The sequence below is a fragment of the Melopsittacus undulatus genome, chromosome 2, assembly GCF_012275295.1.
Source record: "Melopsittacus undulatus isolate bMelUnd1 chromosome 2, bMelUnd1.mat.Z, whole genome shotgun sequence".
Lineage (NCBI taxonomy): Eukaryota > Metazoa > Chordata > Aves > Psittaciformes > Psittaculidae > Melopsittacus > Melopsittacus undulatus.
The window spans coordinates 66,067,401-66,139,489 of NC_047528.1; the positions used below are offsets into that span (position 1 = coordinate 66,067,401).

General features: G+C 38.7%; 1 protein-coding gene across 5 annotated transcripts; it reads right to left on the reverse strand.

Moving 5' to 3' along the window:
- Positions 1-3,053: 3,053 nt before the first annotated feature.
- On the reverse strand, positions 3,054-56,964 carry UBE3A (ubiquitin protein ligase E3A). 5 transcript variants are annotated; one of them, XM_031050962.2, is made up of 15 exons: positions 56,673-56,964; positions 52,854-52,948; positions 47,238-47,305; positions 39,831-39,976; positions 39,109-39,225; positions 35,773-35,817; positions 25,128-25,438; positions 20,042-21,297; positions 12,107-12,251; positions 8,225-8,430; positions 6,331-6,495; positions 5,806-5,961; positions 5,640-5,713; positions 4,620-4,763; positions 3,054-4,391 (listed from the first exon to the last, which is right to left on the reverse strand). In XM_031050962.2, exons 5-15 carry the CDS (start codon positions 39,126-39,128, stop codon positions 4,271-4,273), a joined length of 2,643 nt encoding a protein of 880 aa, XP_030906822.2. In that variant the 5' UTR covers positions 39,129-39,225; positions 39,831-39,976; positions 47,238-47,305; positions 52,854-52,948; positions 56,673-56,964; the 3' UTR covers positions 3,054-4,270. The 5 variants fall into 5 exon arrangements, with proteins under 5 accessions (XP_030906822.2, XP_005151447.2, XP_030906823.2 ...); XM_005151390.3 differs by lacking the exon at positions 52,854-52,948; XM_031050963.2 differs by lacking the exon at positions 39,831-39,976.
- Between the last annotated feature and the right edge of the window lie 15,125 nt (positions 56,965-72,089).

Consider the following 72,089-nt stretch of genomic DNA (forward strand, 5'->3'; position numbering starts at 1 on the left):
CAAAATGTCATCTGCTTTATGTTAGGTGACTTGCTACAAAGTGCAAGGATTCTTCATGTGCAGATGACCATTAAAAACTTAATAAAATCAGTGTACACAGCACAAGGGATGGTATTCTTCTGAAAATATCTATGGAACATTCTAGTGTGGAGCTTCTCATTTTTATTAAAATCAATTATATTAGGAAATAATGAAACCCTCTTAATTGCATCATATGAGCTCACCTGACCTTTACACCTTGCTGCTCAAACACTGAGTGCTCGCAAAAGGAAATAACTAAATCAAGCCTGGCAGCACATAAGGTATGAAATCTCAAAACATAGAACAGAAATGTTCAACTTGTTGCCACTGATACTCATGAGCACTGCTGCTCACACTGTGGTACTACACAGGTCTGGAAGCAAAAGGATGCAGTGGGAAAAGAGATTTAAGGGATTTTCTCTGTAGGTGACCCCCCTGGCACAGCAGAAATGCACACCAGAGCTTTCACTGACATTAAGCAGAAAGGCCTCACGTCAGCTCTGCACATGACAACAGTTCAGGCACAAATCAAGCTTCTGGGTTTTATCTTCACCTGACATTGCTCAGTTCTAGCTGTCAGCCAAGCCTGTACGAGCCATAGCATCCCTGCACAAGTAGTTGTTTGTAGTTCAGCTGTGCTACGTGTCCTCCCAAAGGCAGGAGCCAGCTCCAGTGATCACTGTCTTTCAGTCAGCTCTGCTTTTTTAAGCCTCAAAACTATGCACAAACCTACCCAGGAAGGTAACATAGCAGTTCCTAAGGCTATTTTATTATCCTAAAATAGGGTAACTATTTCTGCCCTCTACCTGTATCTCCAGTGTCCTTGTCTCTTAAGAAATTTCCACACACAAAACCCCTGAAGCAGGATATATATTGAGCAGAGACATCCACAATCACAGGCATAGCAGGCTGACTTCAGTTACTTGTCAGGACCACTGGCTGAATCCTACAAATACTGCAGAACAGAACAAACCCATTCTGGTGTACCTCAGCATGGCACCCTCTGCAATTAAAACCACCTTCCCACATCCCTTGTCTTCCCCAAGATCCTTTACAAGACTCTTTTCAGTTAAGGAAATAAAACCAAGCACATCTCTGCTTCCACCATCTTCCCAAGCCATTGTCAATCAGGATCTTTTCCAACTGCTCCTCTTCCCACCGGGTTACCTTTTCTGCTGACCCATCCCCCCCTCTCCCATCTCATCCTCCCACTTGCTCCCCCACCAGCCAACACAAGTGACTCCACCAGCCAAGTGGAGTCCCAATGGACTCCCACCCCATACACCAGTCACTGCAAAAGAGGGACCGATGTTTCCTGCAGTACAGCTCAGAGAAACAGGAACTTGCATCCAAGTGAAATACATTTTTATGAGAAAAATAAAATGAAAAAATGGATTGTGTCATATGAGACAATGCCAAGATGCCCAAAACATTTTCTTGTTAACAAATTAAGGACACCCTGAAAAGAGAGCATCAGAACACTGGCATCACAGTGTTACCTTGGATGAGGAGCCCTATATCTCACCTGCAAGAGGTATTTCAGTGACACAGAAGTACACCTACATTTCCAAGGTCAGTTTTGTAGACCCAAAGTTTGCTAAACGCTGCTGAAAGATTACAAGAGACTACAAGAGAGTTAAAGACATTCCAGGTGTACCTGGAGAAAAAAAGAACTTAAAATGGCATTTTCCCCAGTATGACAAACATTCCAAGCAGCAGATGACTGACTGGAACTTCTATAGGGCAGGAGAGCAGCCTGCAGCTACAAGACTTCAAGATTTATTTACTTTAAACCTTACCAGCTGCTGCAGCTGGACAAGCACATCTGTAACACCACTAAGGACATAAGGTTTTGATACAGTGGCATTTTGGGGGAGGCAGTATGTATTTAAACAGGAAATCTGTCGATAAGAAGCACTTATATCTTACCTGAAAATGACTCCTTGAAAAACAGCTTATACTTTTAAAGGCCAATAGACTTATGTATTATTTTAATCTTAATGCTAAAGGAAGATAGGAAAAGCATATTCACAATGTCAACACTTCAGCTGGAAAACTCTGTATTGCAATCCAATGATGCTGTCTGCCCTAGTTTTGAGTCTGTTTAAAAAAAAACAACATGAATTTTATCCACTTGTTAGCTGGGTATAACCACCATCCATAGCTATATCAGAATAAGACAAGTTACAGGGACACAGCTCAACAGCATTAGATTATTGACGTAGTACATGCCACACAGCAGTATCATGATGGGGTTCATACTTGTCACAAAACACCTTAAGGCACTTGGCAAATCTTGTCCTTGTCACTTACAGTAAAAGATGCCCCAAACCTGAAGGAATCTGCAGACACTGTTGCCAGCTTCCCTACCCAGAGGTTGGTGTATCTAGTTTTCCTCTCAGAGAACATGAAATAAGGTGAACATCCAGGACAGCATGCCCTACCTGCCACCTCCAGCTCAAACACCAGAAGACAGCCAGCACCACTCCGTCTCCAGCGAGGTTCAGTCCCTGTGTCCAGGTCGTCTTGGATTTGAGAGGGGAAAATCACTGGACCCCACATCACTACAGTTCACCTCTGGAGAGATTTCCATACCTGTAACCCTCAACTTATGCTGTACTACAACATTTTCTAATCAAATAATGTAATATCCGATTCATCAAAGTAAGCAAGTCAACTTGTTTTCTTTTTCACTGAACCGTGGTGAAAAAAGGTCACTGTTTTATTCAGCATCAGTCACATAACAGTTGTCTGTTTCTATTACTAGAAAGAATTTATTAAAATAGTCCTGAAAGACAGAATTTCTTTCTCCAATAATTTCAAAACTATGCCTTTTAATGCCAATTCCACACAGTCATGGATTGATCGGTAGTAGTCAGTTATAAGCAATCGTCAAGGCACAAGCTCAGCTCTGCACATCCGCTGCAACTTGTTATTGGAAAAAAAGAGATATGCCAGTTACATCCTCACTTAAAAACGCACAATCCCTTTGTCATACACTGCAACAGGAGAAATTAACATTAAACACAGACTACGAAAGGTAAAGGATTTATTTCTGATATGATTTGTAGAGTTAAATTAAAAACCTACTGAATACGTAGTAGATGAACATAACCTTAGTACTTACTTTCTAACAGTTTATTTAATGGTTGGAAGTGTACAACATGAAGTAGGCCTTACGTTTAATATTGTTCAATTTTGCTTATTGTTAGATGAGATTAAAATACAGTAGCCATCCCTTTAGATTATGTTGCAACACTGATCATGTGCCTTGATAAATAGGAACAATAAGTCATTAAATAAACGGTGATGACATAACATGTAGGGAAGACTTTGGATTGTCTATTTAAAATGTCAACGTAATAGGCAATTAAGAATAAAACTTCATTTTAAGTGCACTTCCACATGCTTTGTTTATAATAAAGCAAAAACTTCCTATTTTTTTTTCCAAACACTTCACTCCCTACTCTAAAGCTGTTCAGTTGAAAATGCACTTTCCCCAGTAAACGTCTTTTTTAAAAAAGTAACTAAAATTTCTACCCTTTCTTATGCTAAGAAATGTTTCCTAATTAAAAACACAGTTTATTACAAGACATGTGTAGGCAACATAGAGTGAAATGAGATTTAATTGTTGTGCTGTGACTAAAGTAAAGTTCTCAAGGCTGCAATTTAACATTCCAAGTTCTCCCTTCCGTCTTTATTGATTCTTAAGATTTTGCACAGAAACTCTTTGGGGGCTAGAACAGCAGTAATTGCATCACACTTGTTTTCCAAGACTTCAAGTTTCAAAAGCAAACTCTTCAAAAAGTACAGTTCTTGATTTGATTAGATACAGGGACAAAAATATAGCACATACTTGAAGGTTACATGGTCTACAAATGATGGCAATATTTTCCTTGGGAGAGTACAGTTTGTTTTCTTGTAAATACTCAAAAAGGCTCAACTTCAAGCAGTAATAAACACAAGCAAAAGTGATTTAACCCTTAAAATAAATATTCAGGAAAACCTCTCTGTACATACAAGTGAAAGAATATGTAACACTTTCACGCTAAAAGAAAAAATAAAGATTTTGTTCATATAAGCAGCTGAAATCTGCTGTTCCAGCCCAATGTCCCCAGTAAAGAAGGGAGGCACAAACACAGGTGACTACTGTAGCTCACTATCTTATGGCCTTTTTAGACAGGGACATCATCACCATCATTTTTTAATCCCTTTTTTTAATATATTTTTTTCTATTCTGTTATATTCATTACAGCATGCCAAATCCTTTGGCATATGTGATGGCCTTCAATAATCTCTCCTTAAGCTTTTCTTTGCTCGAGTACTCCGGAAGCAAAAGTACATTAAAGCATGTGTGAGATGTAGGTAACCTGTGGGAAAAACAAAGGGAAAAGAAAAACAAGAATTCAGATCTGGGAACATGCAGTACCTGCAAAGAAATACATCGCTCTTTCACAGATCAAAAATAACGAATTTAAAGAGAATCCACTTTGCTTAAAGATTCAACTGTCTGGATTTAACCAAGTTAACTTAAAAACAAAGAATTTGCTTCCATTTATAAACAAACAAGAAAAATGTAGATTTTTTTTTTCTTTTACCTCTCTGTATCTGGGCCATTTTTGGCTATGATCATCTTTAACTTTCCAAGTCCTCCCACAGGGGCTCTGTCTGTGCCTGTTGTAAACTGTAAGAATAGCCTTTTCTGTTCGTCTGTAAATGAATGGACAATTTCCCAGAATTCCCTATGAAGGAAGAAATCAAGAAGTGAACTGAAATCTGGTATAAATGAGACTCTTGGAAGTAACTGAACTTTGAATGTTTAGTAATCCTTATCAACCCTAACAGCAAGTTTACAAGTTGCATTCAAACCAAACCAGTAACTTCTTTACCAATCAAATGAAATTAAAAAGTAGAAATGAGAATTATTACCAAAGCACTGCAGTTTAGCTGTTTTTAAATGTTATTTTGGCTGATAAATGAAGAATATTTGCAGAACACTTAATTTAGGATTCCCATTTCCTAGGGGATTATACTGGTTCCACTACAATGTCCATTTCTACCACCATCTTAAACACTACAGTACACAAACACAGCTGCTGTCAAGGTTTTCTACCCTCACAGGAAATAGTTAAGTAGTTGGCAAAGTCTATAGAACACTCAAGATACACACTTCCCTAAACCTTGTCTTCAGATTTCTCTAGTAAAAAGGGGACAAGAAGGTAGAAACATCAAAACAACTGAATTTACTTGATTTCTTATTAGAGCAGAATGGTCTACACCTCCAAATAGCTCAGTGTGATTTCATTTTTTTTTAAAACAGCACCAAAGTAATGGTTATTTATTGAAACAGCCTTGGTTATACTGGGGATTATTTAACTGTATGGTATGAGACAAAAAACCCAGGGAAAAATCCCTCTTAATCTTCACCAAAGTTCACTGGAAGCTAAAGACAGTACTTACAACTATGCTCTTTCCTAATGACAGTACTTGAGTAAAGCAGAATTATACATAAGACACTCGAATCTCCAGCACTACAAAAATACTACATCTTACAGTACTATGAAGAAACAGCCGTGTCAAGTGCTTTTCATCTTTCAGAAATCAGAAAAATAATTTACCTAATAATAAGAGAGTCTCTGGTATAGCCACCATCATATTCTGTAGTTTCTTCTAGTGCTTGAAAATCTAAATTCTGTAAGAAGATGACATTTTTTAAAATGACCAGTAGTTAGGTACTTAGGATCAAAAAAGCTCCACTTTCTGGTGTACATTCAGGATTCTTACCCTACTTCCACATATAAGTAATTCAATTTCCTCTGGTCTAAATAAATATTTCAAAGGAGATTCATTGGTCACCATGTGGAATCCTCTCCGAAAGGCCTTGAACTGCTTTTCTACTGATTTATTGAGTATATAGTCAGCATACAGATTGACAAATTCCTGTAAGGAAACAATCCCCAAAAAAACCTTAGTACTTTGACACATGCCACTCGAAGTATCTCCCAAAAATATAAGACCCCGAAATACATGTAATTCTATGTAGATTACCTGGGTTCAGCTTCTACTCAGCAATAATCAAGAACAAGTCTCACATATTTCTCAGACAGGTCAAACACCACATTCAGAAGCATGTATCGATGCTTCCTTTAAAAGATATGCCTGTCCTGCTTACAACTATATTGTGCTATAGCAATTAAAAAAGGCCTTTAAGCTTAAGTCAGGAGTGAGACCAAAGCTTTACAGTGCTACACAATTCTGCATACAGTATCTAAAAATTACAGATTACATTAAAAAATCATCCAAGTGTACCTTTCTATTTTCATTCGTAATAGGAATTTTATCACCGTTTTCCTTTAAATCATGCATCATTGGATTGCCAAAGAGATCCGTATGAGATATTTGAAAAGTTATCATCATATCATCTTCCACACTTCCTTCATACTCTAGCAAGTCTCTCAAACTCTGGTAAAGAACCTAGAGAAAAAAGACAACACATATTTGTCATAAACAAATTTCAGGATTTCACTGAGTAATACCAGAAGGCATAAAATCACCTGCTCAAAAAGGGTTGTTGCATTCTATGACACAAGGCCCCTAAGATCTCCCACGACAGTCCAAACAAAGGTACATTAACCTCAGTGTTTGAAAGAACCAATAGCTGATATTAAAGGAAGATAAGAAAGAAACATGGCAAGGAATGGTAAATCCCATAGAAGATCCTACCAGTACAAAGGAATATTCCTAAATGCAATGGTCAAACCTGTAGCTTAAGAGCTACTGATTACTTCTTTACTGTTCAACTCTCTTGAAACTGTATTTATTTTTGGCATCCAGAACACATTACATTAGTAGGTTGAACATACACTTATTAAAATCAAAGAAAATGCTGTATTTCATATCAACTAAACTCCAAGCAGTAAGCTTCTGTCTTCTACATCTTGATTTAAACCCCAAACCAACTAGAAAGCAATCTTGAAGCTACACAGATGGGCAGTCATTAAGGTAAGCAAACATTTATGCACAAAAAATAAATAAACAAAATCACAAATTAAGTCAGAATTTGATAGGTGGAATCTGAAATTAACTGCAAGAGCTTGCTCTATTCAAAGGACCAACCAGCCTTCCTCCATGATATGCCTCAAGAAAAGCTCAAGACTCCTTTGGAAACCAAAGGCTATGCACAAAAGGAACAATTATTTGGCTGAGGCAGAGGCATAGGACTCAATAATGCAACTGTATTTTTTGTAGTGAAGTAGAAGTAATAAATTTCTCCTCAATGTTTCAATTATTAAGAGTTTATATCTAAGCCTCATCCTTTCACTAAATGTATCCTTTTGATTCTTCCACAGCACCTTTAAAATACCTTGCATTGACAGCAACTGGACTTGGAACTGCTGGTGTGAGGGCTGGTGAACACCATATCCTCCATGCTCTAGCAGCTGGACTCAATATTAAAGGTCTTTTCAAACAGTTGATTTTATGATTCTACTAATCTTTTTCTGAGTAGCCGAAGACTTGCATAAGCACTTATGAAAAGGGAAATGAAACGAAGCATTTCAACTCATATTAGCTAGCATGTGAGAAAGCTACTGGTGATTTTTAATTGCAGATGAAGCAGGGAAAGTCACTGCACAGCTGCTTCTGTTCTCTAAAACACACGCATGGCTTACTGCTTTTGTATAGCCACTGGCTGGGGAGAGATAGGGAAGATGGATACTGACCATTGCTCCCAAACTGTACAGATATTCAGACTGCCTCATCTGTCTTTTGCTTTAAGACAAAAAAAACAAAAGTAAACCTCAAGTGCACCATACCTTTTTGCGTAGCTACTGTTACTTTCATATTTGTTGTAGAAATCTACTTTTACAAATAGATACAGTCTCTTTGGGGAGATACTACGAATAACAGATAATGCTTAGTAGTGCTTATTGATATTAAACAATTTAGGCAGTATATAAAAAAAATATAACAAAGCTTTACTGATACTCAGCCCTATTTGTTGACTTGACAATTCTTCTTCCTCCAAGGAAGATGTAGTAAGAGATTTTATTGCTTATGAATTTATTTAACAAATACAGAGTCTTTAGAAGTCCCTGGTTATTTCACTCACACTTCTGACTGTGATCTTGTATTTGCATTAAACCCGGATTAAGTTGTTGCCTGACAAATGCATCAATGAACTCAAAGAACATAATGAACTTACAGGATGAGAGTCTGCCAGATCACGGAAAGTTCCTTTTTTGCCCATTAGCTTCCTGTAGACAACCATGGGAAAATGTACATCCAGTATACAGTTATTGTAAATAGCCAGCCCCAGTACTATGCCAATCAGTGTAAACTGACCCTCAGTTTCAAAAGAGGACGGATTAAACCAAAACAGTTTTGTAGATTCATCATATGTGAACATCCCTGTAAGAAAAATGAAGTTGAACAATCATGGTTACATTTCAATAAAAATGACATGTAAAACATACCATTATAAACACATTTGCATTAGAATGCCTCTAAAACATGCTTAGCTTAACATTATAGTGAATTTAATGCAAAGAGAACCTACTTACCTTAGGGTAATTTGAGCTGCTCAAAATACTGTTACTAACATTACCACTAGAAGTATGCAGGAGATCTGTGATACAACCTCCTGCAATGCCCACTAAACCTGTACATACACAGCCTTTCATCACCTTCCATTACTGAGTAACCAGGAGCACATTGTCAACATACACTGTAACTTCGATTAATACAACATGGCAAGAAAATAACAGTCAAAACCCATGTGGATGAAATAATCCTGAAGAACTCCAATTACTACAAAGTGATAGCCTTTCCTTAAAGGCTTTTCTAGGTCAGTTCCAGCAAAGGAACAGGACTAGATGCAGCCCTATTACTGAACTGGAAGCTATGAGATTAACCATCACATATAATCTTAAAGAGTTAGATCCCCAACACATTTGGGTTTGGTTTGTTTGTTTAAAGGTACCTGGCAAGGCCCACTGTTGCTGCAGCTATCGCATACATCTGAACTTGAGGAGAAAATGTAACATGAGACTGTGTTTCACAGGAGGGGATAAATCTTTTAACACCTTATCACTGTTGAAAGCAAAGAGGTTTTGCTTTGTTCCCCTATCTCCCTTCATCTGATTTTCTGCAAAGTCCACAAACTGAGTACCTTTACAGAAGTCTTCAACAACCAGCTGAACTGGAACATGCCAGGAGCTACAGGGAGTGGATATGACTGCACAGACAAGAGGATAAAGCCTTACCCTTTTGGCTATAGATTAGCTCTTATGAAACCCAAGTTTGTGCACAGGCTATACACTATTTAAATGAACCCTATAGTAAAATCCATTACCTTACTAGATACTAAAGCGAGATAAATTTAAACCCCACAGACTTAAGGGGAGAGAGAGACTAGTATAGTCACAGTAACCTGTTACTTTTACAGCTCAGTCTCATGATTTCCAGGCAGAGCCTAAGGAAAAGTGCCAAGGCTCCTTCCTCTGAACACAACAGAGTTTAGATGCACATGGACAACAATATGAACTACATTTGCTACAAGGATTTATCTTGTCAGCTCTTAAAAGATATGCTTATTTACAGCCTATTGAGATGGTACAAACTGATTACAAAGCCACAAACAGAGCCACAGAATTAGTCCCAAGACTAAAAACGTCACCTTCAGCCAAGAGATAAAGCCCAAATTCTCATTCGGTGTAAGGAAATGAACTGCAAACTCAATCAGAGACTGGCTATTCCCCAGACCTGAAGATTATTTATCACCGTAAGATAGGACAGGGCCAGCTATTAGGGGAAGCTATTAGGGGAAGCACTTAAATAACAAGACTAACATCAGGTAAGGGGACCAAAAATCAGAAATGGATAAGCAACGCAAACATATATAGGAGAAACATTAAAGAGAACCCTGCATTCCATTTTCTGAATTGACTGAAGTAACTTCTGGATCACTGGCAAAATAAAAACAATTACTTGTACTTTCTGGAAGATGATGGAAGAGTTAATAAAAATAAACAACTCCAACAAATGTCTAATAATTAAGGACTAACACTTTACCCAGACCAACATCTGGAAACAATTTTAATGTGAAATACAACATTTTATTCATTGACCAAAACTAAGACTATAGTACATTAAAATAAAAATAAAACACCAATATAAAATGGAAGCTGTAGTAAGACAAAACCAGTTGTATAGTGTTGGTTGGAATACTGTATGAAGTTATTCCTTCTTCCCTTTTACCATGGTGACTGTTGCTCAAGTTATTACCTCCTTTGAGTAAAACTTGACAGTAGTTTAATATCAAAATACTTGAAATACAATGGCAACAAAGCTTACAGGTATAAGCATGACTACACACATACCTATCAGATGACATTTTAAATTCCATTTAAAGGATTTCCTTCATTTTCTCTGGTAAATAAAGTGTTTATGAATCAACAAAAACCCCCTTGGCATATATGGTGTATAAACTCTTAAACTGCAGGGCATATTAGTAGGTGCAAAAGAAGAGTATGAATGCAAGCTACATTTTCTGGTTTTGCACATTTATGTTAAAAGCCAATAAATACCCTCCCTCCCCCCATCAAATTGATATGAATACAAAAGTGTACCTTACTTTTTACTTTTTTGTTTTTTGAATACAGAAGTGAAATATAAATCACGCATGCACATCTAATCTATTACCCATCTTTATACACAGGGAGCATATATACACTGGCTAGATCTTAGCTGAATCAGACTTGAGTTACTAAATGGGATTATTTCAATATAGGCATCCCATGCAACTTCTGCTTAGCTAAACTCAGGTAAAAAGAAAAAAGAATAAATGTATTTCGCATTGAAAATACACCTTTGTCAAAGTAGTGAGACTTCCTCATTTTGCTATACTCCAATTTATTCCAAGTAACCTTGCCAATTCAGATTCCAAATCCCTCCAAGTTAATGACAGTTTTCAGAATAAGACTTGTCTATGGATCTGTATTGCTTGTTAAAAGAACTGGCTTGTGTACAGTTAATGGTAAGTGCCAAGGTTCAGATCCTATTACTGATTCTGGGGACTTCCTCTTCAACCAGAACAAACTGAACTTTTATGTTTATATTCATCAATTTTCTAAGCTACAAAACCAGCAGCTTTATTTTTTAGAACAGCTCAATGAACCCAAATTAACTAATGGCTACATGCTGTTGTGCTTCTCTAATGGAAGCCTAAACAGGAACTGCAATGTGTCATCATCGTTCAGAAACTGTGAAATTAGTATAAAAACCTGGTAGGTCTCATTTCTATTCTAACACAAAGTATTAGTAACATTTTAAGACATTTTAATCTTCTCATAGCAGCAGACCAGCTGCATATTAAAAGCAGTACGTCCCTGCAAGCATGAAGCAGAAGCATTAGACACTGGTGCAGGGAGCAAGCAGGGGAAAACAGAAAAAAAAGGCAAGATGGAAATGTGACTGTTAAAACACAAATATAAAACGTTGGCTCTGATATATCAAAATCTCTTAGTTCTACGTAAATACAATGAAATTTGACATTACTGCTACACTTTGGATTTGTACCCCTTTTAGATGAAATCATTAGAGGAACTGAGACTATCAGATGTTTTAAGCTGGAGGAAGGGGAGGAAATAAAAACTCACCATAAGTCCTACTCTGGTATTACTGCAGAAGCTCTTCCTCTTTGGTTTGATTACTAATTCTAGAAGCTAATCACAAAGCAGAGCGAGGAGAAAGGTGAGAGAACAAACACAGGAACCCTGCAAAGAAACCCTATACTACCGATTTATATCCAAACAGGCAGTGGTAGCTTTCACTAGCTATACACAGAGCTTTTCATCATTCCTCCTTAGGAGGATGACTGATGATAAAGACATAGTGAGCCTCAAGTGGTCAAATACTCGCATGATCACCAAGAAATCTGGAGAGCTTCAGAAGGAAGCAGCAGCAGATACAGAAAGGCACTGCATAAACATAGAACAGCCCAGGTTGGAAGGGACCTTGAAAGATCATCTGCTCCAACCTTTTATGTGAAAAATGGGATAAATCAGTAAATTCTTGTAGCACATACCAATATCTGGATTGAAGATTTCTTCCACAACCAGTTGAAAAAATTCTTTGGAAACACCTCCTTCATCTACCCCTTGCTCTCCTTCAAATTCAACATACAATTGCTTCTTCAAGTCTGCAGGATTTTCCATGGCGATCATCTCTAGCTATTGAGTGAACAGAAGTATTTCATTAGTAAATCTGTTTATCAGAAGAGTCTATTGAATATCAAATAATGAAATCAAAACTACCCTCTGAACCCAAGAAAACAAGTATAAATCTCAACAGTAAAATAACAGAAACCAATAGTAACACTAAATCACTCTAAGCCTGTATCAAAATCTGGGGATTAACACAGCAAGAAACTTACCACAGATCTGATCTGTTAGCCAATTAAGACTGTTAGCCTTCTCCATTTCTATTCTTTTAAGCACTTATTTAAAATAAGTTATAGCATTGTGTTGCACAAAATTAACAGAAAACAGTATGAGAACAAGATTACTGGGATAATTAAATTCATCTGACAATGAGAAGAGACTGCAATCTGATCCACATGTTTGACAACAAATGGTTTTGTGAAGGGATTACACAGATATGTTTTCAGAGTGAAAGACAGAAGACAAGCCTTTGACTGGTAATTGCATCTCACAAAGAAAGAGCTGGAGAAAAAAAAACAACACAACACCCCAGAAATTAGAAGAATACTCATATTACAGTCAAATTGGTCTCCTATCCTCTTGACTCTAATGAAGAAGTCTCAGAAATCTCTTGTTCTTATTTCTTCAGTGCCTTTAAACAGATCTACTGCACTGCTTCCATGAAAGTGAATATTCAGTTAAGGTAAAATACCAGTTATAACATCTCACAGGAAAGGCCTTCATGTCTACATAAAGGCCATTACATGTCTTTCGCTTTCTTACAACAAAAATGTATCCTTTCGGTTAATCAAAAGTTCTGCAAGAATATCTTGCAGCCGATAATATGCAGCTTAAAAGGATAAATATATTGGTTAAATTCGTGCAACATGATTATATTAAACATGTCTTTGTGGCAAAGAAGAAAACGCAACAGCAGTAAAGCACAAATGAACCTGTGCATTCCTCTACCAAGACTGTATTAATGGTGAGATTTGCCTCTAATCCAGACTACCGCAACCTGTACTTACCACCAGGTGTCCTTAACACGCTGAATCACTTCTATTCCACTGCCCTACTTTATCCACACACACATGCCAACACATTCTTTACATCCCAGAGTTTTACTACACAATTGTAAAGGCGAACAGGAACAGAACAGAGAAGATAAAGGCAGCAATAATCACACCATCAACTCAAATGACATCACCAGTAAGACACATTTTCTCCTGGTAACTGCCAAATCAACCAGCCCATGTTTCAAGCAGCACAGCAGGGGCAGATGTGAGACAGTGCTAAAGGCAGTTAGCATTAACAGGTCTGGAGACTCTGAAGCTCCTCGTGCAAAAAGAGCATGTGGAGAAAACTGCACTACTGGGAATTGAAAACTAGTGTCAGAAGGAAACAGAGTGTAACTTCAGATCATATAAAGCTCAGGTAAAAAAAAAAACAACAAACCCAAACCAAAACAACAGGCAAATCATGAATACCCCAATAAAGATGGCAAGTCAGATCAGCTGACTGGGACCAATACTGTCACAAGATCATCTGGAAAACATAGTTATGTACTACACAACCCATTTGTTATTCTATTGCACACTAGTTGCAGTGAAATGGTTTTGCCTTTAAGGAGACCAAATAATATTTATTTCTTGAAATTCACTGTACTTTTTATCAACAACACTTCTGCAGCAAAACTATGTCGTGGTGTGCATCCCCTGCCTTGCTATTCTCATCACATACTTCCCCTAAAATGTAATCTTTTATCTTGTAAAATCGTTAAAACCTTAAAATTATACATCTTACAGACATGTAAAATCTTTTCTTCCTGAAGAGGACAACAATGGAGCTTAAGCCATGTTTCAAATACAACTGAGATTTTCAAAACAGAGAAGTCGCATTTATTTCAAGATCTTCAATACTTGTTATACATTCAAGCGGGACAGACAGTTCTCCTAGGTAAGTCTCTTCCACTTACAACTGGCAGTAATAATGGCTCATTTTTATTCTCCCCAGTTATGGCTGTTGCAGTATATAGCATCAGCAGTTTTCTATTTTGCAATTTTCATTAATTTTGAGGTGTTCTGAAAAAGCAAGTATTGCCTTTGCATGTCTTTTGGGACATGCAACCCTTTGTTGTAGTGTAAAGGCTCTTTTGAGTCATAGAAATACACTTCTAGTAAGGAGAGTTCTCATATTTATAAATATTAAGAAATTAAAAATATTTCAAAAATTACTTTTTTGGCTGAGAACTATACTGCAATGAATGATGTAAAAGAAACACAGTGTTTAAAAAAAGGGGAAGGAAGCACTTGTAGTTGAGCAACACTGGCTGGACATACTGGAACAGTGCACTGGATGCCTAGGAGGGAGTCAGAGAAAGGATTACCAGAAAGCCAGTATTTTGAGTCAAAGCCTAATGTTCGTTGAAGTAGATTCTATAACCAGGACAATGTTGCTAAGCTGCTCAGCTGAAGGTTGTGGGTTTAGCTCCCTTTGAACATCCTGTCTCAACACTGACATTCCACAAGGAAATTGGAACTGAGTGGAAAACACAGCATTAGTCATGATAGTAGAGAGGCACTAATTTTAGCAGAACTGCAGCAGTGTTTCTATAGCAAGGACATACGAACTTCAGAAATACATAACACCAATATGACAACATTAAAAAGCTTGATGTAACACCAGAGTTTGGCTACCACCTTAAAACTGATGGTAGCTGAACTAATTTCTATTCAGTTGAAAACAGTCAAAACCCCCTTCAATTTCTAGTAATGTAACATAAGAGTTCTCTTTCAGGCAACGGCAGGAATACTTTTCTCACTAGAAGGCAGAAATTACATGAACACAACCAATTCAATCTGAAAGCACCAGTAACATGTCATGACAAGTCCATCACTACATTTTTCTGAAAACCAGCATGTGAAGTAAGGCTTCAAATGACTAAGCAGCATCCTTGCCAGCAGTACTTTATGGTTCATGTATACGCCTGAGTGGTGCTTGCATGTGTCAACACAGTCACTCACATTCTGCATGCAACCAAGGTATACTGGTGCTGAGATTTAACAGGACACACAAACATCAACTTAGTCCTAAAAAGGACCAAAAAGGTCCTTAAGTACTTTGTTGCTAATACACTGTGAGAGAATCTGCCTACTGGCTTCAGCACATAACAGCTCGTGCTCATCAATATATTCAGCAGCCATTTACAAGCAAAAGGCCTGCTGCCTGACAGCTATCTACGTTCCATGTGAAATTTGTCAAACTGAGTTTCTAATTTGTGAGCAAGTAACAGCCAGACTCTGATGAAGGAATCCACATTTTCACTTGCACAACTTGTGTATTGTAGCTCACACCTATTAAATTACTGCTACCTGAGAATAAATCCACATACAAATAGCTGTTGAGTATAAAAAGGGGATGATGAAGAGGGGATTTAAGGATAAACTTCCTTTCAATACTACCACATCCAGATAACATAATGGAACAGAAGTACAGCTGTCCTCTTGAACCTGTTAGATGCAATAAGGCATATTAACTGTTTCCAAAAACAGCAAACTGAGTTAGCAGCTCCCAGATGTAAGGGCTCCTTAACAAAAGTGGGGACTAGAGCTTTACGAATTTCAACATTCCTCACCCCAATGACTTTTCAGATTAGCATACATACAACTATACAATACGTAACGTAAAGAAAGCATGTTTCATTAAGTCTATTTCAATGAAAAAGTTTCTGATGCAAGTTTCATACATGCAAAGAAACTGAAAAATGAATATGCAAATACAGTTTTTTGCTAGATGTACATGTTTCAGAGTGAACTGTGATTCTCTTAATAAGCAACACTTAACAAGTTACTGCGTTTAAAATGTATTGCTTCAAATTCTCAAGAAAAAATCCTGCAGTAGTAATAATAACAAAAATCACTTACCAGTGCTCATGTTTGTTTTAATGAAGTCCAAACAGTGAGATGTACATACTGAATTCTAGAGAAATCCAGCTTGATAATCACTCAATTAACTTGATCAATTAGTAGAGAAAGACTGGTATAGTCCATTTGCAAGAAGAAATTATAAAGGCTGATATATTTGCTTGAAAAATGCCCAGCATCAATAAGGGAAATATGAGTAAGAATCTCAGCCTCATTTTAATAAATACTTATGAAAATGCTTTTATCAGGAAGTTCTCAGAGTTATTCTATATACAGTTAAAACAGTCTGCACTGACTGTTCTGTAAAGACACAAGTCTAGTGACCCAAGTATGTAATTACTTTGAAGTCTTTAAATATTCAAACTCCAGAAATAAAAAATGCAATTCAAGGGTAAAAATATTTGTAATCATGATTACTTATCTGTAATTTAAGCACCTTTGGAAATGTTTTGCCACTAGACAGATCTAAGAATATGCTTTTACTAAAGAATATTATCTTGGCAATATCTTTCTGATAGTTATCAGTGAGACCCTTCTGAAGTTCAGTAGTGCACCCAAACCCACAACCATTACTGATACAAACTCATACAGTGTAGCTTTCACTTAGGTTTTATGCTGTCAGTGCATGGTATCCATCTTTGACTAGAATCACAGATAGAACAAGCAACTTTAAGGATTAGTACTCAAGACTGAAGACTTATTTCAGACCAGTTAGGAAGTGGAAGTGTAAAAATTACTAAAATCACTTCTCAATCTGCTACAAGAAGTACCTGTAACAACAGCATGAAATTCTTAGATCAGGAACTCACAGAAGAAGCTGAGAGACAACAGCATGGAACAGCACTTCCCTTACAACACTTTTCCAGCAGATTTGCACCTTAGAGACTGAGGTTTGTGCGTTGGTCACAGCAAAATACCTGTAACACCCATTACCTTTAGATGGATCTTTCTTTCATAAAAAGCTACAAGTTTTGGGCAAAGATATCCACAATTTTAAGGTAGTCAGGTAAAGCTGCTTGTGTTAAGCCTGCTTCCTGATAATATGAGCAGGTGCTATGAGTTAAGAAAACCAGTATTCCTCATTAAATTTCTTCATGCCATCCTTTTATGTACTCTGTCATCTTTTTTACCACTAAGAGGACTTGCAGTCTCTCTGAAGAGACTCTAGACTCCCCTAATGCATTTCTATTGCATTGGTTTTGATATTAAAATGGGAAAAACAAGAGACAAAGACAATGTTTACTACATGTTCCATTTGGTCCTTTCTTAACTCCTAATACTTCTTCAGGAATATCCAAAATCTCTGAGCACTGACACTTCGTATCATCAGTTAAAATGTATCAATAGCTAAAAGGTGACTCTGTAGACCCTTTACATATATTAATCAACACAGCTTTTTCTTAAGACCACACCATCTTACAACAGTTACCTTGCTGCACCTGTTTGAAATGGCATATACTCTCTGGCAAGAATGGCAAGCCTTCACTCATCTCCATTTTAGTGAACATAATCTATTTACTTCAAGAAATTCCTGGGCTGCACAGTGTAGCTCAGACTACTTGAATTTAGAACAATTTTATCTTTTTCCTTTATTTTCTATTCCAGAATAAACAGTTTTAAAATCTTACTCTTCTTGAGGCTTTGACAGAGTCACATCACCATAATTAAGCATGTTCTGACAGCTTAAATTAACAGCCATAAGAGGATCCATGGCAACTGCCCAGGCATGTATTCTCAGACTGCTAGGCTGCGCAAGGGCTGCTGCAAGGACACCACAAATTAGTATGTTTGAGCTTAATCTGATTTAAATTACCTAAATTTCCAACAGACCAAGAGCGTGTGCAGCAGTAACTGCTGTGACCCCACTGTGATACAGCAGCTGCACTAACTTGATGTTGCCCATGTGCCTTCTGAACAACAGTAAGCATATTTTTACTGTCCTCAAAGATTTCAGCTTCCTTCCACAACAAGCAATATGTGACCTTTTCTCATATTTACAGATTTTCCTTTCCATCATGAGCATGAGGAGGAAGGTCTGCTTCCTCTCTGCTAGAACAGACATCAAAACAAACATCTCCCCAAAACTAGCTCTTATCCTTTTTTAGCCCATTGCCTCCTAAAGGGATAGCACTGTCCCTCCCTTTTTCCCAGTATTTATGTATTAGAAAGCTGAGCAAAGAAGTAAGCTCCATTACTTTAATGTGCCAGAACATAACACGATACAAGTGTACCATGGGCCTGATGGGATGCACCCACAAGTACTGAGAGAGCTGGTAGATGTTATTGCTATGCCACTTCCCATCATCTTTGAAGCAGCATGGAGAACAGGAGAGGTGTCCAAGAACTGGGGAGAAGATAACATCCCTGTCTTCAAAAAATGCAAGTAGTAGAACCCAGGAACCAACTGGCCAATGAGCCTCACCTCCATCTCTGGAAAGGTGATGGAATAGCTCATCCTGGATGTCATCTCCAAGCATGTGGAAAACAGTAAGGTTTATTAGGAGTAGTCTATGTGGGTTCACCAAGAGGAAAGCAGTGGATGTTGTCTACCTTGACTAGGATTTTGACACTATCTCCTGTAACATCCTCATAGGTAAACTCAGGAGGTGTGTGTCAGATGACTGGACAGTGAGGTGGACTGAGAATGGGCTGAATGGCAGCGCTCAAAGGGTTATCAGTGGTGGAGTCTAGTCAGAGGACTGTAGCTTGTGGTGATCCCCATGGGTCAGTACTGGGCCTAGTCTTGTTCAACTTACTCATCCTTGGATGAAGGGACAGTATACCCTCAGCAAGTCTGCTGATAATACAAAACTGGGAGGGGTGGCAATTCCCAGGAAATAGCTAGCTCATCTGGAAATTCAGAGGTACACAGAAAAATCGAGGTGGGAGCTCATTTAGGGCTCTCACAATTGATCTTCAGCAGCAGTTAAAATCATCAAATTTAACTAAAAGTAACAGCTGAGCTGAGAGGTAAAACCAGGTACTTCTTCCAGGTACTAGTCTCTAAATACCTGTCTGGCTCTTCAGCAAGCTTTAAAGCTATGTTTGAATTTACAGTTCTGCAAACAGTGTTGTGCTTTAATAACACTACAGAAAAATGAGCTTCTGAAAAATAACAGCTTTAAGTAAACAACTAGAAGTAGGTAAAGTCCTAAAATTAAAGGGCATACTTACAGGAAAATTTTCTGTGAAGTATTCTTTATAGTTTGTATCCTGCATTAAGTCCTATCTTCCAAAAATGTATAAACAAATGGCTTTAAGTTTTACTTTAGGAAGCCAGCATACTCAGAAACAAGCTGCTCTCACAGTTCTCACGTACCAACAGGTCTGTCTTCTCCTTCCTCGGTCATACCAGTATTTGCACTAAACTGCAACAACTCTTAAGGAAGTGAGAAACTCTACTTATTCAGGCACTCCACACTTTGCATCTCGAAATTCAGAAGTGCACAACAAGAGTACACAACTGAAAAGTTTTAATTCCAATTTCCATTTGAAAAGTTCTGCTATCAGAAGATGATCCAAGACACTCCAGAGGACAAAGAAAAAATACCGAAACAGAAGAATAAGCTGTAACTGCAGAATCTGTTAATGGGGAATAAGAACTATTTGACACTTTAAAATACCCAAGTCTGCATCCACTCAGAGTAGAAGCAGTTCTGCCTAACATACAAATCTCCAGCAGCATGTGTAAAATTCAAATTTAATATGGTAAAGCTATTTGAGTTTCTTCTAGAGAAATCTAGTACATAAACCACTGCACTCACACACAGTCATAGAATCATAGAATAGTTAGGGTTGGAAAAGACCTTAAGATCATCTAGTTCCAACCCCCCTGCCCACATAGTTTGCAGTAGTCAGAACCAACAAACTTAAGTTCCATGTTGCTGCATGACTTACCCGGACAAGCGCATCATCTATGATGTGATCACGTCTCACTTTAAGTCGCAAATATGGGTTGAGCTGCTGTCCTTGAACTAAACTGTAGAGCACAGTTATACGTCTTTCACTGTACATCCGGATTCTGTTGTCATAATACAATCCCAGATTCTTGGTAACAGCATTCAATATGAAGGGGCAAGTCATAAAAGAGAATTTATTTTCTGTTTCTACTTTGAAGAAAGTGTAGTCTTTGTCCATTTCTAGAACATCATTCAGTGGTTCATTAATAAATTCTTCAAATGGGATAAGTGGTTTTCTGCAATCTATAGTTTTAACACCAAGTTCAGTTTCCAGTGGGTCCACTCGAGGACCTTTTTTATTTCTTCTTTCCTCACCCAACAGCTCTTGAAGTGTTAGTTCACTTGATTCTGGGATGGGTTCTTCATCTTCCTCTTCATTATGATCTGTATCCACATCCCCTCCTACTACATTTGCATAGTAAACCATTTTCAAGCACTTTGAAGCAGCAACAACAGCATCATCATCATTCACTAGGTTACGACTACTGAACTCATTGCTTATGACTTTGTAAGTAATAAGCTGCTGAAATGTTTCCATCATTCTCCGAATTTGGTCTGCTCTGTACTTAGACCACAATCTGACCAGTTTTGCTTGAGCTGCAAGGGGCAGTTTGCTCATTGCTTTGCAAAACAACGGTAGAGCCATTTCCAGATATTCTGGGCTATGAAGATTGCCATTCTCCATAACAATAATAAACAAATTCAGATAGTTAGGATCCCGAGAGTACACATTATGGTAAGTCAAGTCACATTCCACATTAGGTGACAAGTACACAAGTGCATTTAAAAAGGCAGTTTCTATTTTTTCATTAGAAAGTAATCTATCATAGACCCGTCTGACTGCTTCAATATCTACAGACACTTCATCCGGGCCTAGTTTTTGGAGGTTATTATCTCCCTGTGTATTATCACCTATTCTTGATGACGAAGATGATGATGCACCTGAATCTTCTTCCATAGCAGCAGCCGAACAGGCAGCTTTTTCCTTTTCATCTTCATCTTTGTCTTCATCCTTTCCTTGAAGAGACTTGAGCTCCTCCTTGGTGTGCTGCTTGGCTTTTCGGAAACTCTGTACCAATGCTTCAGCACTAGAAAATACTCTCCCAATCACCCGGATTAAAGGGGAATAATCCTCTTTCTCCCGACATAGTTCAAGAATTTCATATATCTTGTCTTCTGTTAGAAAAGTCACATCTATAAAAAGATAAAGTATTAATTTTATTAAGATAAAATACTTCTGATTTGCTCTACTCAATGTGTATCATCAGTAACACTAGGAAAAAAAACCCAACCCAAAACAGTGTCAGTGTTGGATAATTTTAAGACATATTTTATAATTTCCTTAGAATCACGATTTCATTCACTATGATTGTGTAAAATATCTTATTTATGGATGTTGATCCCTGATAGAGAACATGCTCAACAGTAAAACTGTTTTGCAGCCAATAAGCTGCATTTGGTAGTTGACAATATTGTATCATCTAAACAAGAGCAACTAAATCAATCACTAAGATGTTTAATCTTTGAAAGACTTAATGAGCATGACTCTGTGACAACACAGTCTTCTGGTAAATCTGCACAATTAATGTGTAAGTCATTAAACTATACACCAACTGCATCAACATCTTTTTTCAAACACAGCAGATATGTACGGACTTCACACATTATTTCTCCCTTAGAAGTAGACTTTTAAAAAAAGATCCAATAATTAGTTTTGTTGAATATTAATGGAAATATGAAATCTTGCTTTTATTTTTAATGCTTTCTGCAACTGTTTTCATTCTAAACTGATGCCTGAAAATCCTCTCAAAACCCACAATACATGCTCAGAAATTTATGCTGCCTTCTAAATTACACAGTTGAGTATGTGGGTTATTTCTTTGTACATTAGCCTCAGCAAGACAAACATCTTGAGTATACTCATCAACATGCTATTCAGATGAACAAGCTGGTTTACATGCATCATCTGCATGCACTCCAAATACCTGCCTGTTGCCACCTCTCCCCCAAACCCCTGATATGAAACAAGTCCTTTTTTTATTTGAAATCTCTTTTCCAAAGAGGAAAGATTTATATCTTTTCTATGCTTCTTCTCAAACAGAACCCACAGATTCTTTCACTTCAGGTGATGATTTAGAGTAGGATTATCACATTATCAGACCCTGAAAAGATGTTCTAGTTTAAGCAGATTCTTCTGAACTGACACATAATTTAGAACTAAAACAGAATCTGTTTAATAACATCTCTGGAGATGTAAAAAACGCTCATTACAGCACTGTATTCACCAATCATGCTAGAACAACTATCTGCAGAAAAAAGGAAGTGTGTAATTTTAATAAAGATAATCCTATGTTAAAAGTAGTTTGACATGTGACTGCCTACACTAATATTCATTCCAGGCAGTCATTAAATTAAAAATACAAAGTAAATGATGCCAAGACAGACAACCTATTGATTTCTGCAGATTCCTAAGCCATTGTTAGAGCACATACAACACAAGAAAGACTAAGCTTATGTCACACTACTGAGATTGACTTCCAAGCAATTCAAAGACAGTGAAAAAGCTTCAAAACTAAAATCTGTCCTGTTAAAACAACAAGAGCATTGAAAATACTATGAAAGGATTCAAGCTTAGTGCAACATCTCCATTTGTATCTGCTGTGGTGCATGTTCCACAAGCAAACTTGACTAAAAGAAAATTTACTGCAGATACAGATGCTGTCTCATGCCATAGCTCTTCAAAATGAGGACCACAGCCTCAAGTTCACCAACTCTGGATTGCATAAGTTATTCACAGCATAAAAATTATCAGCAAAAGTTGACTATTTAACAGTATAATTCAGATTTCTGTACTTACAACAGGAATTCCCTAGTCATCCTTTTAAAGGTTTCAGTATTTAGTATCAAAGAATCTAACCATGTGCTATTTCCAGTTAAAATATATAGTATTATTATTAACAGTTTCATAACAGTTCTAAATCACATCCTTTGACCATCCTTTGAGCTATCAGAAGAGTCTGCCCCATTTTTACTTTACAGTAGTGAGAGCAGAATAAATGTAGTGTAGTACAGTACAGTAGGGAGAGAAATTTTCTACTAACTCAAGTCAATTTCAGTTGACCTGTGTGTGGATATGTGAGGTTTTACATGCCTTCTCTTCTCACCCTTCCTATTACAACTAAGTGATCCAGCAAAGTAGGTATCTCTTCTCAGACCTCAGTTTCAGTAATACTCCATGACAAATCTGTACATGAAGTCATGCTTTAGCTATGATCCTTGACTGTGAGAAAGACTGCATGTGGCATACACATTGCCAACAACACTCCCCAGTTAACAAATTTATTAGTTATCTTTTCATTATCCCTTATGGAAACTTCATTATGATTGTACGCTCACTGCCTGTCCACTGATGTTCTCTGCTTCCCATTTCATGTTTTGGTCAAACATAAGTTTCCACAGGTTAAAAATAGCTTCCCAGGTAATGACACAGATTTTGAAATGGCACTCTCTCTACGACTACATTTGTTACCAATACTTTTTTATAGATTTGTAATTTCACCATTCCCTTCCTCTTTTTGGACAGCCATCTAAGATATTACTGACATCCTAACAACAGCCTACAGGTACATTTTTCTCATAGGGCTTGGCAGTACAGAAAAGTAATTTAAGTTATTATTTCTGAAGGTTATTTCTTTTGTTTTATTTAGAACTTTCAATCCTATGTCAAGCATAAAAGCAAGCTGCATATCCCTCTTTCTTGGCTTAACTGCAGTTTTCCCAGTAACTGTTACTGCAGATGGATTTAAAAAACCCAAAACAATTCAGAGTGCTGAATTCCTTAGACATCATCCATTTCCAAAGGTAATTAAGAGTCTCCAATGGGCTTTAAGAATGCATTAATGATCTCTGTCCATACAGCTACAAAGACGGGTCAATAATTGAGATTCCGCAACAGATCAAGTCTGAGTCACTGCTTTAGACAACAGACTGACTCTGCAGATGATTTGAGAGGACTCTTAGACATCTATCTTGGGGAGAGAGGACAGTATGGTCAGAATGAAAGAGGAAAGTTCTGTACATGCATGCCTCCATTAAAAATACACAAAATCAAGAGACAAATCACAAAACACACCTAATGTTCCTCTTGCCCATCTCACAATACACTGGCTTCCCTTCCCCCTACCGTTTGCCTCTCTGCTTACTCAGATCATAAATAATTTTGGGACAAATTTATCTGTGCATCAGATAAAGAACAAACAGATGCAAGTAGGTATTGACTGGAGCATCTTATAACACAGTACTATGTTTATTGCTGATTCTGTAGGGCTTTTTCATTCTTTGCTGTAAACAGTTTCACCTTCTTTAGATAAAATGAATGAATCTGAACTTCTGTGTTTATACCACTTACAGCAATGATACTTAAAGGTCTGTTCAAAGGTTAATGGCTTTAATTTCATTTAGCTTCTGCTTGCACCATTGGTTTTGGCAATACTAGTGTGTATTTACTATCCTACAGAGTTTAAAAAGCTAACTAGAAGTTACAAAAGACATACAGAACAGTTTTAATTTTCGTACACTGGCTTAGAAATCGCTTTGCTTAATTTTTAGCTTGGCTGAAGTACTGCCTACCATCCACTGTATCATTTTTAATTCATCTGTTTCTTAACAGAACTGGAACTAGTTAAAGCATAACCTTTGTAACTCATTAACTACAGAAGAGTTGTGAAACTAAAGCAGACATACAAGAGCATTTAAAAAACCCAACCTCTCCATATCTGCAAATCCAGTTATCTTAGAAAGCAACAAATGCACATGGATTTTAACAGGGACATGGTAAAGATATAGATTTAGAATCAGCATTAATCTAGCCATTTTTCAGATTCTACAGTAAAATATTTGACTGCCCAATATTGTATTTTAAAGTCAGAGGAAATCTCCCGCATTCAGCGGAACACCACCACAGCGAATTCCGTAATTATGCATATGAAATATATTTTATGAAAAAAACTAAAGTAACTTCTTACCTTTAAAGTCATCTCTTGGGCCTTGCATTTCCTTCTTGTTCATTTTTCTGTCAGTGCAGGAATTGTTATGGGCACCTTTGGAATTGTTTTCTAGGTAAGCTGAGCTCGTTCCTTTCTTGGAGGGATGAGGATCACAGAGTTTTGCATTAATCTTATAAAGCTCGAGGGCCTTAATGGCTGCTGCATTGTTATCCATACGGAGAAAAGTTGGACAGGAAGCACAAAATTCATTCGTGCAGGCTTCATTTCCACAGCCCTCAGTTAACTGGTGGTAGTAGCGCTCTATTAGATGCTTTGCAGCTGCTCGCTTCCTGTAGCAAACATTCAAACAGTAAGTACAAGGATTAGTAGAGCTTTCACATACAAAGCTCATTCAAAAGCATCAGCAAGGCAGAGATTAGTCAGGCACCGAAACACAAGATTTCTGTGTCAGAAAGGACACATCAGGAGGGTTTTTTAAATGCAGGATTCTCATCTTTACAAATGCAAGTATATTTAACACAATTTAATTTGTGGGTCCTATGTAGGTGGAAGGTAAATCCTACTTATGCAGTTTTCAGCTTTACATTTTAGTGCTACAGTGGACACAATCTTGTTCAGTTCTGAACAATCTCAATTATCACTGTAAGAGAGACCAATTCAGATGCAAAGCAACGCTCCAAATGAAACAGAACTGGATCTCACACAGGTGATTAAGTCTGATGTATAGTACTGAGGTATAATTGCCACTGGCAGACAGAGGGAAGAGATATGAAATACAAACAATTCAGGCATTTATTTAGTAACACTATCAATACTACACCAATACGATCTAAAGCCTTTAAAAATCTAAACCATTTTTAAAATAAGATTTCAGATGACTTAACGTTTCAGATATTTAGTCTGTTTAAATCTGTAGGAAAAATATTGCTTGGTTAGTTAAACTGATGACAAAACCACAACTACAGATGAGCTCAAGGTTGAATATAATTCCCCTCGGCTTAATAAGGTATATGGTTCTCAAAAAAGTTATTCACCAAATCCTATCCTTTCTCCTCCAATTATACATGGCAAGTATGTACGCTGAAAAATTACATGTGCATTACTATATAAGTCAATGTGCTCAGTAATATATATACACACAAGAAAATTTGACCGACCAATTATTAAGGTCACAGACTTATGCAGAAACATGCAAATAGTAAAGAAATCACTGGAAAGCTGCAGGTAACTGGGACAGAAGCAGCTGCATGCCGCACCTAGAGTGACATATTTGACCACATTTTGGCAAGAAATGAATTTTTGGTGGTTTAAGAAAACAAGTTATTAAAGAAAAATACCAGATATGAAACACTTCAAACATTTTGATTAGGTGAAACATGGGAGCTTTTTACCTAATTTTAGTGATACAGTACTATAAAGATTAGAACTTATGAAGCAAGATTTTAATCAGAAATTGTGTTAAAGTTGCCTCTTCCAATGCTAATGCATGCATAGATTCTGCACAGAACAAGTATTAGAGAACTGAAGTGCTAGACCGACTGGTACTACTACTCAGTACTCTAGGTCTTAATACTGTTTGGTTAAATATCACGAGTTTCAATGTAGCCGCTTCAGAAGGGAAAATGCCCTCAAGTTCTGAAAGTAACTATCGAGGATATATTATTCACCAATAACACCTTTACTCCTTCCTTTTCACCCTTCAAGATCTCATGAGCTTAGGGAAGAAAATACTTCTTACAAAGAACACCATTACCTTAATGTCTACTTGACCTTCCAAATGCGCCAGTGCATTCCATGACCAAAAAAAAATAAATAAATAATTGAGAAGTTTCCCTGGCACTTTGAGAGGGAGGAGAAAGATCATTAAAAATATTAAAAATGCAGCATGAGAAATATCATCAAAACCACCACTGTATAAACAGGGGAATAGCAGCATTCTGATCCAACGAAAGAGTTCTAGCCTCTCCCATTCTTATATGCAGATTTAAAACTTGTGTTTCTCCATGTACTCATAAAAATGCAAGGTTTATTTGATCTTGTCTTTCATACTTCAGCTTTCAGGACAGAGGCTTTAATACAGCTTAGACCAGTACATGATATCACAAACATCTATTTCTGAATGACAAGATTCCATGCTTTGATCATGCTTGTCTTTCAGTCATTCTTGACCTTCAGATTTACAGTGTGAAATATTGTCATTTGTAAGCAGGTAATTATATCATGTGAAAGGCTTTCTTTGTTAATACTGAATTTTTACACTTGAGCTATGGCCACCTGTCTCTCCAAAATTCTCCTTATTTACTCCTCTTTCAGTCTCTCCTATGCATACAGAATGGTCATTATTTCATAAACACATTATCATTTTATCCTTCCATCTTACTCTCCTCCACTGCAGTCTATACACAGATCACAAGTTTTTTACCATAATCTTCTGACCTATGTAATGACACCCACAAAAATTACATGGATTATTTCTCAGAGCTGTTCTAAGTGTGTCTATTTCTATAATGTGTTGTATGTACCTCTGTGTGTGCATGTACAAAAAGGGGTATGTGTATTTAAGAGCCTAAATCAGCTGGAGTTGTTATTCAGATCGAATATATCATGAAAAGCTGACCAATTCCTTAAGAAGGGAGAACTTGTTTTCAATTTGGAGAAATTGTTAACTCTCAGAGAGCCATGCACACCTTTCTAGCTTGCGTATCTAGTCTGAATAAAGTTATTTTAATGTATAAACACTGATATATTAACAACACATTTTAACATATTAAACAACACTTCAATGACATCCACGGATGCCAAGAGACAAAGCTAAGCTTTGATTTGTCTCTAACAGTTAATTTCTGAAGGACTCAGGATATTTTGCTTCCAATATTTAACTACCAATTACTTCTCAAACTGTGCCATGCCTACAATAATGCTGTTTGCACAAACACTTTCATTTTGACTTGTAGCTGCAGACTCATTGCCTCAAGTTCTGTGAAATTCTATCAGAGACAGAAGTCTGCCTGAAAGCTAATTTTTTCTTTTCTATTTATTTTTCTTTTAAATCAGTTATGGAAGCAAACAGCTCACCAGTATAAGAACACAACAGTATTAGGATTTCTTCCCACCTCTTTCTAGTGGGCTGTTCCACAGACTTTTGACATGGCCTGAGATAAATTATTTAAGTAAATAAAAAAGGTGATACTCAAAGCAAGGATACAGACGTCAAAAGGTAGAAGGGAATTTACTGAGCCTTCCACAAGAGCTACCCTTACTGAGCTCCATCCATGAAAGCACTTACAGAGAAGGCAGTTCTGAGTAAGCCAGTGTGCGATTTTACAGAACAGTAAGTTACTCCATACAACATTCCCACTGGTACTTGATGGATTATTGTCAATGTCCAGTGTCACATTTCCTATATTATTGAGGATAAAAAAAAAAAAAGTAGCATACCTTCCCTGCTCTCCAGAGGTGAAAACTTGATCTCTTTCTACATTCCCTTGCTCATTTAGGATGCAGAAAACTCAAGTTCTTAGCCTGAGACATTAAAACTGGGTCATTAAGCAAGGTAACATAAAACCTATCTCTATTCTTAGCTCACACTACACAGCAAAGACTGCAGCTCCCTTTAAGATCCTATACAATGATCTAGTGAAGGTTAACTGGTCCCTTATAAATTTGATTACCAGTTTACTGTAGGTTAGCACACAGATAACTTCTAGTGTTACCGAGGCTGCAATGACTGACTTTCATATATGTTTGCAAAGACTCACAGTGCTGTTGCACATTCAAGCATGAAAATGCACCAGTGTGGTTGCAGTTGTAAACATTTCACAGGCATATCCTTATGGCCTAAAGATAACTTCTCACACACGGGGCCTTGGATAACCTCCTCAAACAAAGACACACTACTGCAGTGAGGAAAAGAGGCACCTAAAATAGACATCATCTTCCTTCCCAAAGTCCAACAATTTCATAAGCATAATTTTTCCATTTAAAAATACATTAATATTCACTGACTTACTTCTGTAGTACTTAGGGGAGGGAAAAAGAAGCCGTTATACTTTTAAATTGTTATTTAACTAGCAAAAAGCCAGGTGATAAATACTCTGCATCTGTAATTTAAATGCTGCCAAAACTGTGGAGTATCAAAAGAAACATGCACCACAGATCCTCTACCTTTCAAAATACTTAGGCAAAGGTGGGCTGCATTTTGGGTTGTAAAGTAATTTCCGAATGTCTAAAACCTATACGAAATGAGATTGGAGTGCACTGGTTCAAAAGTTCCTATGCAATAGCATCTAGTTTTCATTTCTCAAATTAAATACAGACAAATACTACAAAAAGGAAACTACCTTAAGAAACTTTTGTGACAGAAAAAAAGGGGAGGAGATTTAAACATTTAAGGAATTCTAGCAAAAATATGAAGCATAATTCTTTAGAGTTCATCTACAAAACAAAGATTTTTTTCCATCCAAGTTTCAAAACTTGCCTGAAATAAAAAAATGCATAATTTTAGCTTTTAAGTTTACCTAAATTTGAAACCTTCATACATATTTCTTATTTTTTTAGAAATACCTATATAAAATTAGGTATTTCTGATTGGTTTCTGCTTGGGATGACTTTTATTTCTACAAAGAAGTTTGCCATCACTCTAAGATGAGAAAATAAATAAAATAAAATAAAACCACCCCCCCCCAAAAAACCCCAAACAAATAAACAACAAAAAACAAACAAAAAAACCAAACAAAAACCACAAACCAAAACCAAACCAAAACCCGAACAAAAACATTAATGTATCTGGAAACCAGAGGAAATTTAGGTTTGTCTTTTGGGTAGGAAAACTCCAGGGAACAGGGTTTTCAGTACTAATAGCACACCAACTTTCAGTATACTCCTTAACACAGAGGTGCATAAAGAGACTTACATGCCTGCAACAATTATATACTTCGGATATAAGATGACCAGCAAACCGAAAGCTGTTAAAAAAGCGTGGGTTATGGATAAACATCTGTCAAATACTGATTTCTAAGAGCTCCAGTTTCAAACCTTGCATGTTGGTTTCCTGCTTCTGTTAAGAACAGCAATGTTAAAGACAAACTTCCCGTAAAAGCACTGCCCATAGAGACCCTTTTAAAGTTGCCTCCACACTGAATGGCCAAACACTCCACCCAGAGCTGGAGCCAAGTCCTCTGTTCTGGCACTGTTGTAACATCCTTTGCGTGCCTTAGCTACTGGCACCTCAGCGAATGTACATCTGCAAATGCACACAGTGCACCGAGCTCACATTTTCCAAACCTCATTCTTCCCAGTGTGGTAAGCCCCAACAGCTCGGGTGCAGATCATGAACCCCTAGGACCATCGTGGCATCACCCAAGGGACCTCCCTTCCTACCACGCATCTTAGATCCACTGTGCCTACGGGAACAACATGTGCTGATGAAGACATGGCACTTACTCAAGAAGAGTGAACCTGAGAACAGAAGAGCTGTTCTGGTTTTATGGAGTAATGAAGACAGAAAGGGTCTAGAACATAGCACTTATCTCTCAATCCTGTCTCACAGACAAATTACCTTGCTACAGTCCTATCAGAAAAGCACCTTTCATTACTGCCCTTTCCTCTTCAGGTTATTAGTTTCAGGACTCCTCAGAAATAATGTCCTCCCACAGCCCAGATGGTTTCATACTGTGGTTCCTATCTGTCCTTAAGAAGGATCGTAGTGCCCTGTCACCTATGCGATCTTCCAACATTCAATTAACCATAAAATTGAGAGATGAATTATGCATCAGTTACATCCTGGCTTTTCAACCCAAGGCATTTCAGGAAAAATCCCCAGTTCATGCTCCTCGTCTTCTCCAACAATATTCTCCAACAATTCTCCCCACAATATTACAGGCCTGAAGCCATTAAGTAACTGATTACAGGGAAACAATTATTAGGCAATTATTATAATTGGTAATGACTGCAGGCATACTCGCATGTGTTTTAAGTATTACACTCACTTTTACAGAACTAGTACCTTTTGAAAAGGGAGAAATATACCCTTCATAGAAAAGCCCATAAATTTATTTAACTACAAAGAAATTTGAGTTACTGCCAGGATAAACATATTACTAAGCTGGACTGATTATAAGCTTACAACATCTTACTCTCTTTGAACAAATTTGTTAGTATTTTAAAGAAAAGTACACGATTGTTATCAAGAAACTCCCGAAGAATAATTACATCTAACCATATAAGATGTTTCAAAATTTTCCAAATTTTGTTTTAAATTATCTAGTACAGAATCCTAAACTCTAATACTCTGTACTGGCTGTTAGGTCACAATAAAACCAATTTTGTCTGTACTGGAAAGTAATGAAATGACAGTAACTTCACACAGTTGTAGGAATCCTTCAGCCTTTTATATTCAGGACAAAACTAACAGTGAATACTTTAATCAGACATTAAGCTTAAGACATACTTTTTAGGATGCTTTCCCTTGATTAAAGAAGTCCTGGCACTCAATCAAGTATGATTAAACTTCATGTACTCTGCTGAAAAAGCTTAACTTTGTCAAGTATGACATTTACATCCTGTGTTCTGATCAGCAGCCCAACCAAAGAAAGGAGATTAGTATCAGCACTGCAGTGAGATATCAAAAGATACACACAGTAACTTGAAGACATTGATTCCAGTTGTCTACTTCTGGACCACTGGAGTGTTCCAATACAAAAAGCATGATATGGGAGACAAAATATTTCAGACAAAACCACTGATTTATATCCAACCTTTACACCGTAAGACTTACAAAGAGACATAAGTGCTTATCAGTCTTACACAACTAGCAGAAACATCACCATGTACAAGCAAATGACAGTCACACAACTCTGTTAGTAGAGACTCTAAAACATGTTCAAGTTAGGCTTCCATGGTAGCATTCCTTCATTATGCCTTCATTCTGCACAACACTGCCCTAGAAGGCTGACCATGATCATGCAGAAACTAAGTGCAAATAATATGGATCATAAGACTGAAACACCCAAGTTTCTAGTTCAACAACAGCCTACCATTTATGGATTTGACAGCTCCAGAGAGAGTGATCTCTTTAAGCTTTCTTTTTGTCTATTTTTAACTGGTAAATTTACAGTATCCTTCAGGCTCCATGGGAACCAATGACTACAATACATTTGCTCCACTTATGTCTTCTACTGCAAAACCTGGAATTCCCTTTCTTTCATTCTAAAACTCAGTTAAACTGCACTTTCATGAAACTGCACTTTTGCTCTGGGAAGTAAAGATAAACCAGACACTTAACTGTAACTTAAGTAGCTGCTAAATTTAAGAAAGTAATAATTCTTGAGTAGGTCAATGCAGTCTTATTAACTGATGAAGCTTCCTCAGGGGAATCACTGTCTGGGTATAAATGATGCATTGCAAGAGGCTCCAAGAAGAAATCTTTTCATTCATCCTAGACATATCACAGTACAGAATAGTAGAATAGTTAGGGTAAGAAGGGACCTTAAGATCATCTAGTTCCAACCCCCCTGCCATGTACAACACAGTGCAAGGCTGCAGATGTACATAAAGATACTTCTTACACCTTTTTCTCCGAAGAATGGGAACAAGCAGCAAATACCACATAAATCACATTATGTGTCAAAGTTTGATACAGAGGGCACGAGCAGCATGGCCCACGGTTATGTCATGCAAACCCACCTGTGCTTTCAGCTATGACTAACTAGAAACTAATTTAAGTCATTCTATGTCTAGAAAGCACTATGGTGTCACCTTCAAGTATGCAGTATGCAACACTAATACAGTTACTGTACATATTTGCAGTGGCTACAATTTGTTTTTTTCTGGCACATTTTGAGGCTGCTGCAGAATTTTCATTTTTCCATTCTTTCAAAGGAAACAAACCAACTATCAGGTCTTTAAATGTGTGTGGGGTGTGTGTGTGATGTCAAATATTTGATACAAAAAGGGGGGAGGAAGTTTCAAATTTGAAAGCATCCAATCCTCAAAACCAGATATTAAAGATGAATGCACAGAAAGACACCATATCAAAATACCCAAACCTTTGCTTTGATATGTGACAAGATAGATTATAATTACATGAACCGATAAGAAGCCAAGTTATTGTTACGCTGAACAACTAAAATTTATGTAATTTAGCGTTAAAGGCATTTTAAGAAAGTTATACTAAACTGAAGCTGAAAATTAATGTAGACCTGTGACAGGATCTTAAAAAATTCAGACTTGAATGAATGCTAAGAAAAAAAGACTCTTAATGCTGAGTTAGCACTAAGATGTTCACCATGTATAGAAACAGAATTTTAATAGCTTTGGATAAGCAAGACTTCTCCATGAAAGAATTTGCTGCTTAAGAATATGAAAGAGGCAGCTGGTTATTTTTTTCATTTTAATCTGCACATGTGAAACATATATGACTATGTTCTTGGTTTAAAGCTTTGCAATGCAAAACAAACAAATGGCAATTATGTCAGTCTACCAGAGCAAAACCAACTTAACCATTCAGTGTGCAAATAACAAAGCACTTGCTTAAGTGCCTGTATTTATTAATGAACAAAGGTCATGTAAATAACATTGTAACTATTTTAGCTACACAGTAGGCTTGCAGGTCACACTGTATTACCCAGCCTGCCATTCCACCTGATGTGGCAAGAGCAGCCATGCAGCGGGATCGCAGAAATTCTCTAAGTAATGTACACATCATATTGTGTTACGGTTAAAAAAAATATAGTTCTGAAACTGTACCATGCATTAATATTGTGTAACTGCTACTCAAATATGTGAATCCCTACAGCTTACTGGCTTACATCTATTTTAGACAGACACCTGAAACCTCGGGGCAATTCTGATCATCATTCTGCACCAAAAAAAAATCAGTTTTCCCACAGAAAAGCTTGCTACTGTAGATGTTTTTTTCAGGTTCAGTTTTAAGGACAATAACGCATACAAAAAAGAATTGTCAAACTGCTAGAATAAGTTACACTGCCTTTTCCTTCTCATTTTTCATAGGTCCTTACAGAGTTTATTTCATGCCAGTCAAGATGCTTTTTTCCAACACATATTCCCTTACTATGTGTAAAAAGCAGTAGTCCAACTGACAATATGCAGAGTAGACTATTAGCCAGGCTACAGACTGATCTCCCCTGTTTGACTAGGCTAGGGAAACAAAAGAACACAAACTCAACTTGCTGCAGGAACAATAAAACACAATGGAAGAGGGGCTGCTACTGAAGCAGAAGAGACTATGGCAGGTTTTTTGCTCTGCAACCTCTGCCTCTAACACATGCTCACATAGCAAAAGCCAGTCACTTCTAAGGTCTGGATCCCTGCAACCTGTACTCCTAAAAAAGCAGCTAGACAGCACTTCCGTAACAGATGTGCATGAGAGAAGGAAAAGAGGTCCCAGGAGAAATCCCTGCACAAGAAAAGACTTCATTGCAGAGACTTGTTAAAAAATACATGGGAAAAGCACTGCTTGTTTCCTTCTCATCACTTTTAAGGTTAGGTATGCAGTCTGATGTGGGCACTTCAGCTTTGCTCATCCCCAAGTTAGGCAGCTACGGCACACAAGTCCTTGAGCAATTCACACTATATCCCTAAGCCTGCAAAACATCCTGAAACTGGCGTTCAGCCAGTGTGTAGAATGCTAGACCACTTAGGGGGAGGGTGTGGAGGAGACGGTCTAGGATCAGAGAAGTTTGTAGGCAGAGAAGAGAAACGAGCACAGATCTTTCAAAGCTTCAGACAGTACCCTAACTACTCAGCTATGCTCTATTATTTTGGGACTTGTGCTCTAAGCCAGAAAAAGCAGTGTGTGGTTTCTCAGAGTTCTATGACAGGACAGTTTGAATAGCTAGAAAAGAATTTGTGTTTGATAACTCAAAGAATAAAGCCTCAAATAACTTTTGTTTTTATTAATGTTTCTCTCATACACGAAACCCTTTAAAATTTGAAATTAAGATTTCAGCCTATCACAATCATGCTTCTAGTTACTCTTGACTTCTAGGCTAATGAAGGCAGACCAAAACAAGGTTCAAAACTGTGAACAAGACGCTACATTAATACTCTTTAGTATTTTAAACTTAGTGAAGAAAGCTAGCATTCTGTTTCTAGAATTAAATAGTATGTGCACAACAAATTCAGAACTTTTTAAGTCTTTTTAGTTAGCAATCCATCTGCCACAAAAGATATTAGCAGGTATCGTGCCTTAGTACTGAAGTGTCTTCAAACCCATGCAAGATGTTAGTGAACAGCAGGTAGAAATTACATCCCTATTGTCAAGTCCGAAGACAGGCCTGAAGATTTCTGACACTGTATTATGCTACCATCTACTGGTTCACATTAAGTTAAATGCCTGCACTTTCAACCTGTTCACTCTCAGAAAAAAAAAATAAAAAAACAGACAAACAAAAACCAACCAACAAAAAAAAAGTAAAAAAAAAACCAACCCAAAAAAACCCCCAAACCAACAAAAAAGCTTAAAGCTATTTATTTTTCCACAGCAAAATGTTAACTTGAAATTTTCTACAGTAATTCCACAGCTCTCCTCAGCTTTGGTCATCTTTTTTTTTTTTATTTTTTAGCAGGTGCATGAGTAATTGTTACATATGTCCAAAACATTTTTGAAACAAGATATACCAAACTCATCCACTCATTTACTTACATTCGGCTAGTTTCAATGTTTTCAGAGTGAGGTTCTCCTGGTGATCTGCAAATACAGATAAAATAACAAATAATGCTTAAAGTTTCGTAAGTCATTACAATATGAAATTAGGAAAGGTGGAAAGTGATGATACTGTATTATTGCCAGTAAAAACATCAACTTCTATGCACTTCCACATTCAGTTTGTTTGACCAAACCCTAGAAGACTATAATGTAAACCCTGACAATATAATTAAGACAAATGTCTTTAAGGAGGACAGCACTTTTTCCTTACAGATTACACAACAGCAGACACTAGAGAAGAGTTCTGCTGGCAGTACTTATTCAGATTACATACTGCACCACTACTGGGCTAAACCTTCACAATCAATTTTGTAACTAAAACATATACTCAAAGTTTATCATTGATCAACTGTTACAAACAAATCCTCTGCACAGCTGGACTCTAAGAAGCAGCAGCTCCAAAATACGTCTCAACAAAAACTCAAAATAAATTTCATAGGTCTCTCAAACTGAATGTATGGAAATAATCTTGCAGGCAGCTGTTTCTTCCCTCCAACCAACAGACAGTAATATTCAGGATTAGGTGTTTTTGCCTGGCATTTTTGAACACACAAGCAGCACCTGTGTTCAGCTTACCAATGCCCTTGACTTAATTTACAGACTCATTTATGGGGTATAGTTCCATATTAACTTCATAAATTACAGCTCCTCCTTATTCCCATCCTCTTCTTTATGCCAGCACCAATTCAAGAAGTTAACATTTAATAAATTTTTTTTATACTGATTATTTTTTTCTTCCTTCAGGACTTCCACCTATATAGTGAGTTTGTAGCCAATGAGCCAGGAGACAAGGCAGCAGTATTGACTTCAATCACCTTAGCTGCCTTGAAAATCATACCTTAAGAACATTAGTCAACCTTCACTTGGGTACAGATTTTGGTCCAGTTGACCATAACTGACACAAAAGACATATTGCCTGAGAAGTGGAAATAGAGCACAGTCATTGCAGTAAAACTCTGTGGCTTACGTGAACAAAAATGTCTTTCATGACAGCTTTCTTAAAACAGAAGTGAGCTAAAATCCTCAAATAGAACTCACTTTGTAGGTTTCAACAGTTTGCTATGGGGCTTCAGTTAGCACAGCTAAGCAGGCTTTGCGATAGGTTCACTGAGAAAACCTTTGTTTAGAGGAATGGAATTTCTGAATTTCTCTATTTACTATATGACTATATATACAAAACATTATTGGAAATCTCCACCTGTAGCCTGAAGCATTCCTTTTTTCCATGTTTGTCCATTGTGCTACCTTACTGGGTGGTCCCTCCTAGTAAAGCCTAGACTGTTCTCTCAATTCTCTACTAAAATCTTAGCTCCTTTACCAACATACCAGAGCAACTTTCTGGATATTACCAAACTGTACTACATTAACAGATCCAGTGCCTAGAAAGCATTTCTGGCAGACAACTTAAAAATTCCTAGGCAAGCTGGATATCATGCAGTTGACAGTTGAAGAACACAGGAAGTTATTTGTTTATATTCCACTGTTACAAAATTCAACTAACACTAGCAACAGAATTCTGAACTTACCATCCAACTGATCTTACACTGATGCTTAAAATGCAAGTACCCTCTAGCTGTAAAATAATAAAAACTGCCCAGTTTTGAAATTTGGTCTTTATTTATTCCCTCCATGTGATGTTTCCCCTCACTGACTGAAGTTCAGGACTGACAAGATAGTTGCTGACAAAAATGCTCAACAGCAAAACAAATAAAAATTTAATTTCCCTTCAACTCCAGTGACCAAACCAGGTCACTAAATACTTAGAGAGAAAAAAAAAACCCTTCAGTTTTGTGTTTTCTGTTTGTTTTTTTTTTTCTAATTATTCATCTAAGCATCCAAGTGCTACAAGCCATATGACCTGAAAAACAGTGGAAAGAAGAGTGTTTATTATATTCTTACTCGCTAGCTCCTCTATTCACATGCAGGACTTCAGAAACTGACAGCAAAGAGACTGGAAGTTTGAGGCAGTTGTGATCTTTTAGTCATAAGACACAAAGAAGCTTTGGGTAAGAGTAATGCTTTAAGTTGCTAAGAAAGTACAGGTGAAATAGCATTAAATCACAAACATCAAGAGTATGCTTTGAGCCTTCAAAATATGCAGCAGTATGAAAAATTAAGAGGAAAAAAAGCAGACTGGCACCTAAATGTATCATGTAAAAAAGGCAGCCTGGTAATTTGCAGTACAGACGTAATCACAGCTATCTGTATACCCAAAATCTTTTCCTATCCTTAACATTTGTGTGAGCTTTATCTGAGCTTTGATCAGACAGCACAGTCAGTACATGCTATTATGCTAAAAAAAAAAAAATTCTTCTGTAAGACAAATAATATAAGACACAGTTTCAGTAAAGTTCAGAAAAAATAAACCTAGCTGAGTCAAAAAAAGGGTTTGGTCCTTTAAGGTAAATGGTTCTACAGAAAACAGGGATCACTCCTTCAGCTAGTTGTTTTCTATAGCATGAACAGACCTAGCATAACTATGATTTGTAGAAGTATTAATGCAGTTTCTAACCTGATTTTAAAAGGTTTCAAATGGTGATGTAAGCACCAAATAAAATGAGCTTTCAGTACTCATTAAAACAATGTGAAACATCAATCTAATCACAGGAAATGTAATATTTGTTGAGAAGCTATTTATTCTACCCAATTGTTTACAAACAAGATACCTTGTTATTCCTCTAAGCAAGCAACAGTATGAAGAAAGAACTACACAGTACAGCAAGATGTCTTTTCATCATGCTTAAAATCTGAAACAAGAGTTCTGTTCAGAGAAAATCACAGAGCAAATGCTCTTATAAATTTCAGCTTTGAATTAGATCTTAGACATGGATCACAAGACACTAACTAATCTGAATACTGCAGTATGAGCTAGCAAATTGAAATGGTGGCTCACTTCCAATAGCACAGGGAGCAACTTCTCCATTCTGCAAGCCACTCCTTGAATAAGAATGCTAAAAAATTCATACAGAATTTCAGTGTGATAGTATAAAACACCAGAGAAAAAAGTGATAATCCTGGTCTTAAGAGGACTATCATAGAGCACCACAGTGCTCCTATTGTAGAAAGCAGGCAGAGACAAGCTAAGCAAGCTTCGAAATCACTCTAAGTGAGAGTGCAAGTCAACTTTGACAGCTGACTTATCTTAAACAAACAATGCACCTTAATACTATTTATAAAACTAACTTCAAGCCTTACAAATGAAATACTTTAAAAATAAATATTAAACTCAAACATACTGATCCTGAGAAACAACACAGTACACTTGATACTTACCTTTTACAAGCTGTGGCCATTCGGTGACATCAGGGTGATCACAATTGATTCACTGATTAAAAACGAGTTGTCACACCAGTCCTGTATCACGATGGGCTAAGCATAAGCTCAACAACTCTAAATAATTAAAAATAATTTAGTTATAAGTCCTTACAAATTATTTTCAGCCAGCCTGCTAAATAAAAATCATAAAATAGAAGAAAAAATACTGATGTTAAGCATTGTTTTAACTGCAAGATTAAGACCTACTGCACAAAAAAAGTTAATTTCTGAATGACATTTTAAGACTTCTGGAGTAACTCATTACAGTACACCCAACTGGTGAACTTGAAAATTTATCGACTTATTTTTAGCCTCTCTGAAAAAACTAAAATCCATCTTTTGGTCAAGTGGAAAGCACCCAACATCAGGACAACAAGCATTCAAAGATCTGGAAGCATACGCATAAATATGAACTGTTATTTCTAACTACAATAAAATTCCATTACTTGTTTCTCTGCCACAGCTCAATTGATACTGGTTCCTAATGAGGCTCCATGTTCCCAGGGGAGGAGCATGTAACTTGCACTTTGCCATGTGCCTCTCCCCAAAATAAAGTAGCCTAAAGCTATGTAAGTTTCAGAGGAGCAACCTTACTATCTGTGGCCAATATTTTAGGTTCCTTGCTCCATTTACGCCTCATCTACTCTTCTCTCCCTTAAATTTTCAAAAGGGTATTTTACCTGTCAACTGTTTCCTGTGATCTGGCTCCACGGTACAAATTGAAGGGTTGGTCCTTTTTTTTGTCACGCAGGTGGCAGCCAATGATCACCCAGCAATACTCGTGCCCAGAGCGCCCTGGGACCACCCCAGCTGATTACTTCCATGGCTGAAAAGGAACCAGTTAGTCTCTTACCTACTGCTATTATCTACTCTAAACTAAAGTTAATTGCAAAATATTTCCAAATATAACCCTCAACGCTCAATTCAACCCATTCTCTCTCCCACCCAAGCTCCTAAGTGCACTGGACAAAGCCTGTAAAGAAAAAAAGGCCTCTGATGCAGTCAGACCACAAAGCATTATTCACTTTCTGTTAATATAAAGTTTTGATTAAAACTGAAATGTTATTACTGTGTTTAGTATGTAAAAAATTATCTTTTTCTAAACACCAGTAGCTATGAAGGCAGACCTCTGTACAGTATCAGAGAAGTTTATTCCTGTGTCTCAGTCCCAGATAAAACTCCCCACATCTGAAGGTCACCATGAAGAAGCCTCACACAAAAGCAAGGTGTACAAAGGCTAGCAAGTTATTCAGGGCACACCCGTAGCTCTCCAAAGTCACAACAATCTGGTGCAAGTATTAAGGGAGCACACCAGACAGCTTTAAATGTTCCAGTAAAGAAAGCTTTTGTGCTTCAGTCCAATGTGTTACAAGAGTCTTTAGTAAAGACTTAGGTTCAATAAGCAATCAAGCATTCTCAATGTTATCTGTTGACTTGTCAGTGATATGAAATCATGTATCAGTAAACAAGGCCCATGATTTTTAAAAATTTGGCAGAAAAAAATGCTGACTTCTGCTATTCTGCTACAAACCCCACAACAGAACAATTCTCTAGTAGCTTCAGAATGATGCTTATTAGCTTTACTGAGTGCATTCCTCGAGATAGGAAAAATGTAATTTAATTTTTTTAACATCAGTTATATTTGTGTCTTCTCATCTAAACACAAGTGCAGTTGACATAAGTAAAAAGGAAACAGGTTACCGAAACCCTCTGAAACAAAGCAGAGGTTCTCTAGTACTTATATTTTACAGGTATAAATTGTCAATGCCAGGAACACAGTGCAACCATTAAGAGTCAGTTGGAAAGGTTCCTCATCTTTCAACATTAAATGACACAGGGTAAAGATTTTCAAATTAATGTTTGCTGACCATCAGCTGGGCAGAAAAACAAAAATCAAGATGCTGATGCAAAACTAAGAAGCCTTAAAACAGTTCTTATGGCACTGTGATTATTTAAGATCTGACAGTGTCTACTGTCAGGCTAGCCTTTGCTTTAAATAAACAGATGCCTATTCCAAGGCAGTGCTTCTTTCTAAAGTTAAATCTAAATTCTTGCTGCTTTCTGAACTGATATGAAATCGCTCTGTAAAAATGCATGCAGAAATTAACACTGCTTCTAGATCCTTGCCTAGGTAACTTTCAGCATGCTGGTCAAAGAGGACAGTGGTGTAATCTCTAATTTCCTCATGCGTTAGGAAACCTGCATTCTGTCCATCTGCTGGCAGTATTGGCTCACGTTCCAAATCAATCACTCCCTACCTGGATTTGCATTCTGTACCACCCAGACCATGGGCAAAAAGCTAGTTACAGTCGTCTTCCATTCAACTGGAAGCATGTTATAACAACAGGCTGACAGCAACCTTAAAACAAGGTTTTCCTGAGGTTTCATATTATAGAAGCCACGAACATGATTGTTAACAGTGAATGAACACATGAAATATTGGTGCTGGATTCAAAAACCATCAGATTTTGGAACATTAACGAATGTGTACTGAGGTGGTACTCCCACTAATCATGGCTATGACAAGTTTGTGCCCAGGCCTGACACAGCTCCAACTCTGTTAGTCACATTTAGCATACCACTGAACATAGTATAAACAGCAGCTCTGTGAACAGAGGCAGCATCGAAGCCAGTATAAATCTCATCAAGGTGAAGTTAACTCATCTAAGTTTGGTAGTGAAATTAGTGTCTACAGATTGAATCAGCTTTGAAACAGGCAATTACAGCATTTCTAATCTGTAACAAGATACCTTAAAACTAGATACACTGTAAGGGGTTTATGAATCTCATGCTACTTTTCAAGAATCCAGATGCTAGAAACCTTAACGAATCATTTTCCCTCCTATCTCCTTCTTGTCCTACCTTCCCCACCTATCCTTGCTACCACTTCTTGAAACAGAATATGATAGGCAAGGATTCCCTAGCATAGACAAAAGAATTTTTCTAAAACCTTACTCATTCATGCATCAGCATAGTGTCTCCGGGCAAGGAGACCAGCATGTTGAAACATAGGGTGGGTGGTAAAGGAGACTGCCATCAGAAGATCCCTTATGCTGATTCTAGTTTGAACACAGGACATTTTGACTGTTGATCCAAACAAGGAAAAAAAAAAAAACAACACCAAAAACAAACAAACAAAAAACCCACAATAAGTAACAGAGTTAAAGGACACTATTTGATCAGGAAATGGAAACCACACTGACAAGAATACTAGCATCTTGGAAACTGACAGTATGAAGAATAGGAAACTGACCTAGACCAAGTACTTTTCTGTCACAGGAATTCCATTAAAAAATACATTCTGGATGTAACTTACCTTTTCTAAGGTAGGAACAGCAGCCCCAGAGCAGATATTTATTTTTATTACTCAAACAACTTTTTACAATTATGATTAGCATGTCTTACAGTTTAGGCTTTCACTAACACACTGAGCAGCTGAATGTATCTAAATTTGTGCCTGTGGAGTATGTCCAAGAAACCTGAGATTGCTGCTTGGCTCTTTGGGACTGGGCAGGCTCCAGTAGAGACACATCTGTATCTGCTTAGTGACTATTTACAAGAGGTAGATTCAATCAGGATTGCAACAACCCCTATTATAATTAGCAAGGCAATACACAAGATCCATGCCCTCAAACCATATATTTGAAGAACCTTATGTGGCTCCCTGGAATAGCCCTCATCAAGACACAACAGGATAAATAATGTTTATGCAGGAGTCTGAGACAACTCAGATCCATTTCTCCAAGGGGACAAGGGTGCAGATTTTCAGAAAAGAATACTTCTATGAACTCAAAAAGAGAGGCAAAAACCAGTAAATGAGTGAAAGAGCAAGAAGTCAGAAACAAGTTCAGATGCATTAAAAGGGGCTAAAAGCAACTTTTTTGCATAGCCTGATGAGATCTTCACTTTGCATGTTTCATTCAATCTCAAAAGTCTAGGATCACAAACAGGAGCCAAGAAGAGGTCTCCAACTTCAACATACAGAACTTAAAGCCACACCATGGAGAACATAAGCACCTACTTATCAGCAATCAAAAATAAAGCCAAAAAACTTCAGGTACAAATCACTTAACTTCCAGTTATCACTTAACATGGATTTTCTATACCCATTACTTTCTCTGTGTTATTTGATGTTCATTTTCTGTGAAAGCACAGCATCTGGCAGCTGACACCTAGTTTCTGAGGTCTAGGAAGATCCCGGAAAGAAGGAACATTTTTCTCATTTAAACTATGACTTTTTAGTGACCTCACTGAAGGATGGGTGCCCTGGAGGTGGCATTTTTAAGAATTTAAGTTTCTTTTACAAAGGAATTTTAAGTACCCACCCAAGTAACCACTGATCCAATTTTTCTTCTTTTTAAGATTCTCTTTTTAACAGGTGATCTCATGAAAACAGGGGTGATTCACCTGTACAAAGAACTACCATGACCTTCCCGACCTTACAGTGCCAGAATTTGAGTTGCTTAATTAAAAATAATCATCCATCTCATGAAGGTAACACTAAAGACAGCTTTCGTATGTTTTCTGAGAATCACTCTGAATCCTCCAAGAATGAATTTGATACACTTCTGGATTTTGAGCACCATGATGAAATGAACAGTTATCATCTATGCAGTAAAATGTACCCTCAGAACTTCCCCTGCTAAGTTAACTATTTCAAAAAAGGAACTGACAATAGAAAACCTGGTCTTTTATAACTTGAGATTGTTTTAAGTATCCTGGAGGATATTGTAGAATATTCACCAAATCCCTAAATTCCATCTTAACTGCCACCTGCAGGGGAGGGGGGGGGAAGTAATAATCATGTTTGAGACTTAATTGATGTTTTCAACCTTATCAAGAAATTATTTTCATTGCCTGCATGCTGCTTCCAGCAGAGAAAATATGAATGGACATAAGATTCCAGAAGTTTTCTTCATGCAACTAATAGGAGGTTGAATGATCCTAAAGTAAAATAAAACATCCACTAAGAAAACCTGATAACATAAATCCTAATGGAGCTGCAGAAAACCAGTAGTAATACACCTATACTTTTTTTTTTTGCCCACTGCCTGGTAAGCCAAACCATTCGTCTACCAAATACAAAGTCATACAGTCAGAAGACCAAAAGAATTGGGTTCTATCCTGGAAAATACCAACCTAAACTGATTAAAACAGTCATAACTGATGTGCAAACACAAACATGCTCCCAGTATTACAGCTACAACAACTGATATGAAGGGCTCTTGGAAAAGTGCCTGTTCATCTAAAGTACTTTAGACATGTTCAAAACCTGTGCCCAGTTCTCCAACTATTCAATATTCTTCAGCAGTGTTCTAGAAGCAGCAGAAAAGAGTCACAAAGACAGCATGAATATAGGAAAAAGTGCCTTGTGATTTGATAATGGAAAAAGTCCAAAGTTAATCATGCTAATCAATATGGATACTGGAAGTAACTAACTCCTCTTACTGCACATCAAGTATACATAAAAAAAGAGCTTCAAATTAAAAGAAATCATATAAAACCGCCATATGACTAGAAACTGAAGGCTGACAAATTCAAATTAGAGTAGGAAGAGAAACATGCAGGACAGCAAGGATAATTAACACTCGAATAACTTATTTGGGATAGGGATCTGAATTTGCTACTATCTTCAAATTAAAGCTAGCACCGTTCTGGAATTTACACTTCAGTAAAAACACAAGTTACTGAGTTTAATAAATGTAGAATTTGGTGCATCCCGATATACACACATCAACTATAGAGTTACATAAAAGCTTAATCTTGTAATATTTGCATACTTACTTTGCCCGTATGTCGATAGTCCAAAAATCATACAGTAACAAAAAAGTCTAGTGTTTGCCCCCATTCCCTCCCCTCATGCCCACGAGTTATTTTCTAAAACCACACCTGCAATTCTGGGTATTAAGTTTTCCTTTCAACGTTTGTTTTTAGTTTGATATTTCAATAAGATCAGAGATGTACTTTATTCACCTTTGTAAAAGAGGGAAAGACCTGAAATAGTCTTTAGTTTCTGCATTTTTTCACTAAACTACAGCTGTTTTTTTTTTTTCCCTGCTACACACATTTAGTTTTGCAGCAGAGACATTTGTTTCTAACTTAATTATGCCTGCTATTTCAGGATCCCTCCAAAATGATATACAGTTATGATTAGAAAGACCCTCCTACATCAGGAGGTGAAATCCAATCATCTGTTTAAACTTCTTCTAGTAGCTCTCCTTTTACTGGCTAGGTATCAAATTATTTTCCAAACAGGTAAGTTTTACACCTTCACTTCAGTTTTAATATTTAAACTTCTATTCCATCTGTCCTTTTGTTTATACATTGTTATTTTGCTTTCTTTTGCTACCCATCCTTCATGCAGCCTTCCATGTAAAATACATTTCTGTTCGCCAAGTTCTTCAGTATCATCAGCATGTTTGTTTATATATAGTTTATATTAAGACCAAGCAATCATGCAATTCTGTAGCATAACATACAGCTCTTCTGATGTTCCATTAGCATTCATTAATCAAGTTGTGGGGATTAGAGGGAAATTCTTTATCAATTTATGAAGTGCATACCAGTACACAGGCTATGCTTACACACAGTGGCAAGCAGTTAAACATTCTGAAAATAGCAGCCAGTATCAAAAATGGCAAGAAAGAAATAACTGTTTAGGTTTGAAGAAGAGTCATCATACACACAACTGGTATTGAACTGGAGAGCAAGAAGCAGGTGGGTGGTCCCAGTGGTGCTGTGGGTGCAAAAATTAATATACGCTACCTACCAGATGCCTGCTACAGTAAAGGACCAATTTATACAATGCTCTCAGGAACATCTGGACTGTGATAATGTAATGTTATAGCTTTTTAAGTCATTTACAATCTTTAATTAGCACATACTATATTTAAAGTTATAGCTTAGAATTAATCCTTTCTATAGCTTTCTGTGAAACAGAACTTAAAATGCAGACATCAAACAATCCTTCTGCAAGGTTGAGATTCCAAAACTTTAAATATTTTCCTATGTTAAGTATCTCCAAACAAAAACCTAGACATACACCCATGGTGTATAAAACTCTTATCAGCAGTTCGTGATTTCTTCCCATGTTTTAAGTGATTAAAACCAGTATGGATGTAGCTTAGAAGCAGTTAATTTTATATGTTACATATATTCACATAGAGCTTTTATGTACATTATTAGACCTATTTAGTATGGTAGAAAAAAAACCCAGTAACTGTTTTTCGGAATGCAGCAACGCAAGAAACTTCCAAAATTCTCTAAATACCAAGCTGCAGAACTACAGAACTTGAAACCCTAGGGTGGCGCAGGCATTCCGTACTACCAGGTATCTCCACAGGACTATACCAGAATAAAGTTAGAAAATGAAAATTAAAATAACTACAAGTTAAGATTCCAACCTTGCTGTAATACATGTATATATTTTTTAAGCTGGCTGGACATTCAACAGCCTAGACAAAAAAATGCCATATGCTATGAGCTCATGTTAGCACTGCTAATGAAGGCTACATTTCTGTATTTCATAGAATCATAGAATAGTTTGGGTTGGAAGGGACTTTAAAGTTCATTTAGTTCCAACACTGCTGCCATGAGCAGGGACTCCTTCCACTAGACCAGGTTGCTCAAAGGCCCACCTAACCTGGCCTTGAACACTGCCGGGGATGGGGCAGCCACAGCTTCTCTGGGCAGTGTTGTTTCCTAGCATTCCAATTTGTAAATTTAACTTACACTGATGTTTATTTAAGTTTTCTAGTAGTTATGAACTTACTTTTTAAGCCATTTCTAAAACCTGTAAAAGTCTCACTATAAATGTGCTCAGCAGGAAGGAAAAAAACCCAAACAAACCAAAACCACATCTTCAGTATTTTCCAAGGAAAGAAAAAAAAAATTCAATTAAGTCTGTTTTCTAGAGCACTATGCCTAACTAGCAAACATCACAGCTAAAAAAATATAGGAAAAATGAATGCATTTTTCATCCTGACTTTATTTTCAAATTTTCATGTTTTTAATCAGGGAACAAAAGATAATTCTTTCATATTATAATTATTAGCATACGCACACTATAAGTGAAAACATAAACATACCATATCTTTCCGGAGCTGCAGAAACTTGTTCTTTCAAATTTTAAAATGGGCTTCTACAGTTCTTGTACCTACAATACAAAAAAAACCCATTACATTCCAGTTTTCACACTGTGCTTGGTACAAGTTCAATACAACTTCAAAATTATATATTCAATCAGTCAGAAGGTGCAAGTAAAGGCAACAGAATCACGGAGTATGGGCAGTTGGAAGAGACACATAAAGTTAACAGTCCAGCCCCTGTTCTCAAAGGACTACCTAAAACGAAATCATGACTTCGCAAGCTAAAGCATACCTCCCACAAAAAAACACAATAGAAAATACGTACTATGTTAGAGAAAATACAAAAGCAGAAAGCCCGTATATACAATGTTCGCTAATCTCCACAGTAATGCAATAGTTTTACAATTCTATTCATCTTGCTCATTATAAATATCCATTTCCTTCTTCTGGAAGATTCTGGCAAGGTCTTCTCTCCCCCCTCTTGTGCCCCCCCTTCTTTTTGGTGGTGGTTTTCTTTTTGTTTGTTTGCTTGGTTGGTTGGTTGTTTTTTGGGTTTTGTGGGTTTTTTTTTGGGGGGAGGGTTTGTTTGTGGGGTCTTTGTGGTCATTTATTTTTTGTGTGTGTGCGTGTTTCTTTGGGCTTTTTTGGGTTTTCTTTGTTTGGGGTTTTTGTTGCTTTTATTGTGGTGTGGTTTTGGGGGCTTTTTATTAACTAATGGTAATTATCATTTGAAAAAACCCCACGGAACACTCAAAGAAGTCACAGACAGAACCACATCTTTGCCCGGGCTTCACAAAACTGGTGGAGTTTTATAAACTTCTCTACAATTCATTCATTTTCAGGGAAGCCATAACTAACAACAGACACATGATTAAAACATACTTCAAACATCTTAAACACCCAAAAGCACAACCAGTTTCAGAGAGAAGAAAGTGAGAGAAATAAGCATATAGATAAAGAAATCTAGTAGCAACTTTCAAAAGGAAAAAAAAAAAACAAAAACAAAAAACAAAACCAAAACACCCAACCTACTTATCTGGCACAGAGTATCACATTTTCAGTACCATAAAGATGTATTACTTAATTTCTAGGTTCTAAAACTGTATTTAGAAAATTCAAACCCAATACTGTTGATTTAGGCTGATCTCCAATACAGATCAGAGTTCCCACAAAGGAAACACTAATCTGGTTACCTTAAGAGTACATTCAGGTTTGCCTTAAAAGATGTCAAACCACAGAGAACCCATCCAGTACACCAAAGGCCCAATTCTTTATCAGGGATGTGAAATGGGGTGATCCTGGTCTGAAACATTTGTGCCAGTAAAGCATTCTCTACACTACTAACAGTTTCTCCACAACTTTTTGTATTTAAAGCAGAAAGTTAAAACAGGGCACCCTACCTGTTTCATTAAACAAGACTTCTATTTCAGAAAACAATTAGGATAATTATGCAGATTTATGTACAATTAGGATTAATGAGTTAATGTTATGCAACTACACCAGTAAAACTTTACTACCATTCAGAAGAAAAAGAAAATAATTATTTGAACAATATGAAACAATAACTGATGATTTTCCTGTTTGGAGGTGGCACTTCTACTCCATACCAACAGAAATCTAGAATATTTTATATTCTATTAAATAATTCTTCATTCACAGTGATGCCATTAAGCAAACTCACAAATATTTTGACAAATGTGACCAATATTTTCACACCTTGATCACAAGACTTCCAGCTCAAACACCAATGCATATAATTGTTCACGTACACAGATAAAGCAGTATCATCTATATAAAATTCAACTCAGTCTCCTTTAAGGTGCAAAAGCACCGTCAGTATGCACAGAGTATGAGCAGAGCACAAAATATCGCATGAAAAGGTATCAAAATTACACATCTATCAAGAAGCTTATGATTATTACTCAGCAACAGGAGAAAAAACCACAAAGGTTCCCAACATAACCGAAGCTATGTAGTTCAAGACAGTACAATTTACAGAAGAAACAAGACCACAACAGAGGAGATGGGAGGCATGGGACTTGCTTAGTAACAGGTAGCTAGCAGCAGATGTGCAATTCAAGCAACACAAACCCGAAGCTCCTGGACTTCTAGTCCTCTTTCTTCAATCTCCCTCCACCAGCTGCCACCAGAGCCGAGCAGGAGTTCAGCAGTCTGCTAAAAAATTACACTCAAAGGCTACATGACCAACATCAAATGAAATATGGAATTTGTAATGCTTGTCTAAAAGGAATGGAAATAATTTAATGAAGTCAGATGTTCTTCAACATTCACCTTTAGTATTCATTAATTAGCATTAGGCTACCACAACCGCCTAAAAAAATGCAAATGGCAAATGTGACTAAAACTATGGCTAATACACTTGCTTCCTTCCACTCAACACAAAGAAATCTTGATGTGTCACATGACCAGAGCCAAAAGTGCTTCTTGTTTACAACTGTCATATATTTTCAGTAAGAGAAGACTTCAAGGCACACTGAATATTAACAAAGATGCTAAGCTACTGAATTAACCAAACTATAATGTACAGAACTGCAAAATTTTAAAGAAATTAATTCTAAATTAAAAAAAATACTTTGCAACTTTCATGTCTGGCTTGAAGAAAGACATCATGAAATTACCTCTATCTAAACCCAAAACAATATTTTCCGTTTTTTGGACTGTCACAAGACAGGAGCAAAATAAAAAAAAATCCTTAAGAAAAGGTAGGTATTTTACATAGCATTATGTATTTGAAATTGTATTAGAGAATGTGTAAGTTTAAATAATCATTTTCTTCCATGACTGGCATACTTAGTGTTAGCCAAACAACCACCAAGTATTCACAAACATCCTTATTTCAGTAAGATATTTAGGTCAGGGGAGCCACACAAATGGAGTATTTATCGTCACCTTACCATGTGAAGGGCTCAACCTCTACAACCAAGAAAGACCAGTATTTCACAAAAGTGACACATTCCCTTAGGAGTTCCTATGTCCTTGAACCCTGACAGGACCTGCAAGTTGTGTAGACTGTAAGTATGTATCGCCATGGTCCCAAATAGGTAAGTTTTGCTACAACAGCTGAAACACATCTAGGTGCTGCCACTGAGACCTGTGTATGTTCATATAACATGGACTTCCTAAAAATAAATTGGGGTATACACACATATTAAACCACAGCACTTACTACCACAATTTTGCTCCAGAGATTTCACTATGAAATAAAAAATAATCATTATCTGAATACAGCTATACATATAATAAAGCTGGAAACGTGATACTGAAAACAGAAATCCTGAAGTAGCGACAGACCTCTTCAATATTATCTAGCTCTGTAAGAGCTTGATAGCTTTTAAGAAAATGAAAATTACCATACTGTAAAATCAAAATATTTTAAGCATTAATCAGCTTCTGCACATGACTAACTATCTGCAGAAGAAAGCCTTGTCTGCAACTATGGTAGCATTTTCTGAAGTATTTTGACCTGCAGACCATTTTAGAAGTTCAGCTCCTTTAAGAGCAATTCCACCACCCCCTGACACCCCAAGCCTGCTGAACTGCAGCTGCTCCAACCTGGGTCCCACAAAGCATACCAGAGCAGGAGTACACAAGCAGTGCCAGAGCCCAGCTGCCTGGACAAGTCTGGCATCTCTCAGCACCGTGCAAGCTTGGCAACATGTTCTGCAGGTCTTGTGCTTCCCCTGCACACAGCTCCTAAAGGTATGGAAAAGGGGTGTTCATTTGTCATTCTCATTTCACCAATTTCTTTAATATAACAATTATCAAAGAAGTATCAACAAGTCCAAAAATGGGTCCATCAAAGGGAACAGAAGTGTGATCTCCTCTGGGAAGGACAGATGAATAACCAGCTTTGTCCCTAGAACTCTAGCTTGGTCAAGGCAGGAGTCCTGCTACAGTCCTCACAGAACAAAAAGAAAATCATGTGGACTAATTGCAGCTATGCAATTAGCCAAACCAAAATACAGGTTCCATGATTTTATGCTTGTGATCCCACTGGTTGATGCAAGGCCCACCAAGACAAAACCTAAACCCAGTTTCAAACTACCTTACAGGTTTTGATACTTTGTCTTACATAGGCACTTAGGTCACAGGTTCAAAATTCTGTCACACCAGGATTGAACATGAAGACACATGGAAGACAGGGAGGTGACTGAAAACAACCAGCACGTGTTTCAACATGTCATTGGTTGGATGGCTGAATCCAGATGGTAGCAGTCAACAGCTCAATGTCCAGATGGAGATTAGTGATGAGTGATGTTCCTTAGGGGTCTGTACTGGGTCTAGTACTGTTTAATATAGACAGTTTGAGTGCACCCTCTGCAAGTCTGCAGATGACACCAAGCTGAGAGGTGCAGCTGACACAGCTGAGGGATGGGATGTCATGCAGAGACTTGGACAAGCTTGAGAAGTGGGCCCATGCAAACCTCATGAGGTTCAACAAAGCCAAATGTTAATAACCTGCACCTGGGTCAGGACAACACCTGGTATCAACACAGGCTGGGTGATATCAATACAGAGTGCCCCTGAGAAGGACTTATGGGGTACTGGTGGATAAAATAATGAACATGAGCTGACAATGTGCACTCACAGCCCAGAATGGTAACTGTATCCTCGGCTTCACTAAAAGAAGTGTGACCAGCTAGTTGAAGGAGGTGATCCTGCCCCTCTGCTTTGCACTAGTGAGCCCCTACCTGGAATACTGCCTCCAATTCTTGGGTCCTCAGACACAAAAGACATGGTTCTGTTGCAGCAGGTCCAGAGGAGGGCCACAAAAATGATCAAAAGGCAGGAGCACCTCTCCTATGAGGAAAGGCTGAGCAAACTGAGGGGGTCCAGCCTGAAGAAGGCTCCAGGTAGACTTCAGAAACCTTACTGCAGCCTTCCAGTACTTAAGATGGCTTACACAAAAGATAGTACAAACTTAGGCCTATCGTGATAGGACAAGGGGTAATGCTTCTAAAATAAAAGAGGGTAGATTTGGACTAATTACAAGAGAGCAATTCTCCCAGTGAGGTCGTGAAATGGCAGAAAAGGTTGCCCAGAGAGGTGGCAGATACCCCATCACTGGAAAAATTGATGGTTAGGCTGGACAGGACTCTGAACAATCCGATCTGGTCGTATACGTCCCTGCTTCACTGCAGGGGGGTTGGACTGGATGACCTTTAAAGGTCCCTTTCAACCCAAAATATTCTGATTCCACGAAAAAAGTTATACCCTCAATATCCAGCAGTCAGCTGTTATATCAGTTCAAGTTTGTTCTAAACCATCACTGCTGTAATTCATCTATGGGACAGTTCCACTGTTGAAATACCACACAAGATAAGCATAATTCTGAAAGGTAAATTATGTCAACATAGAGCATGTTTTCAAAGGTATGTGGAAGGATACAAATAGAAGTGTTTTTCAAAGACAATTCTAGAACAGCCATATGCTGTTAATATTCTTTCCAAGCCACCAGGCGATCAAAAAACAAAACAAAACCCCCAAACAAAAAACCAAACCACTGCTTCACGAACTAGAAGTTTCTCTTAAAACACATACACCTGTTCTAAGGAAATGCAAGTTGCTTCAAAAGAAGCAGGTCACCCCTCTTACCTAAGACTGTGAAGTGAGAGTCAGGGTCCAGAGGCAAGCCACCCATTTAGTTCACCCAGCTGAACAACTGCAGCTTCTCCTAATTCTTCAACACTCTGTAAAACACAGGTAAAGAACCATGCAGGATGGTAATGGAAAGAGTATCGCTAACGACTGACTTCCACCCTCTTCCTCCAGTCAGTAGTTTTCATAAGACAGGGAAGCAGGCTCAACCTATTAAAAGTAAGAATTAGTTAACGCTTCCTTTCAGAGATTGATTCATGAGTATTTGTGAGACAGAACACCATGGTAATATTTATAATGTAATTTTGCAACCAGTAAGTTGTTAATAAGTCCTGTCAACTCCCAGCCACAAGAAGGTGGAACTAGTCAAAAACAGCAATTAGAAGTCCTATTTGGTCATGTACTGTATTGCTAACCATGAATCCTGGATCTCAACATTATTTGATTATTTTTATTTTTTTTAAATATTTATCCTACAATGTTATTTTCCTGAAGAAACATCTTACCAGCTGGTATAGCTACTGAAGTGCTGCTTCATTACAAAATGTTACCTTTACACTGCATTTGCTGACTTTCTGCTGACCAACAAGATACATTACACACATTATTGTCCATATGAACCTGTTTTTTTCCAAACTTTTATTCATGGGCAATACAGCCTTATAAGGCTGTCAGGCACTGCCTGTAAATACAAGAAGTTAATGCAGTAAAAGTTAAGGTCAAAATATTAAGGTGACAAAAAGCTACTTCTAAAATGTGATTTGCTCATTGCTGTTGCTTCTGGGAACCAAATATTTAGCAAAGCTTACAGCACTCTCCTGGAAGTGGGGGAGAAAATGTTGTGGGTTTTTTTTTTTTTTTGTAAACATCATACTCTAAATTATTTGTTACAGAACCTGCCAGCAAATGTGTTACCCTCTTCCATGTACAAATCAGCATTTGATTAATGACAGAAAATCTTTCAACACTGCTTCTCTGTAAAACTCACAGCTACCTTAAATATACTGGATGCTTCAGAAAAAAAAGTGTAAAACATCTCCTTTGTTTAAAAATCAATATCAATTCATTAACTAAAGTGAAGCAAAGACCTGGCCCACAGTACCAAATACTGACACTGAAAATGAGATATATGCCTACATATTTTAGGAATTCTTTCCCCTTGTCCCTCAATTGCATGTTCTATTTTTAAGAGTTAGTGGCTTTTATCTTCCCGTGTATGAACACGCTGCCGTGGTGAGAAAGACATTTCCTGCATTTAAAAAAAAAGATTAATTCTCTCTGAACATTCACTAAATAAACTGAAACCAAAAGTAGCAGAGGGGAAAAAAAATACACAAAAAAATTTACTCCATAGCAAAAACTAACGTGATGCATATTTGATGCAGTTGTAAAAATGTAAACATTATATTCATTCCACATTAAATGCCATATCATGTACTACACTATGATTTATGCAAAATGTTACAAGGTTAAAAAACAAATATTCATAATGATTTCATATTGAGGTACATATTTCATAATTCTAAAAAAGGCTTTCTCCTACCAAACTTGAAGTGAAAAAGAATCTGTTTTATTTCCTCAAGTCAATTAGAACAGGGACAATCTCACTCAAGGTGCTCTAACAAGCTGAGAACATCCCTCCGTGTATTTAACATACACACACAGTTTTAAGTCCCATCCACAAAAGAATAATCATTTGCATATGTCTTTAAGCAGTGGCAGTAATTAAAAAAAGACAAAGCTTTGTTTGCTATTAAAAAAAGGATCAAACCCACACAATGTTAAGAGTTCTGAAGAGGACCCGAACTGAAAGCTCTAGGCTTTAAAACACACTGCTGTGAACAAGTTAAACTCCTCTGCTGTTTCAAATCTGCCTTCCCTTCAGTCACTTTCTTTACACAGTCACAGAATCATGCCCCTAGAAAATCCCAAACAAATCAAACTATTTTTCCATCTAGCTTGATGCTTTTATTTATAAATTCTTGGGAGATACTAGGGATAGTCCAGCGAGAAAAACCAGCAAACAATGCTGGTAAACACAGAAAAACCTTGTTGATTCTAGTATGAAAGATACTACATTAAACAGCAAACATTTAGAGTGGAATGGAAGGTATTCATAAAAGAGATGGAGCATCCCATAATACTGCCCAGAAATAATTTCAATTAAAGGTATTTTTCAGACCAGTAAACCTAAGCAGTGGTCTAGATTTTCTTTCAAGGTTTGTCTGTATCAAATTGACAGAACATTACTGTTACAAAGACAAGTCATAGGCATTGCAAATTGCATTTCTTTTTAAAAGACAAATGAGTGTAAGGAAAACTGTGGAATATCCATAGCAATTTGGTAATGCACGTTTCCTATTTTCAATTCAACACACTCCAAGTTTCACGGTATTTTCAAACCTTCAACTGTTTCCAAGATGAAAGGGCACAGCATATTCTGTGCTACCATCCTAACTGAGCAGTTTGTTAAAACTGTAAAGACTGTTTTCCAGCAGTTTTCATTCTTATCAAAGGGTACCTCTCACCACCTCATCATCTCACCTAGTCATAGATGTCTAACAACACAACCCAGAGTTTAGCTTCCCTCTTCACATGGAATCTCTAACTGGATACTATTTGCATGAATTAGTAACTTAATCTTATGTTTTAGATCTCTTCCTTTCAAACTAGTCAACAACATAAACAAAAAGGTAAAATAACAATACAGTCACATACATTTTACTTTGTTAGGAATCAAAACTAAAATCAGATAAAATTTCTCACTGAGGAGCTTTTTGGTAGACCTGCAAGAGGCATGCTAAAACTAATCTGACAAGCTGATTCTCAGAGCCTCAGGTTTGCACAGCCACCTACTGAGGTAGGGAAGTTTCCATACAGACACAGAGAGCCCATTCCTGAAGTGATGTGTAAGACACAGGTTTTCTTCCAGAGTTGTAACACAGCTTACACGGAACAAACAAACAAAAAAAAAGTATTTCCATTAACTAGAGGGGAAGAAAAAAAAAAGAGTAGCATAACCAAAAGTCTATAGATTACAGGTTCTTGCCACTTAAAGGAGAGTTCTGGACCATGCTTTGTTGCCTCAGCAGTACTAACCTCTGAATGACCACATCACCTCATCTTAGACGCCAGATATACAAATCACCTGTGAACTATAATGCTCCACAGAGCTCCTTTAAAAGACTTATTGCCGCCACACTTAAAAACGGAACCCAGAAAGTCCTGCAGCAGGAAGTGACAGATCCCGTTTACTAGCAGTCTGATCACAGGTTAGAAGATCCGACTCTTCAGACTGGATCGAAGGTAACAGAAGCAAGTGAACACACCTACTTTGTTAAGCAGGCCCTGCACACTAGTTACGCACCCTCGCAGTACTTCACACACCTGCACCTCCCCGGCTGCCCCAGCTAGCCATGCCGAGAGCACCCAAGCGCCCCATGCCCACGGCACCCCGCGGAACCGGGAAACTGAGGCAGGGACAGGCTAGGTTCACCCAAGGTCGCCCAGCAAGCAGTTCTCCCTGGGGGCGGGCTGCAGCCCAGAGCCACCCGCCCGCCCAGCCTTCCCTCTTCTGGGGAAGGACGGGGCGGCCCCACACCCATGTGCCTCACAGGGAGGAGGGGGATGATCACTGGGGCCACGCACCCCTGCCGCCACCGCCTCCCGTCCCCACCCCCGTTAGTGGATCTCCCAAGCGGAGGGAAACGCGCAGGGCCGCTTCCCGGCTCCCTCCCCCTCAGGGCCGGCGTGAGCCGGGCGCCATCCCCCGTCCCGGCCCTCCCCCGGGCCAGGCGCTGCACAGCGCCTACCCACCTGGGCGCCGCGGCCTGCTGCTCCCGGTCACTCCCGCCGCCACCGCCGCCAGGGCTCATGCGGGGGCCGCGCTGCGCTCGGGGCCGGGCCGCAGGCGAGGAGCCGCTACCGCCGCTGCTGCTGCTGCCGCCGGAGGAGCCGTCGGGGCCCCTGTGCGGAGAAGACGGGGACGCGGCCTGCCGAGGGCGGGAGAGCAGGCCAGGCCTGCGGCTGCGCCTCCTGTCGCGGACTCGCTCACTCTCAGCGCGAGCTCCGCACCACCATCTTGGGAGCAACGCGGATATCGGCGCGGCGCAAGCTCGGAGGACGGGCGGGGGTTGGGGGGGAGGGGGGGCGGGAAGGAGGACCCGCCGCGTCCCGGCGTGCAACGCGGGCAGGGGCTGGGCGGATGAGGCGGCTGCTCCACGCTACCCACCCCTCGAAACCATAGAGTCCCCGGGCCGGTTTCTTCCTGTCTTTTTCACTCGCGCCTCCCGGCAGAAAGCAGCCGGGGCGGTGCCTGTGTGGCTGCCTGCGTGAGGCGGTAGCCGCCATGTTGGAAGAGGGCAACGGGGGGAAGGGCTTGGGGGGCGGGGCTCCGTCCGTATGGAGCGGCGGTCAGCGCAGAGCGCGGGGGTGGTGACGCGAAGGGCGGGGCGGAGTTGGGGGTGGCGCATGCGCGGTGCACAAGGCCTGGGGCGGATTGGCGGGCGGGGGTGGGAGGAGTGCGGCAGTTAGCGTGGGGCCGGCGGGTGTGTGTGCGTCTATTCAGCAGTGTTGCATGCACACGCACACGCACATCTATATATGTGTGTATATATGCATATATACACCTATACATATGCACACACATATATATACACGTATATATACATAGACACCTGTGTGTGGGGATTGACAGGCAAATGCATGTACATATAGAATAGGATATATATATAGGATCCATATGATAGGACAAGGGGTATTGGTTTCGAACTAAAATGGGAAGTTTAGGTTAGGTATAAGGAAGAAATTCTTTACTGTGAGGGTGGTGAGGCACTCAAATGGGTTGCCCAAGGAAGTTGTGAATGCTCCATTCTTCGCGGTGTTCAAGGCCAGCATGGATGGGGCTTTGAGCCACCTAGGTCTAGTGTGAAGGGTCCCTGCCTATGGAAGGGGCTTGGAACTAGATGATCTTTAAGGTCCCTTCCAACCCAGAACGTTCTATGCTTCTGTGAGTCTATATCCACATACACACCAAGGGACATACATGCAAATGCACACACAGGGATGTGTGCAGGGACATGTACGCCTGCATGCATGCTTATATGCTTATCTATATATGTATGCACATGCATATGTTACAGACATATGCATGCACACTTTCACACACACATGCCGTGCTTGCAGCAGGGCTGCAGGCAGGACAGTACGCAGACACCGAGGTGAGCAGCGGCACAGCAAGGGGACACAGCTGTTGCGGACAAGGAGAGAAACCGCCGCCACCTCTGAGCCCTCAGCAAGGAGAGCCCAGCCACCATCAAGGGCTGCCGCGGTGTCAGGCCTGTCCATGGCCCCATGGCAGGCCGCCCAGGGTGTATCAAGTTTAACCCAGGCCGGGTGCCAGGGCTGGCCGGGAGGAGGGAGCGCAAGAAGGGGAACGGACAATGACCTCTGGAGGGGAGCCCGCGCTGGGGCCATATTCTCCTCTTGCTGCTGCTGGCCAAAACACACGAGGACAGGCAGCACACAGCATGGTTGTCCCGGCTGTGTCAGTCCCCTGTGCAGGCAATGGAGGAGAAGATGAGGACAGGCAGAGCAGGAGGCCCATGTTACTCAAACCCAAAACTATTGGGGGTACAGAGGGTAGAGCTGGTTGGTGGGGCTGGGAGGGTTGGGGAGCAGTGAGGACCAGGCATGCAGACAAAGGGTGAGCAAGAAACCCTGACCCTGAGCAGCCGTGCCCGAAGCCTGGCTCGTTCACCTGCCCTTGAGAACAGTTTTGCCATTAACTCATGTATCATTTCTTTCCTCCCCCTACCTGCACTAAGGTCTATGCATTGCAAGTTAGCTTTCTGAGGGGTTTTAAAAACACAGGTAAAATTTGCGCTTTGGCAGGTCGGTGTTGAAAGCAGGTTGATCAGGTAATTTCAAAATTGAGCAACACATGCAAAATTTGACTTTTTGGGATATTGACTTTTTTAAGGCATTGAATTTGTGCAGCTGCAAGCATAGAAGGAAGGAGTAAGTAGAAAGTAAAACAGATCTGAATCTGTTTTATATTATCCCTTAATAAAGGGAATTAATAGAAAGGAGTATTTCACAGCATGGTCCGAAAGCAGGTTATATTGCTATGCTAAGATGGACATTGTCATTCATCTAAAAATAATCACTGGAATGAACACAGACTTCTGCATCTGGACGCTGCCCCACACAGTAGCAAACCTGCCAGCTTTGGTGTATTAAGATTTCAGATTCAGGACAAAGTTTACTGTGTCATGAGCTTTCTTGTTACCACAGAAATAGTAATATTGAGAAAACTCAGTCTGGAAGGTGCACTCATTTGCTGCCTTTCCCTTGATCTGTTGCAGAGCCCCCATGTTCAGTTGTTATTTCCTCCTAGCCTATGAGAATACTATGGGGAAGCATGTCATTGGTAAAGTCCAAGTAAGCAACATCTGCTCTCCTCTTGCCTGCAGAGCCAGTCTTCTCATCACAGAGGTGCTCAGGCTGGTCAGGCATCATTTGCTTTTGGTAAATCCATGCTGATTGTTCCCAGTTGTCTTCTTGCTCTTACTGATAGTTGAAATCACTTCAGGTTAAGCCGACGAGCCATGTCTTCTTTGATCACCATACCCCAGATCCTCCTTGCCTCCAGCACTTGAGGACCTCCCACCAGCACCATGATTGTTCAGGGATGACAGAAGGTGGCCTCACAGTGATGCTGGGCATCTCTCAGTGTGCTGAGTTGGTTCTAATCCCATGAGTTTATGTATATCTTGTTTATTTAAGTAGCCCATAACATCATCCTCCTGTTCTGTGAGCAGCACCTTTCTCCTGCAAGCTTTGCTACTACCCATAGGGATCTGGGGGTCCCAAGACCACACCTTGCCAGTAGCAATGACACTGACATGGTCTTTTCCATGTCCTTTGCCACTAGGTGCTCTGCCCCATTAAGCAACAACGTGACGATTTCATTAGTCCTCCCTTTGCTGCTGATATAACTACACATGCTCTTACTGTCTTTCACATCCCTTATGGATTTCAGCTGTGGCCTAGCTTTGGCCTTTACAATTTTACCCCTGCATGCTTAGATGACGCTTCTAAACCTCTTCCTGAAATATATGCCAGTCAGTCATTGTGTGGAAGTTGTCTCTAGAACTTTTGTTGGGAAATTTGGTCATCTTCTCCCACCTTTACAGCAGGGAGGACTAGGGCTTCTCAAGATAGGAATACTGTGGATTTGTATGATGATTGTCTTTTTTTTCATCCCTTTTTCTTACCAAATAGTAGCTGACACTTGGTTTGGAGTTAGGGTTTTTGTCCCCTGCAGAGCATCAAGTGCATTTTTAGTTTCCATAGAACTACTGATTGCAATCCTGGGATCTTGTTCCTAGTTAGCAATGGTCAACTTATGGTCCATCACTGCTCTTAGATAATATTGCTTAGAGATGTTACAGGTTTTCATCTGAGGAAACCAATGCAGTTGTTAGGAAGAGGCAGATTATAGCAGGTGGAGGAAATGTGCAGTGTGGATCAAGCTGATATGGATGCTGGGGTTTATTGCATTGGCTGAATGCAGACATATGGGAAGGAGACTTCTCTGAGTAGGACACAGGTATGAAAAGACTCAGCCTTCCTTCTATTTTAGGAGGTGTGGGACAAATCATGTTGGCTGTACACATACGAAGAATGATAAGTAATATATCCAGAGCAAATTGCAACATAGCAGTGTTACACAAGTGACCAAGCTGCATGGTGAATTTCACTTTGGTTCTGCTAGGGATAAATTGTTATTTTGGGGGAAGTGCTAAATTCCTTTTAGGTTTTATAGCATGTGCTATAACTTTTTCTTACTCTGAAGTAGCTTGACTAGGCACAGACAAATGGGTGTTCACTGGTGTGCCGAAATTGTTTCTGTTACAAAGGGGATAATCGTGCTTTCCTGCCTCATTTAAGTATGTTACGTATTCAGAAATGCTGGGATATTAGGGTACAGAAATGCTTTTGCTGCCTTGAGTGCTTTCAGCTACTGTACACTGATATAACCAGCTGCTCTAAAGCAACTGGATCTGCCCAGCTGAGCAGACTCTGAATTTGGAGAAATCTGATTGGAATTCCCAGTGGAAAAGCCACCACTCCCTCCCTGCTTCCTCCTTTATCCTTCCTGCTTCTCAAGGGCCTGGGTGTGGACTGCAGCTGAGGAGAACAAGTGGTTAGACTGTATTATGCAGCGATTCCCTCCACAGAGCAGGCTCCAGTGAGATGCTTCAATTGCATGACTGAAGTAATGCTCAGTAAAAAGTAAAAAATTAAGAATTAGAGCTAATAACCTGGTCACTCAGTAGAAGTCCTGCAGAAAATCTGATCTTAGCATCTGAACATTTGGAAACTATTGTCTTTCTCTTCTAGATGCTGAAATAGAACAAAAACAACTTGTATCATACACAAGTTATATGGAATAGGCAGCAGTTTGCAGCGGGAGGAAAAGGATATTAAAAATAGAATCCCAAGCCTCTTTCACCATTTACTTGTGATGCTGGAGAAATGCCATCGTGAACCAAGTCTGCTGCATATTAATTTCAGTAGATTTTGATGTCTCACTTCAGAACTTTGTAGAAAATTATTTCCTCTGGAGATGTCATTGTAAACACACACAGAGAACAATGCGTGTGTCCTGTTCTCATTTCATGTGAAACCCCCAATACAAATTACCTGATAATTCATCTTTTTGGTGATGATTTCAAATAACTATGTGAGTGAAAATTAGATTTTGATGCTCTGTAAAGGTAACCCCTTAGATAGTAGCATCTTTTTAGTGAACAATCTACCTTAGTTAATCCTTTTAGACAGAAAGAGTACACTGAAGTGCTATGGGCCTTTGGGAGCCAAGCCAAACACTTCAACTTGCTGATAGCTGAATCCTTTATGCCTCCCTTTGCAAATAAAAAGATAAGTGAGGGGAAAAGATCATCATCAGTATAATGAAATATCAAAGTTCTGAGTTAGTGCTTAGTCTGGGCAACTGGGAGATAAAGAATCCCTGTAGTGACTGGGTAATTCTGATGGACTGTGTTGGTCTGTTCTCTCATCTTTTCATTCTTTCCCTTGTAGATATTTGAAGGTGGGAGCAACATTCTCGACTCAGATCTTGTTTTCAATGCAAATGGAGAGACTTGAGCTCTTTAAGGCCTGTCTATAGCACACTGCAAATCATTTGGCTTAATACAGTGTAATCCTTAGCTTAAGAGGGCAGTGAAGCAAAAACAGGGTGGTGGAGACTGTGCAGCCAGGCCTTGGGAGGCAAGCAAGATGCTTTGACCTCAAGCCCTGGGTATAGAAGGCAGATCACAACTGAGGTGGGCCTTGCTTCTAACCTTTTCTCTTCTTGCTCCTGTTGTGATGGTGAGGAGATAAGTAGTTTAAAATGGTTAGTATCATGCCCCCAAATCTTAAAACCTGTCCAGGACCTTCTAGCCACTCTACCCTTTGCCGTGCATGGTAAGCATGGTCCTCCTTGTGCTGAAAGCTGTGGGAAAATTCTTAATGGAGTCAGACATAAGGGAGGCAAGTGGAAATAAGGACATATGCATTTCACTTTTCAAAGTCCTCTGGAGATGGCTCGGATATGATTCCCCCCACCTTCCATATGTTTTTATATAGGTGTGGGGTTTTGCCAGTGTTAATTTTTGATGTATGAAACCCTTAGCTTTTGTCATTGGTTTGGTGTGTAGGAATAGCAAAGATAATGTTTTAATTATACAAAATTACTGCACTTATTCACAAGACAGAAACATTAGTTTGAAAAGTACAGAAGCAGAATGTAAGCAGTACTCAGAAAAGTTTATTTCATTCCTTGACTAAACATTGCCTTTTGTCAGGTATGCTTCCAATTAACTTAAATCCCTTCACTTGAAGAAAGAAAAGGTGGTGCATGATCCATGTACCTACAATCAAGAGTGGCTTTCAATATTTCGTTCCAATATCTGAGCTACTTTATATCTGGTTCTTCATTTTAACCTAAGGATTGAACCTCTCTGTGGGCATTTCTGAAGCGCCATGCATGCTTCTATGTCCTGAAAAGCACAGTTGTTCTCCCCTTTCTCCTCGTGAACAGATGAACTGGTCTGTGGTTAAGGTATGATGTGGAAGGTCATATTATCTTAGAGTGGTTCCCATTTCTGGAAGGCTGATCTTGATCAAGTGAGGTTGTTTCTGTTCCTCCCTGCAAGCTGAGGGAGATTTCCTGCTGCATTTTGCTGAGATAAGCTCATCAGAGGAAAGTCTTGTTTCCCTGAATGCTTTGCCAGGCACAATGGCCTCTGGAAGGAAACAGGGTGAAAGAAGAAGCAGCTCATACACACCCCTTCATCTCCAAATCTAGTGTATCATCTTTCTGCCGGCCTTGCACTTGCCTCCTCCAGTCTTCTTGAAGGAGCAGAGCATAGACATTTCTGTTCTTCCCATGGGGTGAAGGGTTTGTGCTTTTCTACAGGTCTCCACAATATTTCCCTTGGTCACCTCCACAGATGAACTGGACATGTTCTATTTTTTTGTAAGGATGCCAGCGTTGAAGGGATTTTCAGTCCTTTGTTTTCTGCCTTTCTGCTGTCTGCTCTGCTGTATCACACACTTTTCTACATTCACAGCCTGGCCCTGGTTCCTGACATGGTGTCTGGTTTCAGAAAGAAGTCTTGACTAGTTGCTGTAGTTGTGAAAGATGCTTAGGAGAAATGCTTTTGTTTACTCAGAGATTTCATGAGGAAATCTTGGTATGTTCTGCAGCACGCAGCATGGCTGAAACTGCCTTACATCACATAGCTGTGCAGGTTTGGGCTAACTGTTGTTTTGGTTGTAAAAGAGGAGCCTGACTGACAGCTGTTTTTCTGACCGCATGCCTACATTATTTTTCCAATACATATATATAGAAGTCTGACTTGCTGAGCACAGGAAAATGTTTGTACAATTAATGTGACATGCTTAATAATGCTTGGAAGTGTGCAGGCATCTGCATTTATCAACCTGCTGTGGCTAAATAAAAAATCTGACAAGCAATCCCAGTGCAAACACAGCACATATTTTTCTAAAACAAGGGACCACACAATGCCCGATTGCTTTTGAGACAAGACACTATTTTTCCAAGACAAACTTGTGTCATGCCAGAAGCTCACTTTACCTTTGGGTTGAGCCACAGAGTGACAAACTCAATTTACCTTCTTTTTTTTTTTCCTTTGGCATTTTAATGTCATAATTACTCTCCTATTTAAGCAGCTCATTCCTTGAATATAAAGTATGCTTTGGTTATTACCACTGCAGCAGCGCTTTGGTGAAATTGAGTCCAAATAGCTATCCATATATTTGCCAGCCAATAGATAATTTTAAAAAGTCATCATGAGATAATTGAAAATTTGAAGGCTCAAATAATTACTATGCAATATGCAGCTTTCCATGCCCAGTGTTTATATACAGCTGCATCGGTAACACTTTTGTCTGGGGAGGTTTTAATTTGAGGAGGGCGCTCCCAAGGGGTTTCTGCTTGAAGATGAAACCTTATTCAGCTTGAGAAGAAAAAGCATTAGCCACAGCTCCAACCTCTCTTGGCTCAGGTGCTAGAAGCTGTTAGAAGTGTCTCCTCCTTTCCCCAGCAGCAGTACTCATTTTACTGTTGCTCTTGCAGCTGCAGAGACAGCTATGTCAGGTTCAACCTCCTGTAACTATTGGTACCTACCCTGCAGTATGTCCTTACCCAAAAAGTAGAATGTACAACTCACAACATTTTTTTTTCATCAGTATATAAATACCAGATGCTTGGCTGGCTGCCTCTTGCAGGAAAACACAGAAGAGAGGATGGCGGGAGAAGGAGAGTTTAAGCTGCCTCACATGGCTTGTCCCAGTGAATTGGCTGGTTTTAGTATCAGGTAGAAATTTAATTCCTGTGTTTTGAGCCTTGCTTGCTGACTTCGAAGGATCATCAGAGGAGGCGCAGAAGTACAAAAATATGGGAGGCATTGATTACTGATTGGAGCTGGGGAGAACAGGATGAAAATGGTAATATATTACTAAAGTGGGGGTGAATTGTGTTTCAACCCAGAGCTTAAGAGTACTATAGCTTGTTTGTCTCCTGAGAAAACCACTATCCCCAGTGCTGACCACAGAAGCTGCAGGAATCTTGGGAAATACTGCGTAATCTCGGAAGAATTTTGAGACTATCTTACAGATATCTTGCTGGAGGATGTAGTTTTATGCTTAAGTTCCTGCTAGAGTTTGTTGCAGGCTGCATCTGACCTGTGTGCCTACATTGCCTTTCTATGGAATCTGCTATATAATCCCTGTCTCAGTTGCATGCATCATTGGCATGTGGCCATGTTGTACCTCTTGATCCCAGAACTGAAATATACTCTGGACTGGTAATACCCATGTGCAGAAGAGATCATTCAGGCCATTATGTACCCATCAAATGCATTTGATAAATGTTTTGTCCAGAAAAGCATTGAACATCTGTCCCCTACACCTCAATCTACCACTGCCCAAACATAGATCTACAGTAAGGGATCTTTGCATTTGTGATTTTGCTTTCACATTTTTGCTAGAAAGGAATGCTTTCTGTATGGCATGTTGAAGAAATACAGATATTTTCACTTGAGAAAATGAAATCCCACATGACAGAGGAAAAATATGTGGGATTTTTGCCTGAATAAGTACTAAAAGGTCTGGCCCTTGGGATGGAAATAGACCTTGGAGTTTTACCAAGGTGCTTCAGAGCTCCTTGTTCCCAATGCTTTTCTCTTTCAAATATGATGACTGGAGCTGTCTGGATGCAGAACTCATTTGATCTAAAAATAAGTATCTTTTGAAAACAGGATCTTCACTGCCTGGTCTCTCAGAAAGTCTGCTCAGGTATGAAACAGAGTATTGCTTTTGGTGCTGATTTTCTGGGCTGGTGTGTCTATGTGAACTGTGAAATACTGGTTTTACTGTACTTATATGGAAAAAGCCAAGCATGTGAGCAAACTATGGTGTTTAACTAAAGATTGGACATGCTCCTTTGAACTAGTTTGTTTACTAATCTACAATGATCTTATTGCAGAAACTTAAAAATAAATACCAGCTTCTTCACACTGTTTAGAGACATTGAAGAGAAATATAGAACTCTTAATGAACATGAGAATCAGATTCAGATACAATAAATGTCAATTGTGACTTCTTGTCAGGTTTTCCTTTGTAAGCCTACAAGTTCCCTGACAACCTTGCAATTACAGAAAGAAATAATAAAAAAACCCCACAGAGCAGATGCGATTCTGTGCCCAGGGATTATTCTGTAGCCCTGAAAGGGTGAACTGATACCACTTTTGCAAAAGAAAGCAGTGGGTGAGTGCCTATATGCTTTCTCACAAGTGACATCTGATAGGAAGTACCTCACCTGGTGTCCTCACCATTCTAGAGAGGATATTGAAAATTAATACAGTCTCACACTTCTAAATTGGTCAAAATTGATGTCATTACCGACATAAAGACATTACAAAGTTTGATGAGCACTCATAAGTCATAACTTCAAGGGTAAGACCATTATACAATGTAGATTCTGTAAGAGCAGACAGCGGATTTACTTGGATGTTGGAGCTTAGTCTTCTGGTTTTCAGTTTCTTGCGCTTACTGTATGAAGAAGACTGGGTGCTTGTCTGTTATTTAGGACTTCTTATCTGTAATGACCATAAAGGAAGTGAAAAGGTATAGTAAATTTTAAACTTGTGTGCAGTTAGAGTCAAAATCATATGAATTGCATCTTTGAGACTACATTACCAATTCGAATTTTCATGCTGGAATAGGAAGTTTTCCTTCAAGATACAAATTACCCTCTCCAACTTGGAGTAAATAGTTGGAAATTGCTGAAGAGTCTTTACCTCAGAATGAGGGGAAATGTGGTAATATGCATTGTGTAGGACGAGGGTTTATCTTTTATAGAAGTATCCGTACTGATGTTTCTAAGACTGACATGTTACACTCCAGAAGGAACATCTATTGATTGTCATTTTATAATTTTGGTTAATTCAATGCTTACAGAAACTGTTACAGACACTGTTATGCTCTCCACTCTTCAATTAAACAAATGAGCTCCTAAATGTAGCAAGCAGCCCCCATGCCTTTTTTTTTTCCTTCTCCATAAGAACACTTACTGAACATGAAATCAAGATTTACACAAGAAAATCTTTGCCCTGAGACTGAATGCTGTGGTTTGATATCGCTGCCAAGACTCTAGGCTTCTCAAAAGCTTAGTTATAAGCATGTAGGATTCTCAACTAAGAGTTCTATAGCATAGTAAGTGCTTGTAATCATTTATGAACTGGAATTAGAGTTGTAGAGTGATTTCTAATGCTATAATGCTTGTAATGCTGGTAATAGTACTTTCATACAGTGTGTCATATGCTTACTTTTTAATGAAGACATAACTAGCCAAAATACTAGCTATCATGCCTAAATCATTCCCCCCCCCCCCCCCCCCCAGTGATGCCAAATCTGTAAAATCATGAACTGATGAAAGTAGTTGAAAATAATATCAAAATTAATGTCAAAACACTCAGGACTAGACTTGAGCTCTGAAGTTTAACACAAGTGAAGTTCTGATCCTCAGTCCTTCTGTGGTGATATGCAAATTTTTGGGTAAAGAATACAGCAGCTCTATACTTCATGTTGAACTTTCCTTATAAGATAACACCTCTCATGCTGTCTCATTGGAGACACAGAGAGCATGCAACTTTTATCTTTCTTACAGAAACGCATATGAAGGAGAACTGGAGAAGCCATCTCACTGAGTGACAACCATTGATGATTCCTTTGTACTCATATTTCTGTTTCTGCTCTCTTAAATAAAAATCAATCAATCAATAAATCAATAAATAAACTTAGCACAAGAGAAGCCCACTTTCCATGCTATTTATTCCACAGACTGTATGCAAGTCATGTGAATGATGGAATATAGCAAACTGCAAAGTCATTTACATTACGTTTATGTTAAACAACATCCTAGGCCAAGTCTTCCCTGACCTACTCGAATAAATAATTCTCTTGTATACAGGGATCATGATTTGTCTCATTTTCTAGTGTTTGTTGATAGCAGTGGCTGGGCTAGAAAGTATTTTGTTTTCCTTAGCTTGCTCTTTGTATTTATCTGTGTGCATATGTGTGTATGTGTACAACGATGCATGAAGAGACAAGGCAAATGTACAACAAAGGCTGCTTTGGACTGTTGAAGCCTACCAATATTGGGATATCATACGCCTATGAGAAAGACAATTTTTACTAACCTCATGAGTAATCAGTCAGAAAACAACAGTGGCTTACTTTTAATAGAAAGAAAAATGTTACATGGTTTGATTGGCTGTACATATTGTCAACATAAAATGAGGATAAATGGAATAGATTGCTAATTGTTTATATAGAGGCATTGTAATTCTAACTAAGCATTCATGAAGAATGACCTTACTGATAGGACTTTCTTATCATGTAGATTCTATATCAGTGGTTATCACTGTGTTGTCTGCTGTTTTACAGTTTCTTCTTTCTTACCATATGAGGAAAACTTGATGTTTGAAAAGATGTGTGATATTGTTAGCTTTGTGGCTGTGAAAATGTTTTCAGTCAAAGCAGCACAGGTAAAAGGGCTGCTGGGAAAGCATCAGGCAGGGATGTCTTTGCTCCACAGCTGCTGGCTGAAACTGATCATTGAAACAGAGCTGCTCCCTGGAAGTGTGTGCCAGCTTCTAGTAGTTGGAAAGAGTGATAATTACTGTAGGATTGTCTGTGAAAAATGAAACTTTATCAGTAGATAAAGCAATTATAAAGGTACTGTGTTCACTGCTATCACAATACTGATTTCTTACCCTCTTGGGAGACTAATGAGGGAGAGACTTTGGACAGCCCCTGTTGTTCACAGGGGAGATCATATGAAACAGGTTTTGCAGGTTCAGTCCTTTATACTGTTTTTTGGAAGAAGAGGGGTTGTAATGCACGGAAACCTTGCTGCAGACCCAAATTTTCTTTCAACTGTCTTTTGATTTGAATTCCAAACCTTGAAGTTTATTATCAGTTAACGTAAACAATTTAAAAGATCTTGTATCTTCAGTAGAATTCCTTATTAAGGTATTCTAATTCTACTCAATGGAATCATCTCAGGTGTCCATCTCAGATGGAATTTCAACTTCCATTTTTATTGTAGGAATATGGTTAAAATCAATATGATGATTAATTTTACTACTTTGTTCTTTTATTTGATGCATCTATATACAACCTCCAGATACACTTAACACAGATATAAAGTAAGCAGCAAAGTTAACTAGCACAACATGTGAGCAAGTAAAAGCTAAAAGACTAAAAGCACCCCTCAAGTTCTCTGGCCTGCTCAATAATGCTCTGGAAATGATCTGGTTAAGAAACTAATTATCCTCAAAGCATCTTCTGAAGCTGATTAAACTTGGTCTTTGCAGGAAAAGGGACTTTGAATGGTATATCCTCTGAGACATCAGGCAACTGTATGAGGATGCCTCTGAGCTGTGATACCTGTACCCTGACAGTGAGCTATGGAGAAAAAGAACATGCATCACTCCTCTCCTAGTGCCTACCATGGTTTCCATTCAAAGAAAACCTGTAAGAAGCTCAAGAAAGAATCCATGGTGGCATCCATCAGTGCCCTCATTTGGACATTGAGGAACTGAGATCTTAGGACACAGCAAAGAAGGTATTATGTTTGCCCTGTAGTTCATGTGTAGCACCAGAGTCCTCTGGCTGATGAATTATTAGGCTGAAAATGCCTAATACTGGATTTGGACTGGAGAAGTGAATTTGGAAGCAAATGGAATTGTGCAACATGGGAGATGTATGGCCCTAGGGGAAGAACAATAACGTGCAGCTTCCTGAGATCTGAGTTAAGCATGGAGTAATGGCACTTGAGGAATTGTAGCAAAGTCCACATCTCCAAGAGAGGCTTTTAACTCCTTAGACAACTGGACAGTCAGAAACAGCCCTGGCTGCTGCTGCTAGCAATCACATCCTGAAGCAATGTGGTATTCAAATAGGAGACTTTAGACTGGGGGTCACATTCTTGAGGAAATGCAAAACGGCCCCCTCATGTCTTCTGCACTTGGGAACAGTCATCCTGGCTGCAGAGAGTTATGCACCGAGCAGAGATGGGATTTTTCAGTGCATTTAGTATGGACTTGATAACTGTCTTATTGTTGTCATGCAGAACAGAAGCTCTGTCATTTAAGTCTATGGTGCCTAAACTGAATGGCCTTTAGTGTTAGTCTTTAGATCTTTTAATGTAGTGATTAAACATGACAGGGATTAAGTCCCTGTCCAATAGCAACCTACTTGGGTGCGTTGTTGGTTGGATGCAAAGCACAAAGCCAAATGCTCTTAAGCACCCAAGCATGTTGCTGTTTCAAAACATAGCAAGCCCCATCATGTCTGGTGATGAGGAAACATTTCTTTTTTAGTGATGATAGTGTGGAGCAAAAAGCTGATAAAAAGGAAGTTTTCTAGAGCAACAAAATATACTGTGGGCAAAGGTTAGAACAAAAATTGAGAGGTTTTATCCTAGGTTTTAAGTATATGTATGGCATGATTTAGATATACTTACAAGGCATCTAGTCTAATGGAAAAAGAACTTACAAATTCATAATTTCCTCAAGTATCCAGGCATGAGACTAAATTATGCATACAAGGTAAATCAAATAGAGTTTGACACAAAACCCATTAACTAATAAAAACATTCTTCTGGTTGCCAAGTCGCCTAAAAATCTCCGAGGAAATGTCAGAAGGAAGGTGCCTGTGTGAGCCATGGAGCCGTTAATTATATCAGCACACAGCATATTTATTCTTGCAGGATTTTTGAAAGAATCATTATGTTTTTTTCTCCTCCTCATCTTATGTGGGTCTTAAGGTTAACATACAGTTCATGCATGATTTAAATCCTGTTCTGGAGACAGTGTCCTTTGTTGGCTCACTGGCCTTTTCCTATGATGCTAATTACTATAGCAACTGCGTGCTTCACATGGTTTTATTTTCATAACATCTAAAAGAGATGAATAGGTAACATTACTGTGCTTTACTGATTACAATAGAAAGTTTGAGGTGAAGAAATGAAGTAAGTTTGCTCATTTATTGAGGAAAAATTCCATTGCAAGAAAATTAAATTCTTCATTGATGGGTTTGCCTTTCAGCTGGAAACCCCTCTGGGCAGTGTGATTGTGTCACTGGAACTGTGATGTTTTTGCTTTTGCCTCCAGAAAAATAAAATAAAAATGTTTTTCTTCCATGTGCTTGAATTTAAGAGAAACACATTTGGAGGTTTTGTACTGCTCCAAGTGTTTCATTTGAAATCTCTTCTTTTAAAAAGAAGTAAACTCAGTCAGCCAAGCAGAGTCCTTGGTGGGTTGCATATTCTAATGCATATTCTCCATGCAGGGGTTAGATGATGCTATGTGCCGTGAGGGATGGAATCAACATCTGGAACCTGGGTTTCTAAAAAGCAAAGACGTCACATGGATTTATCATACTACTGATACCTGCAGACATGCCGACAGCCAGGACAAAAACGTGTTTCCCTGCAGCACTGGTGCCAGGTATGCTATGAAGAAGGTGGTAAAGAGCTGCCCTGTTTGGGGTGGCTGAGGCTTTTGGGAGAGCTGGGATGCTTAGTCAGAAAGTTTTATAGACATCTGTGGCAGAAAAGACAAAAAAAGGAGAGCCTCAATACTTCTCAGCACAGAAGCTTTTGCTTTAATCATTCCACTTTGCATGCTGCTGTGCACCTCTCACTTGTTCCTAGTGTTATGTCCTTGTCTTTCTCCACATTCCTGGTTTTCCCCAGGCTTCTACGCTTGTACCATTTTTCATTTATACATTGCTCTTTCGATTGCCTTGCTGAACACTAGTCCTTGCTTTGCTCTTTCATGCTTTCACTACTCAGCCAGTCCCAGTTTTCCTTTTCTACCCCCTTGCATGTTGTTTTCCTCATGGTCTTGCCAGCCTCCAAACCTGTGCATTCCCCATTTTGTCCTCCTGATCTTCTTTGCCTTTTCCCTCTCCAGCTGCTGGTTCTCACATGCTTCCTGCCTTCCTCAAACCCTGCAGACTATGCTGATCCTCATCCACTCCATGTCTCAATCAGGTGTCTTCTTACATGGTGTTTGGATGGCATGTTTCTCTTCAGTTTTGGCCACTGCTTAGCCTGAAGCATCCCAG

Excerpts from the sequence above, each read along its gene's own strand:
- UBE3A (XM_013129602.3), bottom strand. The coding sequence starts at position 39,128 with ATGGCCACAGCTTGTAAAAG. Across the intron at positions 8,431-12,106 it reads AATCTTCAATCCAGATATTG|GGATGTTCACATATGATGAA; the intron begins GTATGTGCTACA and ends TTTTTCTTACAG. Across the intron at positions 4,392-4,619 it reads AATGGCCCAGATACAGAGAG|GTTACCTACATCTCACACAT; the intron begins GTAAAAGAAAAA and ends TTTTTCCCACAG.